This window comes from Macaca fascicularis, chromosome 14 (genome assembly GCF_037993035.2).
Source record: "Macaca fascicularis isolate 582-1 chromosome 14, T2T-MFA8v1.1".
In the NCBI taxonomy this organism is placed as follows: Eukaryota; Metazoa; Chordata; class Mammalia; order Primates; family Cercopithecidae; genus Macaca; species Macaca fascicularis.
This window is the reverse complement of record NC_088388.1, coordinates 55,006,763-55,077,950: the sequence shown is the minus strand read 5'-3', so window position 1 is coordinate 55,077,950 and position 71,188 is coordinate 55,006,763. Positions and strand designations below refer to the sequence as shown.

At 40.8% G+C, this 71,188-nt stretch overlaps 2 protein-coding genes and 1 non-coding gene across 7 annotated transcripts in view; 1 reads left to right on the top strand and 2 right to left on the bottom strand.

Moving 5' to 3' along the window:
- The first annotated feature begins 14,786 nt into the window (after nt 1-14,786).
- On the top strand, nt 14,787-43,194 carry CTR9 (CTR9 homolog, Paf1/RNA polymerase II complex component). 2 transcript variants are annotated; one of them, XM_005578612.4, is made up of 25 exons: nt 14,787-14,998; nt 16,214-16,312; nt 18,504-18,743; nt 19,225-19,342; nt 20,297-20,386; nt 23,698-23,846; nt 25,472-25,579; nt 26,960-27,067; nt 27,172-27,408; nt 27,641-27,730; nt 27,834-27,962; nt 28,072-28,255; nt 29,913-30,001; nt 31,315-31,500; nt 31,579-31,666; nt 31,848-31,996; nt 33,683-33,799; nt 33,960-34,105; nt 35,021-35,092; nt 35,990-36,125; nt 36,598-36,744; nt 37,488-37,645; nt 38,690-38,786; nt 38,999-39,111; nt 42,135-43,194. In XM_005578612.4, exons 1-25 carry the CDS (start codon nt 14,954-14,956, stop codon nt 42,559-42,561), a joined length of 3,522 nt encoding a protein of 1,173 aa, XP_005578669.1. In that variant the 5' UTR covers nt 14,787-14,953; the 3' UTR covers nt 42,562-43,194. The 2 variants fall into 2 exon arrangements, with proteins under 2 accessions (XP_005578669.1, XP_045227422.1); XM_045371487.3 differs by lacking the exons at nt 38,690-38,786; nt 38,999-39,111; nt 42,135-43,194 and adding an exon at nt 38,510-38,643.
- Nucleotides 43,195-61,528: 18,334 nt separating this feature from the next.
- Nucleotides 61,529-71,188, bottom strand: part of EIF4G2 (eukaryotic translation initiation factor 4 gamma 2) — an 11,930-nt gene continuing 2,270 nt past the window's right edge. For 2 of the 4 annotated variants that reach the window (XM_015435271.3, XM_074014300.1), the window contains 19 exons: nt 70,409-70,549; nt 69,474-69,576; nt 68,874-69,005; nt 68,726-68,792; nt 68,488-68,639; nt 68,063-68,173; nt 67,795-67,878; nt 67,618-67,716; nt 66,891-67,032; nt 66,635-66,795; nt 66,171-66,284; nt 65,450-65,575; nt 65,197-65,301; nt 64,898-65,113; nt 64,556-64,814; nt 64,026-64,230; nt 63,697-63,908; nt 63,481-63,602; nt 61,529-62,356 (listed from right to left, as the gene is read on the bottom strand). In XM_015435271.3, the coding sequence (XP_015290757.2) occupies nt 62,291-62,356; nt 63,481-63,602; nt 63,697-63,908; nt 64,026-64,230; nt 64,556-64,814; nt 64,898-65,113; nt 65,197-65,301; nt 65,450-65,575; nt 66,171-66,284; nt 66,635-66,795; nt 66,891-67,032; nt 67,618-67,716; nt 67,795-67,878; nt 68,063-68,173; nt 68,488-68,571 (2,106 nt within the window). In that variant the 5' untranslated portion in view covers nt 68,572-68,639; nt 68,726-68,792; nt 68,874-69,005; nt 69,474-69,576; nt 70,409-70,549 and the 3' untranslated portion in view covers nt 61,529-62,290. The remainder of the gene's footprint in view (nt 62,357-63,480; nt 63,603-63,696; nt 63,909-64,025; nt 64,231-64,555; nt 64,815-64,897; nt 65,114-65,196; nt 65,302-65,449; nt 65,576-66,170; nt 66,285-66,634; nt 66,796-66,890; nt 67,033-67,617; nt 67,717-67,794; nt 67,879-68,062; nt 68,174-68,487; nt 68,640-68,725; nt 68,793-68,873; nt 69,006-69,473; nt 69,577-70,408; nt 70,550-71,188) is intronic. The other 2 variants (XM_074014299.1, XM_065528552.1) reach the window with 1 other exon arrangement.
- LOC123568975 (small nucleolar RNA SNORD97) lies at nt 65,976-66,118 on the bottom strand. Its single transcript, XR_006692517.1, has one exon. It is a non-coding gene; the product is annotated as a small nucleolar RNA SNORD97 (small nucleolar RNA).

Genomic DNA, 71,188 nt, shown 5'->3' with positions numbered 1-71,188 from the left:
GATCCCAGTCCAGTGCAGCCCTCTGCTGCCCTCTGCTGGGCCCTTGCCTACACAGCCCCGGGGCTCACCAGTAACCAAGAACACCGGGGGTTCTTGGCCAACCTTTTCATGTTCCTCTGTGGTCCGGAGGCTGGAACAGGTTCACCAATATTTTCACCCACCCATCACTCCTCAGCGTGCTGGAACCTGTGAACAGTCACCTAGTCGTTCTGAGTCTCATGTCCTCGATTTTTTTTAAAAGCAAAACAGAGGTTATAATCCCTACCTCACAGGACCAGGGTGAAGATTAAAAGGGTTTATACATTCATTTATGAGTCATATGTTTACTGCATCTCTACTGTTTGCTAGACACTGGGTTGGTACTAAGGATACAAAAAGAAACTATCCCTGCCCAAATGGCACTTACTGTTCTGTATACACAGTACAAAGTCGTGAATCATGATAAAGGAACTTAGTAGGATGCTGGGATAGACTAAGACAAGGGGAAGCTTCCGAGAAGATAAGGAGGCAACTTAAGCATGAATACGAGTCACATCCAAGGGGTAAGGGGTTTGGGGCGGGTCTTCCAGACAGAGGCGCAAGAAGGCTGTCATGAAGGCCCCAGAAAAGGTGATAGGAGGTAGGGAGTAGCTGTAGCTGGAGGGCAGCCAGAGGGGGCAGGGCCTCGATGAGAATGCAAAGGGGTTTGGACTCTATTCTAAGTGCTGTGGGAGCCATGGAAGGGTTGAGAAGTGGGGTTATGAGGCAGTGGCTCACACTTGTAATCCCAGCAGCTTGGGAGGCCAAGGTGGGCAGATCACCTGAGGTCAGGAGTTTGAGACCAGCCTGACCAATATGGTGAAACCCCGTCTCCACCAAAAAAAAAAAAAAAAAAAAATTAGCTGGGCATGGTGGCATGTGCCTGTAGTCCCAGCTACTGAGGAGGCTGAGGTGGGAGAATTGCTTGAACCCAGGATGGGGAGGTTGCAGTAAGCCAAGATCACTTCACATCACTGGGTGACAGAGGGAGACTCCATCACAAAAAAAAAAAAAAAAAAAAAAAAGGGCTGGTGTGGTAGCTCACGCCTGTAACGCCTGTAATCCCAGCACTTTGGGAGGCCAAGGCGGGTGGATCATGATGTCAGGAGTTTGAGACCAGCCTGGCCAACATAGTGAAACCCCATCTCTACTAAAAATACAAAAAATTAGCCAGGTGTGGTGGCACACACCTGTTATCCCAGCTACTCTGGAGGCTGAGGCATGAGAATCTCTTGAACCCGGGAGGTGGAGGTTGCAGTGAACTGAGATTGTGTCACTGCACTCCAGCCTGGATGACAGAGCAAGACTCTGCCCACCTTCCTCTCAGCAAAAAAAATTTAGCCAGGTATGGTAGCACATGCCTGTAGTCCCAGCTGCTTGAGAAACCAAGTCAGGAGGATCACTTGAACCCAGAAGTTCAAGACTGCAGTGAGCTGTGATTGCACCACTGCACTCCAGTCTGGATGACAGAGTGAGACATTGTCAAAAAAAAAAAAAAAAAAAAAAAAAAAAAAGCAAAGCATGGTGTAGAGGACAAATTATCCCCTTTGTATAAATTACAACACTGACACACAATGTAGATAAATGCAATTTTTTTTTCTAGAAAAAATCATAGAAAACTATGCTTTTAGGAAGAGAAAATTGGATGAGAGGAAAGAAAATTGAGTCTCTGTTTTCATTTTGTATCTTTCTAAAGTAAAGTTAAAGGATTTGAAAATTTTTACCTTGGATTTATATTATTTTTTGACTTGAATTTTTTTTAAAAACCTGGTGCTCAATTGTTCAGTATCAATTTATTGCCTCTCAGCTCACGGAATGAGCCTTTCAATGTATGCTCTGCACTAAGCAACAGATTTCCTTTAAGTGTCTCTCCCTTAAAGTGGGCATGATGTTAAGCTTTCTCAGTTGGAGGCTGGAGGGACGTCGAAGGAGGAAAAGACCTTCCTGCCATTTTGCCAAGGTTGAGGGTTGGTGGCGTGAGCATGAGGACACATGTTGACTTTGCCCCAGTCAGGCATGCAGAGCACTGTGTCTCTGCAACCCTGTGGCTCGGCCTAGCCACAACCTTTCCAGAGTCCTCTCAGCAAAACCCAGAGCCCCTGTGCAGCCCCCGTGTGGCTCACATGCTCTGAAGGCCTCCTGCCCAAACCAGTGCCCTGACCACCCAGACCACCACATGCTGATGGCCTGCATGTCTTCCTGCATTCTAGGGGTGGCCAACTGCTTGTCCAGCAACTCCAGCCAGCTCCAGCCTGTCCTAAACAGACACTGCTCTTGGTGGCTGAACCACACCTTCTCCAGTGAGATCTGAATTACTCCCAAGGTTGGCTTCTTTCGGTGCCCTGCCTCAGCCCTAGGGTACTGAGCAGAGTTTCTTTACATAGTATAGTAATCCTTTCAGCACAGTTAATAATTCCTTATATTATCCTCAGCCAACTCACACAGGAATAGAAAAACAAATACCCCATGTTCTCACTTATACGCAGGAGCTAAATGATGAGAACATATGGACACAAAGAAGGGACCAACACACGCTGGCGCCTACTTGAGGGTGGAGGGTGGGAGGAGGGAGAGGAGCAGAAAAGTAATTATTTGGTACTGGGCTTAGTACCTAGGTGATGAAATAAGCTGTACAACAAACTCCTGTAACACAAGTTTACCTCTATGACAAATCTGCACATGTACCCATGAACCTAAAAGTTAAAAAGTTAAAATTTAAAAAACAATACAAACAAACAAACAAAAAAACCCTTTCCCTGTTTGACCTAACATGTGCCTCCCTTTCTTCATCTGTAAAATGTGGACTATAACAGTACCCACGTCACAGGAATCTTGTGAGGATTAGTTAATATATATACAAAGCATTTAGAAGAGTTCCTGGCACATCATAAATACTGTATAAATGATGTTACATGAGGAAAAGCTGAGGGGAATAAAAAGTCTAGAGGCTGGGCGCCGTGGTTCACGCCTGTAACCCCAGCACTTTGGGAGGCTGAGGCGGGTGGATCACCTGAGGTCAGGAGTTTGAGATCAGCCTGGCCAATATGGTGAAACCCTATCTCCACTAAAAATACAAAAATTAGCCAGACATAGTGGCACACACCTGTAGTCCCAGCTATGTGGTAGGATGAGGCAAAAGAATCACTTGAACCCAGGAGACGGAGGTTGCAATAAGCCGAGATTGCACCACTGCACTCCACCCTGGGTGATGGAGTGAGACTGTCTCAAAAAAAAAGCAGTCTAGAGTCTGGTAGAATGAGTACTGTCTTCAAACATCTGAAGGACTGTCATGTGCAAGACCCTTTTACAGAAAACTGTAACAGAAGTGGAAAACCATGGGAAGAAAGGCTTGGCTCTTTTTTTTTTTTTTTTTTTTTTTTGCTATATTCTCTTTAATAATATATACAGAAGGATTACTCAACAAATTTTAAATACATAAAACTCACTAATTTAAATGTACGTTTTAAAATAGATATCAATGTACATAAGTAAAACTATCACCCACATGAAGATACAGAACATATATTTTATATATTGTCATATTTACCATATAGTTTAAATGTTACATCCTATATTGTATGTTTTACATAAAATGTCTTGTTATGTTTAGATTCTGTTTAATAAAAATGTTGCTATTTCTATGATTTATAGTTTTCATTATCTTTAAACTCTTTGATCCTTTGTTTTATACAAATGTATCTCAGGTTACAGATTGATTTTTGACCCAATTTCAATTGTAATAGTGCTATTTAACCAGTTTATAAGTCATCTGTACTATCAATCTACTTTTTGCTAATTTTAATGTCTTTTTGCTATTTCTCTTTTGCCGTTTTTTTTTTTTTTAACCACTTCTTTTCCAAACCAAACATTGGAACATATATATTCTATTTTTGTAGTTAACACTTATTTCCATGTCAAATTTACTTAGATAAACTATATGATGCAGTAACTGCTGTTTTTCCCCATGCAACACGTACAGAAAATGAGGATGTATCCACCCACTTCCAAACCAGTGATTTGGAAGTTTCTTTACAATATCAGTAGTAAAATTATGGACAAACTTGCTATTTTTTTCCTGCTATACTTAAAAGTAACGGAAATAAAACTGTACTGTTTTCCAATTTTGTCAGATTTGACATTTAGAATGCTGTTATTTGTCCAATCTACAGTGACAAAGCCCTTTTACTTAGGTTTAGCTTAAGAACATGCATATTTGTATCCACAATACATGCTAAAAATAAAACACTATTTGTTCAATATATTGAACATGTGGCATGCCTTTCTAGCTTAAATGTAAACCGAAATTTTAGACCTAGCTTACGTTTCTATTTTTGTATTTAGTTTTAATGCCCTATACGTAACAATTTAAACTCTATGCTCCTTAACTAGTTCTAATGCATAGCATTAATTCTTTCATACAATTGCCTCCCTATTCTTTTATTTTAATTCAGGTTCTCTGTTAGCTGCAGTAAATCATTGAGCAAAATTTTCAGGGAAGGTTCTTGATTGATATACTTTCCTAACCCCTGTATATCTAAGAATGTCTTCCACTTTCCTTTGTAAAGAAATGATAACTTGGCAGAGTATATAATTCTTGGCTCAAAATTATTTTCCCTTAAAACTCTGTAGATATTGTTCCACTGTCTTCTGGCTTTTAGAATTGGAGGAGAAAAATCTGAGGTCAGCCTGACTTTTGCCCCTTTGTAAATAACCTGCTTTCTCTCTGTGGATGCTTGTAAAATGTTTTGTCTTTGAAATTCAAAAACGTCACCAGGATATGTCTAGGTGTTTTTCTTTTCATTAAATTTTAAAGGTACCCTGTGAGCCTTTTCCATTTGTAGATCCAGTTCGTTCTTCAATTCTGGAAAATTTTCTTCAATTAGATCCTTAATTATTGTTTCAGTTCTACTTGCTCTGTCCTCAGTTTCAGGTATTCCTATTATGCATATACTGTATCTCCTGGACCGGCCCTCTAGATCTCTCTTTTTCTCCTCTTAATTTTTTTTCCCCTTTTCTCTGTATTCTGTGACAATTTGTGGTTTTGCACTTACTTCAGTAATTCGATTTTGTGGCCAATCCAGCGTGCGCCCTTCTGTTAACTCTCCCAACTTCCTGGTATTTTCCAAGCGCTCTGACATTACCCTCTTTATTATCGCGAACAGGTTTTTAAGCTCCTGTATTATATGATTCTCAATCCTTCTTATATCTTCTGTTTCCATCTCTATATCCCTTCCAAGAGGAGGCATTTTCTCCATTACTTAGCGCTGTTCCTTTCTTCTGAGGGGCAGTATTACGACCTTTTCAGTTGCTTTTCTTAGAAGCAGGGACCAAAATCAAAGATTAAAGAAGGTCCTCCGAAGCACGGAATAAAACAGACGTTGAAAACTATTCCTTGGCTCTTTATAAAGAATCGGAAATGGTTTGAGCTGCCCTAGAGTGACCAAACATTCCCAGTTTGCCCAGGACTGTCCCGGTATTAAAACTGAAAGTGCCATCTTGGAGAACTGCTAGGACAGGCAAATGGGGCCAAGAGATGGTTGGTCACTCTAGCTGTCCCCCAGCAAGGCATCCTTCCTGAAGCAGAGAGTACCTGTTGCTGATGGAGCTGAGCAGAAGCAGAGGAATCCTGGTTCAGGGATGGTAGAGAAGCTTTCCCCACACGAGGAAGGAACTGGGACTAGATAAACTTTAATCCTGATAAGGCATATTTTTGTGGAAACAACTTGGATCTGGAGATAGAAAAAAACCCACTTCAAATTCTGTCTCTGCCACTTCGTAGCTCTGTGATCTTGGATAACTTGATTAATTTTTCTGAGCTTCAGTTCCTTGATCCATAAAATAGGAATAGTCATTCCCAACTTGTAAGGCTGTTGAATGGATTAGACATAACGTATGGGGGGAGATTTGCACAGTGCCTGGCACAATGTAAGTATCCAAGAAATTATAACTTCTCCCTCTAAGGTCCCACTCTAGGATTCTCTAATCCCCAGGTTCTCTAAGCTGTGGTTCTCAAACCAGCAGCATCGACAGCACCTCATGAGAAGTGCGAATTATCCACTCCACCCCATACCTACTGAACCAGAAACTGGGAGTAGGGCCCAGAAATCTAAGTTTGAGTCAACTCTCCAGGTGATGCTTGTTACCCAAAACATTTGAGAAGCACTGCTTGAAGGGACTGTCCTATCGCTGAAATCAGAAAAGTAGAAAGTCTCTCCAAAACTTGAAAAGTTCTCCCTTTATTCCACTGTAAAATAAAGTTATTTTAAAATGCTATTAACATTGGAACATAATTTTTTCAAATAAAACAGAAGGAATTAAAAATAGTGCTGATCCCAATGCTTTTTCTTTTTTTAAATTGCCTTTGTAAATAGCCTTCACGTGCGCCAGCGGTCTGCACTCTGGCGTAGATAAGTCAGTATGACCTGGCTTTGACACATCCTCAGACCAACAGCACTGATGAGTTGACTAAGTTTGGTTACACTGTGTTAGCCACTAATGTGGCCAACCATAAACTACACAGTCAAATTTATTTTCCACATTAACTGAGGAAGCAAGTGTGGGTAGAATAGTTGGGAAAGAATTTTTTTTTTTTTTTTTGAGACCGAGTCTTGCTCTGTCGCCCAGGCTGGAGTGCAGTGGCGCAATCTCGGCTCACTGCAAGCTCCACTTCCCAGGTTCACACTATTCTCCTGCCTCAGCCTCCCGAGTAGCTAGGACTACAGGCACACACCACCACGCCGGGCTAATTTTTTGTATTTTTAGTAGAGACGGGGTTTCACCTTGTTAGCCAGGATGATCTCGATCTCCTGACCCCGTGATCTGCCCGCCTTGGCCTCCCAAAGTGCTGGGATTACAGGCATGAGCCACAGCGCCCAGCCAGGAAAGAATTTCTTAAATGGTTACAGCATACTTCTTTATGCATAAAAGCACCCCAGGGGTAAGTAAAAATAATTCTCATTGGAGTGCATGTTAATTTTTTTCTCTGCCCTGACAGGTCCCAGAACACGGTATGTTTATAACATACATAAAGATAGAGAAAGAATCAGGAAAAAATATTTTAAAACAGTTCTAAACCCATTTTATAAAGATCTTTTAATATACAAAATCCAAGATCATTTGGTCAAAATGACCCATCTTGTTTTTAATTTGAAATACTTCTTACAACTTTTAGGAATGAATGTGAAGAATAATCTTTTCAAGGTCCTGAAAATATCTTCAAAATATTTACTTAAACACTTAAGCAGAAAGTTTCTTCTACACAACGCAGTAACATGCAAAGTCCATGTGTACATTTGTCAGGTAAATGCACCTGTAGCAATAACTTAAGCATACCTTAGAATGACTTTGTATGGTAGATACACCTGAAATGTGTGTGTTTCCGAGCTAGGGAATCCGTGCATGGCCAACCTGGAGATTCTTTCCTTGTCAATGAGGAACATCTGAGCCTGTGGCCCATCCAGTGGAACACAGGCTATACAGGAGATTGAGGCCCTGAGTTCTGGGTTAAATGAAGGTTGCCAGGTGGAGGTTGTTAGCAGGAAAGTATTAAGTGAAAATGCTGTATAAACTGCATGCTGTTTGCAAGCAGTATGGTTTTCCTGCCCAGCCCGCTGCCTCCACTAGGTCATACGGTTATGCAGTCCATCCCGCCGCCACTGGACCGTTTCTGTAGGTAGGTAAGGCGGGTCTCCTGCCCAGTCCACCGCCACTGGACTCTCTCCTCTATATGTGAACCCTAATAAAACCCCATGTCTCCTTTGCTGGCTCTGGGTCTCTTTGACCTTTTGAACCTGGAGCTTTCCCTATTGAGGTTAATAGGGGTTCCACACAACATTTGCTTTTAGAAACAAAGTTCTTTACTATGTTTCCCTTTTTTTTTTTTTTTTTTTTTTAATACAAGAAAACTCAAAATTTATGTAATGAGCATTTTCCAGCATTCTTACCCTGGGAGAGGGGGTGTTCAGAAAGTATCTCTTCAAGGACAGAGGCAGAGGGAAGACAAGACCACACACACAACAATGTATTTTAAAGAGAAAAGGGTAAATATACTGTGATATACTGTTCTCCAAAGCTGAATATAGTTCAATGCCAAGCTATCTTGGGAGACGATAAAAATATAAAAGAGAGAGTTCCTTGTAGAAGGATAACAAGGAAGGCTTCCTGGAGGAGAGGGAACACACAACGGATGTCAGATAATCAGTAAGTTTTAATGCTATGACGTGTGCTCTTGTTGCTAGCCTTAAAGAGTGTTCTTGTCAAGATTTTGCTCATGATACCCTTTCTGCATAAAACATCCTTCCCACAATTCTGCTTATTTAAATCCTACCCATCTTTCAGGGCCTACCTGAAGTTCTATCTTCTTTCCTTCCTTCCTTCAATAAGGATCAATAATAAAATCCTTCAGGAGGGAGGAGCCGGGTATAATGGCTCACACCTGTAATCCCAGCACTTTGGGAGGCCAAGAGTTTTTCTTCAGACCAAGGGTTCGAGGCTAGCCTGGGCAACATAGCAAGACCCTGTCTCCACCAAAAGAAATAGTAATAATACACACACACACACACACACACACACACACACACACGAGGGGAGAGATCATGTGCTTCTTGTCACTGGGGACAAGAAAGAGAGGATGAGAAGAGCTGGAGAGTCTATGTTCCACCTGAAGTGAGAAAACTCCAAGAGATAGAGTAGTGACCGCTTCCAAAGCAATGACCACTGCGAAAGCAATGACACATATGCGTTGAACTAACACCTGACACCTCATCTTATTTTCCACACCAATCCTCGGAGACAGATATGACTACCCCAGCCCAACCTCACTCCCACCCTTGTCATCTACACTGTTGACAGATTACTGTGCCCCTGTTATAGGGTTGTTCTGAGGATTAAATGAGTTTATGTAAAATTCTGACACAAGTAAATATTCCATACCTGTTAGGTGTTGTAATTTAATTACTACTAGGGGAAGTAAAATCAATGACAAAAGTAACTTGTTCAGACATCCCAAAGATATCACATACTTAGGGATAACATCCATGCTAATCACTTGCCTTGGAGATTCCCAGACCAAGCAGACAATGTTAAACACCAAACCCACCTGAGATACAGACCTGTGGTTTTAAGTGCTTAGGAGAGACTCTTCCCCCATTGCACCATCTATAATTTTTATACCCAGAACATCTGTGTTGGTGGGATTTTTTTTTAGTTCCCCCACTTTTACTTAGGGTGTAATCTTTTAATGGTTCCAACGTGAGCCCAAAGCCTCTAATTCTGTTTCCGTGTGAACATTAAGACACAATTCACTGGAATATGGAACATCCTGCTATCAGCCACCACTACCTGGGTAGTCTTAGCATGGGCTTACATGCCTGTTCTTCAGATTATTAGATAGCTCAGCTATTCATTTATGAGGACATTTACTCTGTGTGTGTGTGTGTGTGTGTGTGTGTGTGTGTGTGTGTGTGTGTGTCAATCTGGCAGATCTAGGTGTTTTTAGCGGGAGGGTTTTCTGGTTATTCAAACCTGCCAGAACTAAGATTTCTATCAGTGTTTTACTAACAGTCAAATTAGGTGTGTTGACCTGTATTTCCAGTTCTTACCTAAGGGAGCATTTTATGTAATTTTAAATTCCTGAAAATACAGTGATGTTTTGGAGATGAATATTTATTGAAACCCCAGAGGAAACTATGACACAGGGTATTCTAAGACAACTGCCCAGGCAACTGTACTGATAAATTATAACCCTAAAACTTTTGCCTAATGATGATTTGTCCTAATATTTCACAAACAGACCTTATTTTAATAATTAATAGGGAAAAGTATAATTTAAAAATTCAGCTGCAACAACATGGGATACTCAGCCATAAAAAGGAATGAAATAATGGCATTCACGGCAACCTGGGTGGAGTTGGAGACCATTATTCTAAGTGAAGTAACTCAGGAATGGAAAACCAAATGTCATATGTTCTCACTTATAAGTGGGAGCTAAGCTATGAGGATACAAAGGCATAAGAATGATGTGATGGGCTTTGGGGACTCGGGGGTGGGAGAAGGGTGGAGGGGTGACGGACAAAAGACTACACATTGGATACAGTGTACACTGCTCGGGTGACAGTTGCTCCAAAATCTCAGGAATCAACACTAAAAAATTTATCCACATAACAGCAAACACCTGTTCCCCCAAAACTACTGAATTTTTTTTTTTAAAAAGGAAAATAATAAAAATAATTCAGCTGCAGAGATGTGTCCTGCTGATAGGCTTCTGTTATGGGCCGTATTGTGTTCACCTCAAAATTCATTTATGGAAGTCCTAACTCCCAGTACCTCAGAATGTGACTATATTTAGAGACAGGATCTTTAGAGAGGTCATAAATTAAAATAAAGTCATTAGGGTGAACCCTAATTCAATGACTGAAGTTTTTATAGGAAGAGGAGATTAGGATTTAAACTCATAGAGAGGGAAGAACATGTGAAGCCACAGAGAGAAGATGGCCATATAAGAGCCAGGGAAAGAGGCCTCAGGAGAAACCAAACCTGCCAATGCCTTGAGCTCTCACTTTCAACCTACAGAATTGTCAGAAAATACATTTCTGTTGTTTAAGTCATCCAGTCTGTGGTACTTTGTTATGGCAGCCCTAGCCCCAGCAAATTAACATAGCTTCGTATTGTTTCTTAATAATTTATACAAACTACTTAAAACACTTTGATTTGTGTCCTGCTATTTAAAAGATATCTAACTTAAGATCTAAACTATTATTTAGGTTGAGCGTAGTGGCTCATGCCTGTAATTCCAGCACTTTGGGAGGCAGAGGCTGGAGAATCACCTGAGCCCAGGGAGGTCAAGGCTGCAATGAGCCATGATCACATCACTGCCCTCCAGGGTGACAGAGTGAGACCCTGTCTAAACATATCTATATCTATATCTACACACACAAATAATTATATATAACAAATTATATGTATATATCACTTGTTAAGATCAACTTTCTTCACTCCTTTTTAATAATTAGCATATTTTGCCAGATGTGGTGGTGTCTGCCTATAGTCCCAGCTACTTGGGAGGCTGAAGCAGGAGACTGCTTGAGCCCAGGAGTTTGAGGCTGCAATGAGCTATGATCGTGCCACCATACTTCATCCTGAATGACAGAGTGAGACCCTGCCTCAAAAATAATAAGTTAATTAAATAATTAGCATATTTTATCAACATATAAAATAACTTACTCTTCAGATTGGCTAAATGTATATATTTACCAACATTACAGCCAACTGCAATATCAACAACAAAAAACTAAGAATCTTAGCAATCTATTTCGAACATGTACTCAACAAAACCCACAGTGGCCAAATACACTAATTGCTATGCCTTGATCTGGTGCACTCAGGCTCAATATGGAGCATGGCGTTTTGTGAATGGACGTTATGCAATCATGCCAGTTGAAATAAAATATTTGAAATCGCTCCAAAACTGGTTCTACAGCTTTAAAACATCTAATTTCATCAGTGTCTGCTACAGTTAGGGAAAAACAAAAGGTTGCTTGTAGCAACCTGTACCAAGAGTGTAGTTTAAGTCTCAATTGTTGCCAGGCCCCTGGTAGGTGATTCTCTCTTCATTGTCCTCGATGATTCCTTGCCGGCCACCTTCCTCTTCATGCCCTCTGTGTGCTAGAATTCCTCAGGCTGGGAACTAGGCCCTTCTCTTGTCACTCTCCATTCTCTCTCTAGGTTATCTAATCTAATTTAATACCACAGTTTTAAATTTTATCTTTATGCCAATGGCTCTCAGACTTACTTCTCCAGGTTAGAAACTGTCTTCTGAATCACAGATCTGTATATCCAATAACTGACTACCTGAAATCTGCATCTGGCTGTTGCAGAGACAGCACAAACAACACATGTGAAATAGAACTAGTGGTCTACCCTTGCCCAAATGTGCTCCTCCACTAATCTTTCCTATTTTAGGAAATGACACATCATTCACCCAGTTGTTCATGCCAGAAGCTGGATGTTCTTCTTGACGCTACTTTTTCAGTGACCCTGGCCTATATCCAATACATTGGCAAGTCCTAGTGACTAAGGTATCAACAGATGATTGACAGATAGATGATAATCTTAAATCCATCCACTTCTCTCCACCTCCACTGTCTTAAACCTATTCCTATTTATCATCTGTGACCTGGACAGCAGTTTCCTAAGTGGTCTGCCCACATCCTCTCAAGACACTTTCCTATCCATCTTCCACAACGTAGCCAGAACAATCTTTTAAAATTAATTCTTTTTTTTTTTATTTTTAGATAGAGTCTCGCTCTGTCGCCCAGGCTGGAGTGCAGTGGTATGATCTTGGCTCACTGCAACCTCTGCCTCCAGGGTTCAAGCGATTCTCGTGCCTCAGCCTCCTGAGTAGCTGGGATTACAGGTGTGCACCACCACACCCAGCTAATTTTTGTATCTTTAGTAGAGACGAAGTTTCACCATGCTGCCCAGACTGGTCTTGAATTCTTAAGCTCATGCAATAGGCCCACCTCGGCCTCCCAAAGTGCTGGAATTACAGGCATGAGCCACCACGCCTGGCCAAAATCAATTTTCTTTTATTCTTTCTCCCTCTCATTGACACATACACATCACTTAAAACCTTTCAATCACTTTGCATGTAAGATAAAACCCCAAATCATTAATATATACTAAGTCAAAAGAAATTCTGAAGGACAAAAGCATTTAGAAAAAAAAAGTTTACTTACAAAAACACTTGCAAAAGTATACAAGTGAATTTAGGCTTTAGAAGAACTGATACATCAAATGCACACATACCAAGGTTTACAGTTAATTGCTTCATGGTAGGAAAACGGCAATTTTCTCATATGACTGCCATATGACCCCAAGCTCCCACATGTCTTCAGACTGTAGCATTACAAAAGTCAGCAATTAACTTGTAAGAGAGTCAGTAATATATGGGAAATGCTGAAAGTTTTGTTCACTTTGGAGACTACAGATAGTGTGATACTCTTGTTTCACGGTTTATTTCAGAACACAAAGTATTTTGTTTTTCCTGTGGGATATAATGTGTACACTCATTCATTTTGGAAACAGGACAAGATGTCAGTTTTGCTTTATATGAATAAAGCCCAGCATGTCTGGGTACTTCTTATACCAACTTCAACTTACGCCACTCTCCCCCTCATTTTCTACATTCTAGTCACATGACCTTGCAGGTTCTCAAAGCTCTTCCCCAACATGCTGTCCCCTCTGGTACACATTCCCCTACATACTTTACCTGTCAAACTCATTTTCCCAGATGCAACTTAATGTCACTTCCTCCAAATCCCACTCTAAATTGAGTGCCCCAATCATGGCACTATGCATTATCAGGTATGATGCTTTGGATGCAAATAACTGAAAAACCAAACCTATCAATAGAGTTTTTAATATCAGGGAGGCTTTTGGGCATGGAGAATAACAATCACCACTATTTGTACTTTTGTTTAATGCTTACTTTATAAACTTTAAAATGTATTAAACAGTATTTCTGGGAAATACTGTATGACGCCATCCAATGCAGTATTCACTAACCACATGTGGCTATGGAACACTTGAAATATGACTAATCCAATTAAGGAATTTAATTTCAAAAAATTTTAATTAATTTAAATTTTGGAAAAACTAAAGTATGCGAACCTATTTTTTCAACTGCAAACTTTATGAAATCTAAACACAGATTCAATATTTCCACTTAAAATCAGGCAACTGAGACAGTGTATACATGTGAAATACATACCGAATTTTCAAGACTTAGTATTAAAAATGTAAAAATTATCTGAATTTTTATATTGATTACATGTTGAAATGAGATTTTGGATATATCACGTTAAATAAAATATATTACTAAAATTAATTTCTTTTTTTTTTTTTTTTTGAGGTGGAGTCTCGATCGGTCCCCAGTCTGGAGTGCAGTGGGGCCTACCCGGCTCACTGCAACCTCCACCTCCCGGGTTCAAGCGAGTCTCCTGTCTCAGTCTCCCGGGTAGCTGGGATTACAGGCGCCCACCACCGCGCCGAGCTAATTTTTGCATTTTTAGTAGAGACAGGGTTTCACCATGCTGGTCAGGCTGGTCTCGAACTCCTGACCTCAGATGATCCGCCCGCCTTGGCCTCACAAAGTGCTGGGATTACAAGCGTAAGCCACCGCGCCCGGCCTCTTCTGCAATTTTATTTAAATCACAAATACACTAGATCCTCTTACATGCTTCGAAGAACCAAAAAAAAAAAAAAAAAAAAAGACATGAATTATCACAATGATTACCGAATTAATTGTAAATTTTTTATTTAAACTAATCACAAAGGTATCATAGGTATGACTTTTACACCCAACGGGGACCAAAAGATGAACTAATGATTGGGTTGCAGAACGAAAGACAGAATTATCCACAACAATCTTGGGAAGACAACAGGATTGGCCAGGCCCATCCCAAGAGGTCCACGTCAGGCAGAGGCCCCGCCCACCGCGGGACCAAGCGGCTACGCCTTCCAAGCTTTCATCTGGGGCCGAGCCAGCGCTGAGGAAAGTCAAACGCCACATGGTTCCGAAGGTCCTGCAGGCTCTCGGGTCACACCCTACAGCCCTACAGCTGACACGCCAACGAAAGCTTCTGAACCGCCAACACCAAAACGGAAACACCGGAGCCACAGGGCGAGCTCGCGTAGGGCACGCTCCCGCGGGAGTGCTTCCGGGACAGGGGGCGGGGTCGCCGGAAGTGGCCGACCGCCGTCCGCTGCTCGTTGTTTAAGCGGCTGACGGGAAGGAGAAGCCAGAGCTCTGGCGGCGCCGCGGGGCGGCAGTCAAGACCAGAGCCGGAGCCGTCACTCACCTCTGGACTAGCCTGAAGCGGAGACTACCGGCTGCGGAGCGGCGGGGCGAGACACTTGCTCGCCTTGTGACCCCATCATGTCGCGGGGCTCCATCGAGATTCCCCTCCGGGACACTGACGAGGTAAGTGTCGTGTATGGAGGCGGGTGGGGGCCGTGAACTTGTACGATCGCCCCCACCGACTTCGCTCGACTTCGTTTCTGAAGCGAAAGCATCCTCCTTCCCTAAGAGCCCTGATCAAAATCCCTGGCCAAGGTCTGATCATCTTCTTCTTCAGCTCCTGTGCCCTCTCGGGGAGGGAGCACCGCGTCTCTGCAGCCTCAGGGCCACTCGGAGAAGGAGTTCTTGAAAGTTCCTCTCCAGCCTATTCGTATTTGACAGTGCGCTACTCTTTTCCTAAACAACACGCGGGAGCAGAGGTGTGAGAGTACCCGATAAACTGTAAAACACCTCGCAGATTACAGAGGTGGGCTCTGATGTTACCGGGGTTTATATGCTGCTCAAGCTCGAGATCTTTCCCTGGGAATATATAGGAGGTCACCTCTTCTCCCTTAGAAACTCGAGTCTGTCATGGTGCACTATGTTCTCTACATCAACTCTCCTTCAGCGAGATAGCCCAAGATTTAGCCGCCCCTGTGTGCTGATAGAATTTAACCTCCTCTCGTTTACCTATGTCTCACTCATGGGTGGCCTGTGGCTTGTCTGAGTAAAGCTCTCAGCTTTGATGTTCAGTCTTCTTGTATATCTTATACTCTTATTTTTATTTTTTTGTTTGAGATATAATATTGAGGTATAAAATTAAGTGGTTTTTAGTGTATTCGCAAAGTTGTGTAGTCATTGCCTCTAATTCCAGGACATTTTCCTATTATCATTTTTGTGCTTACAGTCAGGACTGTCTGTTACACGCAGGTGCCACCTCCATGATTAATGTGTGCAGTGGCATTCAACTTTGCATGGCCTGTAGGGTCATGCATCTCAAGGAGTCAGACCTATGGCATGAGAGTCTCTAGGGTGCTTATCTGCACTTTACTTGGATTCTATGTTAAGTAGGATTTTGTTTTGTTATTTTTGAGTAAGCAGACCATTTCTAGCATTTTATAGTTCCAGTGATTTGGGGACAAGTAGCAGGGTTTGTTTGCTTCTCTGTGCTCGCTCTTTATTATAGTATAACCTATTTGTCATGTACTCCTTAAACATTAACATGTATTAGCTCAACCGTAGTGAAAGTGAACACCTACTCTATGTATATGCATGTTGATTATATTCAAGAAAAGCAGCACAGATGAAATTTGAATTTTAAAGCGGAATAAGAGTTAAGACCTACATTTTGTATTTTAGGTCATTGAACTTGACTTCGATCAGTTACCGGAGGGAGATGAAGTTATCAGTATTCTGAAACAGGAACACACACAACTGCACATATGGATTGCTTTGGCGGTCAGTATTCAAGTAGCAAATATATTTTATTTGTTGACTGGAAAATATGTAGTTTCTGTTTTCAGATATAGTAATAGCCAGCTTGGCTGCATGATAGATTAATTATACCATGTGTATGGAAATTAATTGTGTTAATAATTTATGAAACAATAAGGCCATTTTCCTAAGTGATATGCTACTCTACTGGTGAATTAGTGTATGTTGGTAAAGGCAAAATTCATTTAAGTACTACTCTATATTGAATATGTGATTATTTAGTGCTTGCTCAGTGAAGGCTGCCTTATGGTTTATAGACAAGCTGAAAAGAAGGGAAGTGCTTCTGTGTGAACATTGCTGCTTAACATTGTTTCCTATAATAATAAAACATTTCCCTAAAAATATTCTAGAAAGTGATTAGGTTCCAGGAAAACCCCACAAAAGTTCTTTTGGGTGAAGTTTATCTCAGGCTTACATTTTTTGTCCTATTTAGTCTCCTTCAATGTGAATCTTACTGGAGATTCTCAAGAAAATCCAGTCAGAAAGCCTAAAATTCTATATCCTCTACTTGCCAGCATCAGCTGCATAATGATGTTTCCTTTTTATAGGAATAGGTAATATAAATGTTACAGTCATTATTCCTAAGGAGATGTGCCACATTGCTTTCATACAAACATACAGAAGAGTCTCCTAATATTGTCTTGAAGAATCAGAGAAATAGGTCTGGAATTGGGCTTATATCCCATGCTCAAGACTGCTCTAAGAGTTTCTTCCTTTTGGATGTGGATTTACAGAGAAGTATTTTCAGTGACAAGCAGTGCCTTCTTGACTTGAAGTGCCAAGTTTGCTTATTCAATGGAGACCAAGCCTCCTTGTCACACACATTTTTTAAAACCATACAGTAATTTAGGGTGTGTGTGTGTGTGTGTGTGTGTATATATATATAAAAAAAAATTTTTTTTAAGTACATATGCCTTCCTTAACAGCACTTAAACAAAAATTAGAATATTGGAGGATTAGCATGGCACCTGTAGTAGAATAGATTAATGAAACATTGTGGGATATAGATTTTTATAGGGAAAAGAATGTAGGCTTTGGGGTTAGATCAAGTCTCGGCATGGCTGCTAACTAGCTATGTGACCTTAAACAAGTGATCTAACTTCTGAGCATATGTCCGCATTTAAAATATAGAGATGTTAGCATCTACCTCATAGAGTGGTTGTACAGATTAGAGAATATGTATATGAAATTCCTTTCATGGTATATGACCAATAGTCAGTGGTTAATAAATGGTGGATAGTCCACATAGAGACAGAGTCTCTCTATTTTGCCCAGGCTAGACTCAAACTCCTGGGCTCAAGCCATCCTGCCACTGCAGCATCCCAAGTAGTAGATTACAGGTGCATACCACCACACCTAGTGGATATTTCTTTTATTATTTATAAGTCAGACAGATGCCTAGAGAAGTTATTAAACAGGCCCAAATCACAGATAATTTTTGGTAGATCTAGAACCAGAAGCCAAGTTTTCTATTTAGAATTCTTCATATCTTTCACTCTTGTTTTCTCTCTTAGGCTCCACTTGTCTGAAAATTTTAGTTAGAAATCAACTATTGCTAGATAAGTAGCAGATTTGGAACATTTTAAGTCACTCCAGTTTTTTAAACAGCTTTATTAAAGTCTAATGGATTTATAATAAATTGCACATATTTGACATTTACCATTTGATAAGTTTTATCATCTGTATATACCTCTGAAGCCATCACCACAATCAAGGTTAATGAATACATCCATCACCTTCCAAAACTGTCCTCTGTACCACTCCCCACAAGCCCCCCACCCCACCCCTAATCCCTGTGCCAGACAATCACTGGTCTGCTTTCTGACACTAGAGATTGTTTTATGTTTTCTAGAGTTTTATATAAATAGGATCACACAATATGTACTCTTTTTTTTGGTCTGATTTCTTTCGTTCAGCGTAATTACTTTGAGATTTATCCATGTTGTAGCATGTATTAATAGTTCATTCCTTTTCATTGTAGGATAGTATCCTTTTTATGGATACACCACAGCTTGTTTATCCATTCACCTGTTAATCAACATTTTGATTGTTTCCAGTTTTTTGTTATTACAAAAAAAGCTGCTATAAACATTTATGTACAACTTTTTATATGGACATATGCTTTAGTGATTCTAATTTGTTTCATTACCTATAGCTGGAATACTACAAGCAAGGAAAAACAGAAGAGTTTGTAAAATTGTTGGAAGCAGCACGTATAGATGGCAATTTGGACTATAGAGACCATGAAAAAGACCAGATGACTTGCTTGGATACATTGGCAGCGTATTATGTACAACAGGCTCGGAAAGAAAAGAATAAGGACAATAAAAAGGATCTTATTACACAGGCCACCTTATTGTACACAATGGCCGATAAAATTATTATGTATGATCAGGTAAAAATAAAGTCAAATTTCTTTCCATTTATGAAGGGGGGAAAAGCACATGAAAGCAAAATGTGTGTGAGAGCAGATTTTTTGAAAGAGTTTTTCTTCAAATAACATGGTTGATAGAGTCAAAAAGAAGAAAGGTTCCTCATTAAAATTGGAATGCTTTGGTTTTTGTACTGTTTAAGTAATATGGGCAAATTTAGTACATAAAACTTGCACCAGTAATTTTATTATCTCCAGGTGAATTTCAAGGATATTTTAAGGAATTAAAATTTTTCTTTTGGTCATTGTTACTGGCGCAGAAGACTTACATTTCAGTATAATTTCTCATTTTGTAATTAAGAATTACTTGTTATTAGCTTAAGCACATTACATTTGATAGGGGAATTTGCATTGTGCTCCACCTCCTTGCTATTTGGTTTTCACTTTAGTGTTACACGTTCATGGTATATGGGGGTAAAGTCTAAGATAATACATTACTTTATAGAACCATTTGTTGGGAAGAGCCTGCTTTTGCCTCCTTGAGGGTGACAAAATGGATCAAGCTGATGCACAGTTTCATTTTGTACTCAATCAGTCTCCAAATAATATTCCAGCCCTTCTTGGTAAGTGATCTTTGGCAACATATTAGGAAACAATTGTTTTCAGCATATGCCTATAATATATTTCTTTGTAATAGCTTCTTAATAACTCAGCTAGACAGCACAGTAGAAGAGCTTTATGTTGTTACAAATGAAATTACCTACAACAAATATTGTTGAAATTGTGGAAATAAAATATATACCCGTTAAGAGTAATTATTATTTAGGCCAGGCACAGTGTGATTTCAGCACTTTGAGACCCTGTCTCGTTATACCTGTAATCCCAGCCCTTTGAGAGACTGAGGCAGGAGGATCACTTGAGACCAGGAGTTCAAGACCAGCTGGGGCAACATAGCAAGACCCCCTCTCTACAAAAAATAATTTTTTCAAAAAAGAGTAATTGGTTATTCACTTCTGAAGAGCCAATAAGCAATCTCTACTTAGACAACTTCAAGCTATTTCAATTATTATTTTATAACATTTTTTAAACTGTTTTTAAGTTCAGGGATACAAGTGCAGGTTTGTTACATAGATAGACTTGTGTCATGGGGGTTTGTTGTGCAGGTTATTTCATCACTCAGGTATTGAGCCTAGTATCTATTAGTTATTTTTCCTGATCCTCTTCCTCCTCCCACCCTCCACCCTCCAAAAGGCCCCAGTATGTGTTGTTCACCACTGTGTGTCCATGTGTTCTCATCATTTAGCTCCCACTTATAAGTGAAAACAGGCGGTATTCAGTTGTCTGTTCCTATGTTAGTTTGCTAACTTCATAACATTTCACATAAAAACAGGAAGTTTTATTTTTAGACATAAATTAATATACTTTTATGAAAAACGAATTTTTAATATGAAATTTTGTTCACTGTTTTCAAGTATTTCTTACTGAGCGATGTATTTAACTTAGATAAGTTAGTGTAAAGCATAATAGACTTGTGGCCTTTAATCAGACACTATGTTTATTTTTAAAAATCTTTACAGGTAAAGCTTGCATTTCCTTCAACAAGAAGGATTACAGAGGAGCTCTTGCTTACTATAAGAAAGCATTGCGTACTAACCCAGGATGTCCAGGTAAGAGAAAAATTTATGTCCAAACTGTGTATGACCCAGCTTAAAACATTGAGGATTTGTCAGTTGCTTATGAAGTTAGTTATGAAAAGATATTGTTAGATTATTGAAGTGTCAGAATCATGATTTTTTTTTTTTTAAGTGCTACGTTTGAGTCAAAAACTGGATGGTAAGGCCAGGTGCAGTGGCTCATGCCAATAATCCCAGCACTTGGTAGGCTGAGGCAGGAGGACCACTTGAGCCCAGGAGTTTGAGACCAGCCTGGGCAATGTAGTGAGACCCTGTCTCTACAAAAAATGAAAAAGTTACATCAGCATGGTGGCACACACCCATGGGCCCAGCTCCTTAGGAGGCTGAGGCTGGAGGATCGCTTGAGTCTGGGAGGTTGAGGCTGCTGTGAGCCATGATTGTGCCATTGCATTCCAGCCTGGGCAACAGAACGAGACCCTGTCTCAAGGGGAAAAAAAATAGATAGGGGCTGGGCGCAGTGGTTCATACCTGTAATCGCAGCACTTTGGGAGGTTGAGGTAGAAGGATTGCTTGTTGGGCCCAGGAATTTGAGACCAGCCTGCACAACAAAGTGAGACCCCCGTCTCTATAGAAAATCAGCTGCACATGATAGTGTTTGTGGTCACAGCTACACAAGAGGCTAAGGCAGAAGGATTGCTTGAGCCTAGGCATTTGAGGCTGCAGTGAGCCATGTTCATGCCATGGCACTCCAGCCTGGGCAACAGAGCAAGACCCTGTCTCAAGAAAAAAAAAGTCTGGATAGTATATTATAATATAATCTTTTTGCCCTATATTATTTTTCTTTCCGAAATGTCATTCATGTAGCAAATTTTTATTGAGTATGTGACAGGCACAGTTCTAAACCCTGAGAATGTAGCAATTAACCAAAGAGACAAAAGTTCCTACCTTCATGGAATTCAGTTTTCAGTGGGCAAGATAAATAGTAAAATATGTATGATGTGTAAGCTACCAGTAAGAGCTAAGGAGAAGAATAAAGCAGAAAAAGGGTGTGAGAAGCATCAGGAGTTGCTTAGAAAGGATGACCAAGGAAACTCATCAGAGATAGTAACGTTTGTGTGAAGACCTAAAAAACAACCAGAAGCCAGGCAGATATATAGGAGAAGACCACTCCTAGAGAGAAAGCATAGAAGGTACAAAGGTCCAGAGGAAAGAGGAAAGTTTAGGGAAGAATAAGGAGGCCATTGTATCTGGAATGGAGAAAGAGTGGGGGTGAGAAGTAGTAAGAAATGGGGTCAAAACTATAACCAGGAACTGACTAATCACACAGGGCATCACAGATTATTGTAAGGACTTTAGCTTTTACACCGACAGAGACGGGAAGCCATTGGAGGGCATTGGGCAGAGGAGTGACATGATCTGACCTATATTTAAAAGGATTGTTGGAGCTTTGGGGTTGAGATTAGAGTGGGGCTCAAGGGGAGGGGGTCAAGGACAGAAGCAGGGAGAGCAGGAAGAAGGCATCTGCAGGCAGGCAGGTCAGAGGTGATTGTGGCTCACACTAGGGAGGTAATAGTGGAGTTGGTACAAGTGGTCAGATTCTACACGTGTCTTGAAAGGAGAGCTGATGGAGTAGATATGATGTGTGAAACAGAGAGGAAGAGTCAAAGATAACTCCCTTGCACAAGCAATTGGAAAAGTAGAGTTATATTTTATTATATTTGGGAAATAGTTTAAGTGGAACTAGTTTTAGACATGAAAAGTTTGAAATACCTTTTAGACATATAAGTTGGCAAATTAAACAGTTCAAACTTAAAGCTTTTCGAGCTTTATCCTGAGCCTTGAGAAGAATGTGGCTATACAATCTGAGTCACGTGGCATGCAGTTGCAATTTCTGCCTTTTTTTTTGCTGTAAATAATTAAGATCAAATGGTGCCACAAATAAGACCCCCCTCACATGGAGCAATAAAATAATCTTTTTAGAATATAGCAATTTGTAACCAATCAAATTGCTGTAACATATGCACCTGGTGTTATATTTTAAAATGTTATAATCCTGCTAGAACTTCTCTGTTTCCCCCAAATAATTAAAACTTTAACTTTTTCACTTTGGAAAATGCTGATATCACTCATTTGGAGTCAGTACTTTTCCAGTGGCCATTCTCACAGCTTGCACCCCAGTAAACTCTATACTTAATCATATTTTCCAAATCCCGTTATTTAAAATTGACAAAGAGCTCAGAAAGGCTGGAATTCAGGAAAGAGGTCTGGGCTGAAATCATCAACATATAGATAGTGTATAAAGCTGTGAATGAGTGCAAATAGAAAAGAGGTCTGAAGGTGGAGCCCTAGAGCACTCTGGCATTAAGAGATAAGGAAAATAAGGAAGAATCCGCAAAGGAGACTGAGAAGATAATAGCCAGAGGTATAGGAGGAAAATAGGGTAAGTGCATTGTCCTTAAAAGCAAATGTAAAATGTTTCCAAAAGAAGATGATGACCAACAGTGTCAAATTCTGTTGTTAGGCCAAGTAAAATAAGGACAGAATTGATCATTGGATTTAGCAGCATACAAATCCATAGTGACCTTGATAAAAGCAGTTTTACTGGAATAGTGGGGTGAGAGCTTCACTGGAGTGTATTCAAGAGAAAATGGAAGGAAAGGAATTAGACATAGCAAGCGTAGCTAGATCTTTCTGGGAGTTTTGCTATCAAAGGAAGAACAGACATGATTGACAACTGGAAAGAGATATTCAAGAGAGGATTTTTATAAGATGGAAGAATGTTTATGTATAGATGAGAATGAATGATCCAGTAGAGAGAAAAAATAGGGGAGGGTTGCTGAAGCAGTATCCTTAAATAGATAAGAGGGCATCTAGTGACCAGTATGGCAATTGGCTTTAGATGGGAACTTGTTTGTGTTTTGGCATGGTCTTGAAATGAGGTAGCACATGTGAGCATAGCTCTGAAGGGAACAATGGTATGTGCACATAATCAGTCACATTTAAGGTCTTAGTGGAACTTTTGTTCTCTGTTTAAAAATCATTCTTCAGTAATGAGAAATTGAAGATATGGTTAGCAGCATTGTTAGAAGACAAGAAAAATACCAGTATTATAGTATTCTGTTCTATGGTGAGAAATGTGTCGGTGATAGGGGAGAGGGTTGGAACGTGGTATGATGTAGCCTCCAAGGAAACCAAGTTCCTTGATCAAAAGATTTTATAGTGTAGTTATACTGAGGTTAATTTGGGGGATTTTGCAACTCACAAATAGAGAATGTTTAAGCATTTTTGTAATTGAACCCTAAAAAATGCCCTAGTTTAACAAATTGAATGACTTCATTTTATAGCGGAAGTTCGTTTAGGAATGGGTCATTGCTTTGTGAAACTTAACAAACTGGAAAAAGCTCGTCTGGCATTCAGCAGAGCCCTGGAACTCAATTCCAAATGCGTGGGAGCATTAGTTGGACTGGCTGTTCTAGAACTCAACAATAAAGAGGTATGTAAGTGAAAAAAGTATCTAGCTTCTAACTGCTTTGTCAAGCCCACAGCCTCTTACCTAAAACTCTCGGAGCCAGATGTGTCTTAGAAATTAAGACTACAGATTACAGAAAGGTACCTATACTTTGTAATGTATAATACCCAGTTATTGGGGCACTACCCCAAAAGCAAACTTACATTTGTGTGGCAAAATGATAGACTGTTCACACTAGTAGGATAGTGTTACAATTCAGGTAGTATTGCCACCAAATGAGTTTGCTCCAAGATTACCAAAAAAAAAAAAAAAAAAAAAACAAAACTTGTTTTTTAGAGCATTTAGATTTCAGAATCTCAGATAAGGGGTTGTAGACTTGTATATCAGTTTGGAATGCTTCCACTGCAAGTAACAAAAAACACATCTCAGTGCTTTAAACATAAGGGCTTTTACTGTTCACTAAACCAGTTGTCAAAGGTCTCAAATTTGATAGCTCCTTGTCATCAAACCTATGATTTTATATAATTCTGTCCTCCCTTCCTTAATGTGCAGCCTTTCTTCATCATGTCTGTCACCTCATAGTCACAAGATGGATGCAGCATCTCCAGCTTCTCGTTAATTACATTGATCTTATAAAGAGGGAGGAAAGGGAAAGGATAAAAAGGCATTCTCTTAGAGAAGCCCTGTCTTGTATTGAGAAGGAAGCTCTCCATTATGCTTCCCTTTATATATAATTGTCCAAAACATGTATGCCCAGGTTTCTCAGCCTCATTACTATTGACATTTTGGGCTGGATAATTCTTTGTTGTGGGGAACTGTCCCTTCCATTGTAGGATGTTTATTTTAACAGCATCCCTGGCCTCTACCCACTAAATGCCGGTAGCATTCCTCCAGTTGTGATAACCAAACATGACTTCATCCTCAGTTGAGAACCACTACCTTAGGCCAGAGGAATAGATTATCTGGACTGGTGTAGGTCAGTCATGATTCATGCCCCAGGCCTGGGGAAGAGGGGAAGGGAGCTTTCCTTCGTAAACTCAAAAGATTTTCACAGGCTACAAAATCTGGATTCTGTTAGCAGGATAAGTGATAAAATGGCTGTTGGGTAATCCACCAGTATCAGCCACATGAAGAAAACAGCTCGGTTCAATAAAACCAAAGGTGGTAAAGGCCAGGCATGGTGGCTATCACCTATAATCCCAACACTTTGGGAGATCAAAGCAGGAGGGTTGTTTGAGCCCAGGAGGTCAAGGCTGCGGTGAGCTGTGTTCATGCCAATGCACTCTATCCTGGGCAACATGTGAGATCCTGTCTGGAAAAAAATAAAAATGAATATAAATAAATAAAAACAAAGGTGGCTTTTTGTGGGAGAAGTAGGAGCAGGGACTAATAAAGTAGGTAAGTCTCAAGCAAGAACTGAACAAGAAAATAAAGAGGGAAAAAAAAGTGACACACAAAAAAATTAAGGATTAAAAGGGAGATTTAATTACAAATGCAATACAGATATTTAAAAATCATAAGAGGCTTCTAATCTGTTTTAGTGTCTGATCTTAGGGTTTATAACCTTATTTCTTGTGACTGAAGAAAACTTTGAAAAGTGCTGATTTAGTATTGTTTTCACTCCACCTTGTTGCAATGTTTTCTTTTAGGCTGATTCCATTAAAAATGGCGTCCAGCTTCTTTCCAGAGCCTATACTATTGATCCTAGCAACCCTATGGTATTGAACCACTTGGCAAATCACTTTTTCTTCAAAAAGGTAGAAATCATTTATTTTTAAATTCTGATTTTTGTTTTTCTATACTGCAATTGATATTTTATTTCTTTTTTAAACTTGGAAAGAAACTTGAAAATGTCAGATTTTCCCCCCCTCCAAATTATAGAGTTTGTTGTATTAGTTACGTGGGGGTACATACGTTTGTTTATTCATTTATTTGCTTAATATTTATTGACCCCTACATACTGTACCCAACACTGTGGTGGTGATGCGGAGATGAGTAAAACATGGTTTCTGTACTCAGGGAGTTCAGTTTCATAGAAAAAGCAGCCATGTAAACAAATGTAAGTGTAAAAATAAAGGTATCTACTCATTTATGGTAGAGAAATGAGGAAGTGGTCAGGTGGCTAAGGTGAATTTTCACGAAGGCTGCAGAGCTTTTGAACTAGGTTTTTAGGAAGAGGTCACCAGAGAGTTGAAAAAGGAAAGACACACATATCTATGAAATAGTATATAATATTTTTATGGTAGGCAATGCTTTGGATTCAGATAGTGGAGCATTTGTGTAATATCAGAATTTGGACATACTATGTAGGGAACAAGGAGTCACTGACGGTTTTGTTTATTTTGCATGTTGATCATGTTGTATTTTTTAAGTTGCCACTAATTCTGTAGAAGCAGTGGTATTTTAGGTTTCTTAAAATACTAAATCTACTGAGAGTAGTGGCTCATGCCTGTAATCCCAGCACTTTGAGAGGCTGAAGTGGGAGGATTGCTTGAGCCCAGGGTTTCAAGACCAGCACAGGCAACATAGTGAGACCTCATCTCCACAAAAAATTTTAAAAATTAGCTGGACATGGTGGCACATACCTGTAGTCTCAGTTACTCAGAAGGCTGAGGTGGGAGGATCACTTGAGCCTGGGGGGTCGTGGCTGCAGTGAGCCATGGTGGCACCATTGCACTACAGCCCATGTGACAGAGTGAGACCCTGTCTCAAAAAAAAAATAAAAAAAAAGTGCATTTTATGAATTTACTTATGTAATCTTCACAGTAATTCTATGATGTAGGTAATCTTATTCCCATTTTGTGGATGGGTAAATTGAGGAAGAGTTAATAGTCTAAAGTCAATAATTCACTATGAAAGGAGCATATGTTTCTACAGCCAGAGAGAGTAAAGCACTGTGGTTAATAGCTACGTGACCTTAGACTAACCACAGTGCTTTACTCTCTGGCTGTAGAAACATACTACCCTTTCATAGTGAGTTATTGATTAGGCTATAACTGTTATAGCACTGAAAGGCAATTATTTATGGAGAAGATGGAAATGTATCTTACAGGTAAATGAAATGTTAGTCTAAGATAAAACAGCTATGCAAGCTAGTCTTACGAGTTCACTCATTTGACTTTCTGATCTTCGTTCAGGATTATAGTAAAGTCCAGCATCTGGCCCTCCATGCATTCCATAATACAGAAGTGGAGGCTATGCAAGCAGAGAGCTGCTATCAGCTAGCTAGATCATTCCATGTTCAGGTAATTTTATAACTTCTCTAAATGTCTAATCTTTTTACTTATGGTGTTTTAAGTCTTTCCAATACTTCTGTTCATATTCGTCTTGTTTTATTTTCATTCTTTAGGAAGATTATGACCAAGCTTTTCAGTACTATTATCAAGCCACACAGTTTGCCTCTTCCTCTTTTGTGCTCCCGTTTTTTGGTTTGGGACAAATGTATATTTATCGAGGTGACAAAGAAAATGCATCTCAATGCTTTGAGAAGGTTTTGAAAGCTTATCCTAATAATTATGAAACTATGAAAATTCTTGGCTCTCTGTATGCTGCCTCAGAAGATCAAGAAAAACGAGATATTGCCAAGGTACGTCTTTTTTTTAAAATCTTAGCTGTTTACTGTTAGTTATCCCAAAACTTCCATTTCTCATTTCCTGTTACTGCTAGTAGAAATATGATATAAACAGTTTTGTTAGCTGAGCTTGTTCCAGTTTAGATAACAAACAATGGACTTATTAAACAAACTTAAATAGCCCCCACTTTTAATTTTGACAACCTATTCATGGAATACTTCAGCTTAACAATCTCTTTTATCCCAGGGCCATTTGAAGAAGGTCACGGAACAGTATCCCGATGATGTTGAAGCTTGGATTGAATTGGCACAAATCTTGGAACAGACTGATATACAGGTGTTTGAGTCATGTTTTTTAATCTCCCACATGATGTGTTTTTTGTAAGCCTGGTGTAGTGTTTCTCTTCCACTTATACCTTTTTCTGTCAATCATGATACAGGGTGCCCTTTCAGCCTATGGAACAGCAACACGAATCCTGCAGGAGAAAGTGCAGGCCGATGTCCCCCCAGAGATTCTCAATAATGTGGGTGCCCTCCATTTTAGACTTGGAAACCTAGGGGAGGCTAAGGTAGGAAAATAGAAATATTTCCTTATTTTATACTGAATCAAGTTGAATGCACGGCTTTTTAAAAAGTGTATAAACTAAGTCTTTTAACTGTGATTTTTCTTTCTCATAGAAATATTTTTTGGCATCATTGGACCGTGCAAAAGCAGAGGCAGAACATGATGAGCATTACTATAACGCCATTTCCGTGACCACATCATACAACCTCGCCAGGCTATATGAGGCGATGTGTGAATTCCATGAAGCAGAAAAACTGTATAAAAACATCTTACGGGAACATCCTAATTATGTTGACTGTAAGGATTTTAAACTTCTTTATGTAATGAAATCCCTTCATTCCCACAAGAGCAGCAAAAATTTAGCCTGAAAAAAAATTTAGATTTGATAGTCAAAAATTTTTAAGGTTCTGATGTCCCCATTTCTCCAGGGCAGATTTGTGGCCTTAAAACAAAGGTGCAGCTTTACTTACATTTGTGCTATAAATAAGCAACTAAAACCAACTGGACCATATTTCAATGACTACGCTATCTTCAGTGGGTCAACTACTTTTGTTAGGCTTTTAACAACTCCTTGGCGTATTTGATAATGCATTTACCTTTGAAACATCCTGTTTTGATTTCATATGAACATTTTTGCAATGTTTATAGAGAAAGAGAAGTGCTTTTCCTTGAAATAATTATTACTAAAATGTCCTAATTTGAGTTTTGCAACCTATACATTGTAGAATATGGAAAGCTTTTAATTAAAAAATAATTTAGGCCTGGCATAGTGGCTCATGCCTGGAATCCCAGCACTTTGGGAGGCCAAGGCAGGGGGATCACTTGAGTCCAGGAGTTCGAGACCAACCTAAGCAATCCCAATAGCGAGATCCCATCTTTATATTTTAAATAATAATAATTTACATAGGGTACTTAATTTTATTTGTGTGTATGAGGGTTTTTTGTTTTTATTTTTGTACTTTCTTTAAAAAGAACCTAAAGCATGATGTTTTCACTCTAGTAAATCAGGAGCTTTTTGTGTGTGTGTGTGTGTGTGTGATGGAGTCTTGCTCTGTCACCCAGGCTGGAGTGCAATGTCATAGTCTCGGCTCACTGCAATCTCTGCCTCCCGGGTTGGTGCAATTCTCCTGCCTCAGCCTCCTGAGTAATTGGGATTACAGGGGCCTACCACCACGCCCAACTAATTTTTGTATTTTTAGTAGAGATGGGGTTTTGCCACATTGGTCAGGCTGGTCTGGAACTCCTGACCTCAGGTGATCTGTCCACCATGGCCTCCCAAAGTGCTGGGATTACAGGCGTGAGCCACCATGCCCGGCATATCGGGAGCTATTAACTTAGTGCCTGTCATGCTGTTATGGATGCAAAAGTGATTTAAAATAAGCAAGATTTCAGTTGAATGCCAGACTGAATTTGAATTGATTTGATAGGCAGTAGTGAACCATTATTGGTTTCTTTAGAGAAGTGACATTTCCTAGAGAAAACAACAACTTACATTTGTGTAGCACTTCACTGTTATTTAATGGAAGAACCCCAGTTAGAGCCCAGGTCTTCTAAGTAGTAATACCTATTCATCAGACTTTCACTATTTTGCCATATTACAAGCAGCTTTTTTTTTAAAAAGGTAACTGACAATGGTGTGCATTGGAGAGAAATTAGAAATGGGCCAGTTCCAAGCTTTTTAAATAACTTAGCTTGAGATAAGGACTTAGACCAGGGACCTAGAATTGGGAGTGGAGTGGCAGAGGTAAGTCTTAGATTTCAGACAGTAAGTCTAGTTGGTGACAAAATTATTCTTTAACTTGTTGGATTGATGATTGATTATTGACCTTTGGGACTTTTATGTTTCTTGTATGGCTGTATTAATGAAAAAAATTTGTTTCAAAAGTACGACTTTAAAATTATGATACTTTATAGCTAATATTTGGGATATAAAATCTTTTAAATATGTTTTCAGGCTATTTGCGCCTAGGAGCCATGGCTAGAGACAAAGGAAACTTTTATGAGGCTTCAGATTGGTTTAAGGAAGCTCTTCAGATTAATCAGGTTGGTAATATTAACTCTTAGGTTTGAGAAATAATTATTTTCACTTTTCCTTCCCCATAAATCAGTTTTTCCTTTTAATGGCTACATCTTCCTGGTTTTGCCATCTTTTTGTTTTGTTTTGTTTTCATTCACTCGTTAGATACTAAAGAATGTATTAGGTTGCATTATTAATCATGTTATAAACAGGGACCATGTTTTTTATATAAATCTTTCCTATTGTCTTCCTTGTTCTTTCTTCCCTTCCCCCATCCTGTCCCTTCACTCCACTTCAACAAATGTGACCTGGCTCCTGTGTTTACTCTAGTTTACTTCACTTTCAGTTTAGTTAGTACCATATGAGAGAACTTTATAGGATCATAGTATCTTAGGATTTTGGATGGAACCATAGAGGTCATCTAAACGTTTTGAGGGCCCACAAAAAGAAATAGATTTCACATCATAGCCTAGTACACACAAATGTGTATGTAGACAAACAACTGAAATGAAAGTTTCACAAATCATTATTTGCTTTTGCCAATGGACGACACACTGATATTTTTACTTTATTCCATTCTGTTGCATTTACTATGCAGATAACTGAATACTAACTAAATTGATTTTACAACTCACTAATGGGTATCAACTCTCAGTTTGAAAACCACTGTTATGTGGGGGTCTACAACAAGAAGTGTGTATTTTCAAACAATTTTTTAATGATTTAACAATTTTTGTAAATCATTTTCAGGCTTCTGCAGCTGTAGATTCTCATTGTGAATCCCTTGCTTGCTCATGCATAAGTGTATTTGCAATACCAAATATACAGGTTTAGTATTTTTGCCTGTTAGTGATGGTTTCACATGTGTAATGTTTTGGTTGAGATTTTAAATGGTGGACGAGTACTATGGATGTGAATGTGGGGAAGTAATTTTAATCTTATGTAATTGGTCACAAGGCCTAATTTGCAGTAAGTATTGCTGTTTTATTTAACAATGCCTTGTTGCTTTGTATGCATTAATGTTTGGATGTAAAGATTGTGTGTCTATCCAACAGGGAGCCACAGTATTTAAATTGACCAACCTAATGTTACAACTACTTTGAGGTGGCCAAATGTAAACTGAAAGCCTTAATTAAAGTGGTACAATTTTGTATAACTTAGCATCAGTAGTTCAATAAATTTGGATTGCCATGCAAAAAAAAAAAAAGAAACAAAAGAAAGAAAACCACTGTCATAATATAGCTTGTAAACCTCTTCAGTAATCAACTGTTGTGGGAAGATGATTGATCTATCTCAAACTAAACTGCAGATTTTCCTTCTTCATATATGTATGTTTCAGGATCATCCAGATGCTTGGTCTTTGATTGGCAATCTTCATTTGGCAAAACAAGAATGGGGTCCCGGACAGAAGAAGTTTGAGAGGATATTAAAACAGCCATCCACACAGAGTGACACCTATTCTATGCTAGCCCTTGGCAACGTGTGGCTCCAAACTTTACATCAGCCCACCCGAGATCGAGAAAAGGTAATCTCTTTTTGTCCTTTTAAACAAAACTGATACTCTACTTTCTTGTTTGAATCTTAAGAGTGCTTGTTTCTATAGGAAAAGCGTCATCAAGATCGTGCTTTGGCCATCTACAAACAAGTACTCAGAAATGATGCAAAGAATCTGTATGCTGCCAATGGCATAGGTGATTATAAAACTTGAGTACCTATAACAATTTGTCTTAAATGAATACTTTCAGAGGAATGTTTGTAAATCAGAATTTTTCTTAAAATGTGATGAATGTAGTTGTTTTAAAATATAATTTTTAGTTGTTTTTCTGGCTCCAACTAGAAAATTCTTAAGTGTGAACCTTTTTATATCTTTAGGAGCTGTTTTGGCCCACAAAGGATATTTTCGTGAAGCTCGTGATGTATTTGCCCAAGTAAGAGAAGCAACAGCAGATATTAGTGATGTATGGTTGAACTTAGCACACATCTATGTGGAGCAAAAGCAGTACATCAGCGCTGTTCAGATGGTAATAGCTTCTCTTTCAAGATATTTTTATATCTTGTTCGTTGTTGAGCAGATATTTTCTTAGCCATTCTGGCCTGCATGCTATCTCTTGTGATACTGTGTCTATTTAGAGATTTATAATTATATAATGCTAAGGCCAGGCTTTGGTATCCAGACAGAGATGGAAGTCCTGGTTCCACCATTAATTACATGCCTCAGGCAAAGGACATCCCTTCTGAGCCAGTTTTCCTATCTATAAAATGGAGATAATTGTACCCTAACGTCATAGAATTGTGTGAGGATCCAGTATGAAAACTACTTGGCACTAGCATGCCTAGCATATTAGTAATACCCAGTTAAGTAGTAGGATTTAATATTCATTTGTGTATTCAGTTTCTGAAACTGAACTGTGAGTTTCAGAAAGGTTAAATGACTTATTTAAAAGAAAACGGGCCGGGCATGGTGGCTTACACCTGTAATCCCAGCACTTTGGGAGGTCGAGGTGGTCGACGTGGATGGATGATGAGGTCAGGAGTTCAAGACCAGCCTGGCCAACTTGGTGAAATCCTGTCTACTAAAAATACAAAAATAGCTGGGCATGGTAGCACGTGCCTGTAATCCCAGCTACTGGGGAGACTGAAGCAGGAGAATTGCTTGAACCAGGGAGGCGGAGGTTGCAGTAAGCCGAGATCGCACCACTGCACTCCAGCCTGGGTGACAAAGCAAGACTCTGTCTCGGGAAAAAAAAAGAAAGAAGAAAACAGGGATAAGATTTAATGACTGTAGGATTTTTTTTATGCTTACATTTGTTGAGTGCTTGAGTTTGAAATAAAAGTCATACTCAGCATCCATAACATTAAAAAGTAAAAAAGATCTTCAGCTCTCTGGGATATATTATGGTCAGAAAGGAAAAGCTTACAAAAAGTAGAAGAAAAGAGCAATCCAGGCTCTGAGAAGTGGTTTACCTTTTTCTAAAATGGGTGGGTTATTATCAGTATTCAGAGTACTGGAAAGTCGATAATCACAGAAACTCACAGAACCCAGATTGTATATGGTAGCTTCAGAGGCTGTGGTTTGTGAGGTTGGCCTTCCTGATCTGCTGAATGATAATGTTGCCTTTTATAAATGCAAATTACTAGGGATATTCAGGAAAAACCTGTCTTAACCATTTTTCATGAAAAAGGTCTTACCTATGACAAGAGGTATTACATGGTCAAAAAGTACTATGTTCATGTCACAAATAACACTAGTATTGTATTGGTTTTACCAAGAAGTTAACAATCAGAACTGTAAGACTCCTTGTACTCATTGCCAGTAGGTATGTTCTGCCAATTGTTAAGAAAGGTATAGACAGTAAAACCCAAAGGACACAGGTATATGATTTCTAGTCAGTGGTCAATAAGCTGATTCTAGATAGTATTGCTAAAAATATGAAAAAGGCTTTCCCTTCTTTCAGTGTTGGTCCACATTTCAAATGGAAAGAAATCATTTCAAGCATCTAGTTTTTCTAATGGTCAGATTTTTATGTTATCAAAATGTATCCTGATGAATGTCAAAAATCATTCCCCAAGTTATTCTTTGGAATTAACCATTCAAAGGGTAAAATACCTTTTTACAGAGCTTTAAAATTGCAGTGCCATTTTGCTACAAAATGAAAATGTCATTTATTCTTTGTTGTGTTTTAATTAACTTTTTTCCTTTTTTGTAGTATGAAAACTGCCTCAGAAAGTTCTATAAGCACCAAAACACTGAAGTTGTGCTCTATTTGGCACGGGCCCTCTTCAAGTGTGGCAAGTTACAGGAATGCAAACAGACTTTGCTAAAGGTAAAAAGGAGAGCTATTATTCCCATCCATTTCTGTGCTACATTGTATTTTTTAATTTTTTGTTATGCATATTCACATACCTACTACTTAATAATACCCTGCTGTCTAAAATCCTTTTCATGTCACTTGACCATATGAAATATTTATTTTTTATTCACAGGCTAGACATGTGGCACCCAGTGATACAGTTCTTATGTTTAATGTGGCCTTGGTCCTACAAAGATTAGCTACCTCTGTCCTGAAAGATGAAAAAAGTAATCTGAAGGAAGTACTTAATGCTGTGAAAGAACTGGAGCTTGCACATAGGTAAAGATTTTGTAGAAACAACCTATTAAATGCTTTGTTTGGTCTGTGACCATACCATCATGAATGCTCCCGATTTTGTCTGAAATACTTTGTTTGTTTAAAGCCATTTGTCTCAAGCTGCTGAAAATCACTTACTTCTAAAGGTGGTCTATTAGAATCATTCCAGCAATAGTTAAGCCAAAGCAGACAGCTGCTGCCACCAGGTGGTGCCAGACTATAGTCAGGATCCTGCCAGATTTGGATCTTGTAGCTCAACCTGTAGGACTGACTGGCTAGCTTTGCAAACTTGCCATAGATTTTTCATTAATCTGACAGTAATGTGACCCAGCATTTTACACATGTGAAATTTTTTAGACACTTAACGTTGGTTTTCCATTTTACACCAATGTGTCTTTTAATGGGATGTTGATTTTCATTGAACTAGGATTCAGGTTTTGCCTCTTAAATAATGCTTAATAGTTTTATTCAGTTCAGCTCAAAATTTATTTAACCATATAGTATTTATATGGTGATTCAGTGTGTGGTGAAATTAAAACCTGTCATCTATTCAGGTTTTGTCCAACTTTATTTGTATTCTTGTTTAACAATTCTTGCCTTGCCTGGTAAATTATAAGTGCTTTCATGGCCTGAGCCCCCTAACCTCCGTCCTGACATATTTAGTAAATTTCATGTTTAGTAAATTGTCGTTGCTTGAATTGATTTGTGGTTATTTGTGAATTTACTGATAATATTAAATATAACTTAGACCATCTTGATGAACGTGTCTATTAAATGTAATGAGTGGCATAAATTTGTGTAAATCAGTTAATATGCAAACCTATTCTCAGATTTTGTAGAACAGATTAAATTTTTTAAGGGCTTTATTTCATTACAATCTCTTTTTTTTAAAGTAAAGTATTTTTTCATTTCATTTAGATACTTCAGTTATTTGAGTAAAGTGGGAGATAAAATGAGATTTGATTTGGCCCTTGCTGCTACAGAAGCCAGGTAATGTTACTATTTATGGAAGGTGACTTTGGGTGAGGCAGTGATATTTGCATGGGCTGGGAAAGTGACACAGTAGGGAACAGAGGTTCCTGACCTTCCACAGGTCGGTCTTTCACACTTCTCTTGGGGACTTTGTAATCTTTACCAGGATTTTTTCCCTTGAGGGAACTGGGCAAATTGCCTTAGAACAAGTACTTGAGTTGTGGGGGAAATACTTTTCTATTTTACTTATGTCAGCTGTGTCAGCCTAGTCAAGATAAAATTCACGACTCTGAGTTATATGGAAAGATAATGTTGGAAATCTTTTTAGCTGTGCTTTCAGAGGACATTTATAGTTTGGAAACTTAACATAGTTGGCAGTATTGGCTTATAATAAACTAAGTTAATTTTGCTAATTAAGACTTCATACATTGGTATAGTGTGGGATGTGTAATGCAAAAGTAAATTATTTTTTTTGACTGGGTGCAGTGGCTCACACCTGTAATCCCAGCACTTTGGGAGGCCGAGGTGGGCAGATCACCTGAGGTCAGGAGTTCGAGGTCAGCATGACCAACATGGAGAAACCCCGTCTCTACTAAAAATACAATATTAGCCAGGCGTGGTGGTGTACACCTGTAATTCCAGCTACTCAGGAGGCTGAGGTAGGAGAATCGCTTGAACCCGGGAGGCAGAGGTTGCGGTGAGCCAAGATGGCACCATTGCACTCTAGCCTGGGCAACAAGAGCAAAACTCCGTCTCAAAAAAAAAAAAGAAAAAAACATTTAAAGAAAAAAGACTTCACATAGATCAGCTAATGGTCCTGCTTCAGATTTTTTAATTTGTGTAAGGAAAATAGATGTGCTGAGTTTTTCAATATAGTAGTTGCAGTCATGTTTCTCTAAACCTGAAATGTTCTAGGCAGTGTTCTGACTTACTGAGCCAGGCCCAGTACCATGTGGCCCGGGCACGCAAACAAGATGAAGAAGAGCGGGAGTTGCGGGCCAAGCAAGAGCAAGAAAAGGAACTGTTAAGGCAGAAACTTCTTAAAGAACAGGTATCTTGTATTTTCCAGTTATACTGGAATTAATTGTGTGCATGCATACACTTTGTATGTTTAAAAAAAAAGTCCTCTGCCAGGTGTGGTGGCTGACGCCTCTAATCACAACACTTTGGGAGGCTGAGGTGGGTGGAGGGCAGCTCACTTGAGGTCGGGAGTTCAACACTAGCCTGGCCAACATAGTGAAACCCTGTCTCTACTAAAAATACAAAAATTCGCCAGGAGTGGTGGCACACATCTGTAATCCCAGCTACTTGGGAAACTGAGGCAGAAGAATCACTTGAACCTAGGAGGCCAAGGTTGCTGTGAGCCGAGATTGCACCACTGTACTCCAGTCCAGGCAACAGAGTGAGACTCCATCTCAAAAAAAAAAAAAAAAAAGAAGTCTTCTACTTAGGATGGTAGCCATTAATTTTTCATCATAAGAAAATTTTCAGTGGTGTTTCTTTTCTACCAATTTTCCTCATAGGAAGAGAAACGTCTCAGAGAAAAGGAAGAGCAAAAGAAACTTTTGGAACAGCGGGCCCAGTATGTGGAGAAGACCAAAAATATTCTTATGTTTACTGGTGAGACTGAAGCAACAAAAGAGAAGAAAAGAGGTGGTGGTGGTGGACGGGTAAGATATAATTCCTGCTAGCACGAGTGACCTCAGTCTCTGTCTTTGGCTTTGAGAAATAAGGATAATTGGTTAAATTCCTTCTGTACTTACTAGTTTTGACTTCCTCTTTTGTTAAGAGACAGTCTTCCAACACAGAGAATGATTTCAATGGTATCCAGTATTTAGCAATGCATTCCAAGGTTAGCTAAGTATATTTTACCTTGTAGTTGTCTTTTAAATAGTTGATTTTTGCAAAGTTTTAACCGGTTGAGACTTTTATCTCAATTAGAAGTCTTTAAAATATGGGCCTAGCCAAGAACCTTTTCCACGTGACTTAGTAAAAGATCATTCGGGCCAGACACCGTGACTCATGCATGTAATCCTAGCACTTTGGGAGGCCGAGGTGGGCAGATCACTTGAGGTTAAGAGTTTGAGACCAGCTTGACCAACGTGGTCCATATCTCTACTAAAAAGTACAGAAATTAGCCAGGTATAGTGATGCATGCCTGTAGTCCCAGCTACTCGGGAGGCTGAGGCACAAGAATCACTTGAACCCAAGAGGCAGAGGTTGCAGTGAACCGAGATTGCCCCACTGCACTCCCACCTGGGCAAAAGAGTGAGACTTCATCTCAAAAAAAAAAAAAAAAAAAATCCTTCATTGTCAAATGACTGATAGGATATGGCCCCTTTCTGTACCTTAGCATTCTAACCACATTCCACCAACCACGAAATAACTAACTGTAGGCTTGTTTGGATTTTAGCGTTCTAAGAAGGGAGGAGAGTTTGATGAATTTGTCAATGATGACACTGATGATGACCTACCTATATCCAAAAAGAAGAAGAGAAGAAAGGGTAGTGGCAGTGAACAAGAAGGTGAAGATGAGGAGGGTGGTGAGAGAAAGAAGAAAAAGAGGAGAAGGTAATGTCATCATTAATGTGTTTTAAGTAACCTCGTAAAAGTGGTGAAAGACCTTTTACCTTCTGAATCTTTTGATGTTTAGAATTTATGAACACTTGATCCAAACAGTGAAGCTTTTTGTGCCCCCACTTCCTACTTTAATCCTAAGATAGACCCCAGTACAAAATCCACTGAGTACCTGGGATTTCCATACATCTCCACAGCTTTCCTTCTAAGAGCTACAAGTTAGTCATAATTGCCTTTCTTGTGTCTCTAAATATTTATTGGAAAACTTGTGATTTAGAATAAGACCTGGATTGTGTCCACACTAACTGTGCATGTGCAATGTTGGAAAAATCACTAAGCTTCAGTTTCCTCTCTGTCGTTGGTAACAGCAATGCCTACTTCATGGTTTTTGCTCAATGCATAAGATGTGAATGTGTGTGAAAGCACCTTTAAAACCGCTCAGTGTTCTCTGCTGTTAAGATCAAGGATGCCCTACCCATTTCTTATGTGGAGGTGCCTCCTAAGCTAATTTGTCCTTCTCTTATTGTGCTATCCTGGAGTCCAGGAACCTCCATTCAGCTATCTTACCCCTAGACTGCCCTTCCCAACCCTTGGCCGACTGTATTTGGGAAAGAACCTGATAATTCATTAAGACACAGACTTGTGAAATTGAAGCTGTGGTGAGGATATTAGTAGCAGGCCTGGAATCAGTAGTTGGGAAAGAAGGAAGAGGAGGGGAAAGATGTTGAAGTCTGGAGCCTGTGTCTTTTCTCATGTTCTCTATCACTCCACCAAGTGCAAGATTCAAATGCAAATTAATGAGACCCCAGCAGTGACTAAATTAATCAGCAGACATTGCATAAATACATCATTTTACAGATTTCTGAGCCACGTGCAGCAAGAGTAAGTTATATCTTCTGCCCTTGAGGAGTGTACAGTATGATTGAGGACAGCACCCATATGGAAGAGGATTCAGAATGAATAATAATTTAATGGCAAAGTAGTCTGGAACTTTATAGGTAGGCTCTTGACAAACTCTTTTGGTGTTCACTATTTAAGACTTCCGAAGGGAGAAGAAGGATCTGATGATGATGAAACAGAAAATGGCCCCAAACAGAAAAAACGACGTCCACCAAGAGCAGAGAAGAAAAAGGCTGTAAGTTTATAGTACTGTGTTTTTCTGTCCCCTAGTAGACATGAAAGATTGCACTAGAATACATTCTTTCCTTGCAGCTTTCTCAAGCACGAATGCTTGTTTTCAAAGTTCATCAGTGGCTGTTTGATTGTATCATTGTAATGCAAACCCAATTTAACAAGATGGCCTAATGTAAGCGTCTTGACAAATCTATTATGTTTGACATTCTTTAGCCCAAGCCAGAACGTCTGCCTCCATCAATGAAGGGAAAAATAAAATCCAAAGCCATAATTTCATCAAGTGATGACTCTTCGGATGAAGATAAACTTAAAATTGCTGATGAAGGGTAGGATATTTTCTCTTTGTAAATTCTTCTCATGATGTAGATAAATCAAAAGTGATTACTAATCTGCCTGTCTATACTAGAAAAATATACTTTTCTTTTTTTTTATTTACAAATAATAAGAGGGGTGGGGACAGACTTGAAAATTGGAGGAAATAGATAACTGGGAGTGTTGCTGTGCCGAAATGTCTTCTCCGCAGCTTCTTAGAATCTGAGAGCTGGAAGAAAGTTTAACTTGTCATTTTGTCCTACTACATCTTTTCTCTCAAAGAAGAAAACCTTTTTTGAAATCTCATTTCTTCATAGATATTAGCTGAAATTTCCTAGATGACACCCTTCTAAATGAAATGTATCATTTTGCTGCCCTACTGTTGACATACTAAAAGTGTTACAGGTAGCCAAGTCCTGGTCATATGGAGATAGGCTATTTCTTTTTATTTATTTGTTTATTTATTTATTTATTTTTGAGATGGAATTTTGCTCTCGTTGCCCAGGCTGGAGTGCAATGGCACGATCTTGGCTCACCACAACCTCCACCTCCTGGGTCCAAGCGATTCTTCTGCCTCAGCCTCCCGAGTAGCTGGGATTACAGGCGTGCGCCACCACACCCGGCTAATTTTGTATTTTCAGTAGAGACAGGGTTTCTCCGTGTTGAGAGAGAGCCTATTTCTTGACTGTTTCCTCCCCTGTTGTGCAGTGGTAAGTCAACAGTACCTGCTCCGTGGAGGACTTATCCTAGACTCCTTCCGCGAGGCTCTTCTTTAGTTCGTGGCCCACCCAGTGAAGCATAAAATCATTTGTCCTAAACTTGCCCCTCAAGCTCAAGTTGTCCCCCATTTGGATTTCTCAACCAGGTCTCTTAATACTGTACTACACTGTGTTCTTCTGTAGCCATTGTTTTCATTTATTCATTCAACAGACATTTGAACATCCAGTGTGTGAGATAGTATAAGTGCTGGTAATACAGAGAGAAAAGATAGGCCCATAAATTCTCCAAGGAATTTCTGCTTCAGAGGCAGTGGAGAAGAACAGATAAACCAAAACCATGTTGTAGACTGGGTGCAGTGGCTCACACCTGTAATCCCAGCACTTTGAGAGGCCAAGGTAGGTGGATCACTTGAGGCCAGGAGTTTGAGACCAGCCTGGCCAACATGGCGAAACCCCATCCCTACTAAAAATACAAAAGTTAACCAGGCATGGTGGTGTGTTCCTGTAATCCCAGCTGCTAGGGAGGCTGAGGGACAAGAATCGCTTGAAACCAGGAGGCAGAGGTTGAAGTAAGCCGTGATGGCACCACTGCACTCCAGTCTGGGCGACAGAGTGAGACTTGTCAAAAACAACAACAACAACAAAAAACCCACATTATAGTTGGATTAATGTTATCGTGTAAATTTGCATTATTGCTCTCCAGGAGCCATACCTAGTCTTGAGTTTGGGTGATGGTAGGAGTTGTAAGAGATGTTTTTTTTCTAAAAGAAAGGGTGTTTGAGTTGAGTCTTAGAAGAATTGGGATTCCTGAGGCAGAGGTTAGCATGTTGAGGAGGCTAAGGCTTCTGGTGGAGATTGGACTCATATGGTGGTAATCTATAAAGAACCAGATTTGCAGTTCTGGCCAGGTGAGGTGGCTCACGCCTATAATCCCAGCACTTTGGGAGACTGAGGCAGGATGATCACTTGAGGCCAGAAGTTTGAGACTAGCCTGGGCAACACAGTGAGACTCCATCACTACAGAAATTTTATAAAAACAAAATAAACAAAAACAAAAAAGATCTGCAGTTCCCTTTTTCTCTGAAGGCACCGGCTGACACATCTGGATTGTTTTTCTGTAAAGCACTGTTTAGCCCTTGTCCCCATGGTGTTATCCAGGTCTGTTTAGAGACGTGCATGATCAGTGTAATGAAATACATGGTTTTCAAAGACTGAGCACTGTTAAATGTGTTGGCAGAAAGGTCCATTGTGAGATGCTGAGTGGCTTCCAAATCTGTACCTGAGGTCAAGGCCAAGTTTGTTTGAGCCACTTGCATCAATTAAGCTTTGTCCTGACCATCATAAAGTGTGTTTGCTTATTTGGTGAGATGGAATGGAGTGAATTGGATCCCAGGGAAGACCCACAGGTCTTTAATATGTATACAGAAAGAGAGTAATATATTTCACCTCCCTCACCGTTCCTAGACCGAACTCTGGGATTCAGTATTCCTTTATTGGAATATCTGTCATGAAAACCAGAACTAAGGAAGGTGCCAGAGAAGTGTGTCTGCTCCAAAGGAGCGGTCACAGTGGTTAAGGGAATGTTCTTTCCTCAGAGCCTCCAGGAGACCAAGACTCTGAGGGTGCTGCCACCATTCTAAGCATAAGCATGACTTCCCCTTTCCTTCACATATCAACTGAGAAGTAGAGGGGAGAGCTTGGGAGCAAAGGCAAATAAACCAAAGGGCCCCTTTAGCCCCAGTTCCCTATCTTGAGCAAGTCTGGTCATGGTGGAGGGGACCTAGTGCAGTAGCAAATCTTAGGACAGGAATAATGACCTCACTCTTCAGGTACCTATTAGCACCGATGGCAATAGGACAGGGAAATGTCCTTTGAAACCCTTTTCTGCCTTTGGAAAAGGGTTAATTCTTCAAAGTCTTCAAGCCAGTTGAGATCCTGGATTTCACCTTTGTTGCTGTTAATTTGCTTACAAAGATAAACAAATGTATCCCTTCCTTTTCATAATTTTATATATGAAATTGGGAAATGCTTCATTCTGATTAAAAGTGCCCAGTGAATCACCCTCCCGGTTTATATTTTGACTTATGGCTAAAGTGCCTTATCTTTTTTTCCTTTTTAAACCTTTTTGAATTGTGAAATATATCACATTTACAGAATAGTACACAAAACAAGTATCACAAAATGATACCTGTGTAACCACTACTTAGGTCAAGAAATAGAATATTAAATGCCCTTATGTTTTAAAAGTACATTCTCTGCTCATCAAGGCCCCAGTTAGCCAGAATCCTCAGCTTCTAACCAATGATCATCTTTGCCAGACATCCCAGGAACAGCAACAGCAACAGTGACTCAGACGAGGACGAACAGCGAAAGAAACGTGCCTCATCAGAGAGTGATTCTGATGAGAACCAGAACAAGTCTGGCAGCGAGGCCGGCAGTCCCCGGAGGCCACGAAGACAGCGGTCAGATCAGGACTCAGACAGTGACCAGCCATCCAGAAAGAGAAGGCCCTCTGGTTCTGAGCAGTCTGACAATGAATCTGTGCAGTCAGGGAGAAGCCGCTCAGGAGTTTCTGAGAACGACTCTCGCCCAGCTTCTCCAAGTGCCGAATCAGACCACGAATCAGAGAGAGGATCTGATAATGAGGGTTCTGGCCAAGGCTCTGGAAATGAATCGGAACCAGAGGGATCCAACAATGAGGCCTCAGATAGAGGCTCAGAACATGGGTCAGATGATAGTGACTAGGTTTTATTTCATCAATAAGCTTCATCTCTGGAGGAGACTTTTTTAATATATGAAAGCTGTGATAAAAATGTTTCAGATGTTTAGTCAATTGTGAAATTTTTCTTAAGGCAATTTTCTTTTCTATCAGTTTGTATATTACTAAGCCCCAAGAGACATTTCCTGTGCTAGAGTCCAATATTTGAGTCTCTTGTGCAAATGAGACTATTCTTTGTGGTACAATTCCACCTATCATATGTGAAAACTGCAGTAAAAATAAACCCAGATGCTAAATCATTCCTACAAAGGTTTGACTGAAACTGTGGCAGATGGCTCATCTTTATATGTTAAGCAGCATACTCTTTTGATTTTTATTGCAATCTTTTACCAAGTGGTGCACAAACTTGGTATTGATGTCTTTATTCCGTTTTGAGTTTAGATTGAGAATATTTTATTTTCTGAAGGCAGAGATATCTACTGTATAATTGCACCAAAGTACATTTGAAAGGAAGGTTTTCAATAGTGTAATACTGCAGCGATGTAGATAAAATCACAAATATATAATTTGTTAGGTTGAATAAGGTGTGGAAAATGCTTTTCTGTTAGTAGAATGCAAAAACCTACCTAAGCCACGTAATAAATTCTTTTACCAACTTTTATGGGTAATTTTGTGTCTTTTTTGTTTTGATATATTTGTGCATGGCAGTTTAGCAGAAATTATGCAAATATTTGAAAAATCCTACATTAAGCCTCAAGACTTATAATTCTTATAGATTTGTGGAGTGTTTATTTTAAAGATGCAAGAAAACAAAGGTACCAGCATGTATTTTTATTTTCAGTAATTAACAAGAGTAACATTTTAATGTAGCAGTTTGTAAGAGCTTTAATTATTGTATTCAACAAGTAGTATTAAATGTGCTATATTAGCCATTGAAGTGAGAATGCAGAGATAAAGTTCCCTTCTTGTCTTCAGAAATTGAGTAAAGATAAATTTATTGCCCGTGTGACGTGAGAAATAGGGTGGTGATGTTTGCACAGGTTGTGGGAGCAAAAAGGAGGTTGGAGGAAGCAGTGAAGACAAGGTTTCTTGAAGGACAGGAGCCCTGAGATGACTCAGCCTGAGCCAGGGCTCCTGCCTGTACCTCAGGATCAGTCTCCCATTTCTTAGTGGAGTTGGTGTCAGCAGGAGCAGGCAGCATAGATAATGGGCCTAGTGCAGTGGCTCGTGCCTGTAATCCCACCATTTTGGGAGGCTGAGGCAGGAAGATTGCTTGAGGCCAGGAGTTTGAGACCCTCCCTGAGCAACCTAGCAAGGCCCAATCTCTACAGAAAAATTTAAAAATTAGCCAGGCGCTGTGGTATGCACCTATAGTCCCAGCTACTTGGGAGGCTGAGGCAAGAGGACTGCTTGAGCCCAGCAGTTCTAGGTTACAGTGAACCGGGATTGTACCATTGCACTCAGCCTGGGTAACAGAGCTGAGAGCAGAGATACTGGAACCCAGGAGTCCGGGACTGGAATCTCACTTCATGACACTAACCAGCCATGTGACTTTGGGCAAGTTACTTCCCCTAGATAGGCCACGTGCCTCATCTAAATCAAACCATTTCTCCACTGTTAATCTTGAAAGCCTCAGTTCAGTGTCACAATTAGAGAATAAGACTTGCATTGTCTTTGATGTTCATTTGGAACTAGACCAAGCAGCACAATTAGAGCTATTTAATTAAAAAATAAATTTTGTTGAAATTTACACAAGAAAAAACATTATTCTGAATCCGAAGCTTTAAACCCTTTCCCCACTGAAATTACTTAACAGTCTTTTTAAGCAGACTATCCCATTATAGCAAAAGACTATATACCCAACTCAGGAATGTTGTGAGGATGATGAGTTAAGGTAGGTTAAATGATGAATGCACTGTAAATTCCCAATAAAATTATGCATGTGATTGAATTGGTTCTGAATGTTTGGCACCATTCATCAAGCTTGGCTTGTTTAGCCTAAGTGGGGACTAGGTCAGTTACTCTTTCACAGGTCATCCTTTAAAAAATTCTTCCTAGTTCCCTTTGAGAAAAATATTTTGAATCTCCAGGAAATGTGATTTTCCTGGAGCTTTTAAAGTATCCCTTGTTTTGGTTCCACTAATGAACAATTTCCATCCCTGGGAGTGTAATTAGCCAAAACAGGCAAGAAAGACCTTTTAAAGGATAATAATATCATCTCCTCAAACTGGAATTTGGAGCCTATGATCAGTGCAGCTTTTGTCGCAGGGGTAGTTTCTGATGCTCTGGTCTTTTGGGTGTGTTAGGAAGTATGGGCTGGTGGCAGCGCTTCCTGTAATGGCATTATGGGCCCAGGAAAGGCTATGTGCTACAGGCAAATCAAATGCGTCTAGACTGCAGTGCATCCTCCGATTTGGGCCCGAGCAAATGAGACTGCAGCTAGAGGCAGAGATTCTCACTTTGGATCAGCCCCTAATGATAGGAAGGCTGCCCTGGCTCCTAGTTTGACTTTGACACTCACTTGATGTGACAAAATGCTTCACTTTTCAGCCTCAGTATCCCTATCTATAAAATAGGTTGTTTATGATCCTTTTAACATTCTGGGGGCTTTCTCAATTATTTTATTCATTTATTTATTTATTTATTTATTTTTGAGACAGAGTCTTGCTCTCATGCCAGGCTGGAGTGCAGTGGTATGAGCTTGGCTCCCTGCAACCTTCACCTAACTGGGTTCAAGCAATTCTCCTGCCTCAGCCTCCCAAGTAGCTGGCATTACAGGCGCTGGTCACCACGCCTAGCTAATTTCTGTATTTTTAATAGAGACAGGGTTTCGCCATGCAGGCCAGGCTGGTTTTGAACCCTGACCTCAGGCGATCCGCCCAGCTCAGCCTCCCAAAGTGCCGGGGTTACAGATGTGAGCCACCGCGCCCAGCCCAAATAATTTTAAATACGGTGTCTCTACCTCAACTGCATTATTCACTTGAGGTGTTTCTAGTAATTGAAAATCTTTTCTGCTATTTTAAGCCTAATTTCTTATAGACACATATATTTTTGCTTATGAAATACATTTATTTGGGCTAGGTGTGGTGGCTCATGCCAGTAATCCTAGCACTTTGGGAGGCTGAGGTAGGAGGATTACTTGAGGCCAGGAGTTCAAGACCAGCCTGGGCAACAGAATGACACCCTGTCTCATTTTTTTAAAAATACATATATATATATATATGTATGTAATTTTTTTTTTTTTTTCTTTTTTGAGATGGATTTTTACTCTTGTTGCCCAGGCTGGAGCGCAATGGCTCTATCTTGGCTCACCGCAACCTCTGCCTCCCGGGTTCAAGCGATTCTCCTGCCTCAGCTTCTGGAGTAGCTGGGATTACAGGCATGTGCCACCATGCCTGGCTAATTTTGTATTTTTAGTAGAGACAGGGTTTCTCCATGTTGGTTAGGCTGGTCTCAAACTCCCAACCCGAAGTGATCCGCCCACCTCAGCCTCCCAAAGTGCTGGGATTATAGGCATGAGCCACCGCACCCAGCAAAAACAATTAAAAAAAATTTATAAAGAAGTATATTTATTTGGCTCTTGTCGTTTGCTGTTTTTTTGTTTTGTCTTTGTTTTTGTTTTTTTGAGACAGAGTCTCACTCTGTCGCCCAGGCTGGAGTGCAGTGGCACAATCTTGGCTCACCAACCTCCACCTCCCAGGTTAAAGCGATTCTCCTGCCTCAGCCTCCTGAGTAGCTGGGACTACAGGCACATGCCACCATGCCCGGTTAATTTTTGTATTTTTAGTAGAGACGGGGTTTCGCCATGTTGGCCAGGCTGGCCTTGAACTCCTGACCTCATGTGATCCACTTGCCTCGGCTTCCCAAAGTATTGGGATTACAGGCGTGAGCCACTGTGACTGTCCCCTTTTGCTGTTCTTTATTCTGCTTTACAGCAGAAGTATTTTGATAACTTTTTTTTTCATTTTAAAAACTGAGTTCTGGAAAATATCTCAATTTTTGTGCATATGCCTTGATACAGCTGATCAATTCTGGGTTGCCACTGCTCTAACACTCTGGAGGGCAAGTATATTTGTTCATGAAGTCCACAGCTAAATAGTGAAAAGAACACTTATTAGCAAGGCATGTGGGGCTGGCTTTTCAGGTGTCTTCTGCAGAAGTCACTCAAGTTGTGAATTTACCTTCTTTTTAATTGTGTCTCCTAAACAGACCTCAATCCCGTGGGTTCGTTCCCCAGGGTGTTTTCCAGGACATGCTAGTTCCAAAAGATACTCCTTAAAAAAGAGTTCTACAGTCAAGTTAGTTAGGAAAATGCTATAACAATTAGGAAGTTTTGGTGACAATTCACAGAAAACGCTGTTTCAAACTGATTTAGCAAGAAGGAAAGGCCAGATACGGTGGTTCACGCCTGTAATCCCAGCACTTTGGGAGGCTGAGGTGGGTGGATCACCTGAGCTCAGGAGTCCGAGACCAACCTGGCCAACATAGTGAAACCCCGTCTCTACTAAAAATACAAAAATTAGCAGGGCGTGGTGGTGCACGCCTGTAATCCCAGCTACTCAGGAGGCTGAGGCATGAGAATCACTTGAAACCAGGAGATAGAGGTTGCAGTGAGCTGAGATCTTGCCACTGCTGTCTACCCTAGGCAGCAGAGATTCTGTCTCCAAAAAAAAAAAAAAAAAAAAAAAAGGAAAGATAATTGTATCCTATAACTGGACATCTGGGGGGATTGCTGAAAGGAAGCTAAGTTCAAACAGAAGGTTCAGTATTATGAAAGACTCAGTTTTATTCATGCTTTTTATCATGCGTATAGAAGAGTATATGATGTAATAAATATAAATACCTCTATATCCCTACCAGAGGCTTCCTGGGTGCCCTTTCCCAGTTGTACCCCTCTCCTTTCCCATATATGCTATGTTTGAGCAAAGTGTTTAAACCTGTCTGGGGGTTTAGCCCTCTTCTGACGATGTAGGTCATAATTTGAACATTGGTATCATTGTGTGTTACCGTAGAAAGTGAGGCGTCAGGCTCCTTGCCTCTGCCCTGCGTGACCCCTTAGTGTTGATTGAAATGATCTATTTATTCCCACCAGACCATGAGCTTGAGGACAGAGCTTATAGTGTTTCCATCTATTTTCCAGGGGCCAATCATAAAGTTTGGCAAGAAGTGGATGCTAATTTATATTTTGAATATAAATTTTTAAAACTGAATTAACTAAACATGGAGGCTGTGGAAAGGATTGGACTGTCTGCTCTGAGGCCTCTGGCAGCTCCATCCTGCTCTTCTAGCATGTGTTTTAACAAATTCATTTTGTGGAACTCAGGTTTCCACTTGCACACAGTGGTAGCATGTGGCATGAGTCCAGGTCCCCTTCACAGACGCGGCCACAGCAGATGCACTGCCAGACTCTCCACGTGGCTGGAAATGGTCAGGCTGCTGTTTCTTACAAATCATCCTCATGCCCACCAGATTTTGTTCTCATTTTGACAATTGTGAAGGCATTGAATGTCCGTCTAACTACTCAAAGATCACTACTCTTGAGCATAATCTCAATAAATGAACGTGTAGGTTTGTCTTGAGTCCCAGACAGGGGGGAATGTCTGTGATATTATCTTCTCCAGAGGGGGATCAATGCCAAAACCTTTGTTCTCTTCTGAACTGCTTTGAAACAATACTGTTCTTTGAAACAATACTGTTTTGATCTCCCATGGGAGCTGCTGCTCCGATTTCCTTAACTGAAAAGAAGTGGCGACTTCATTTCCTGCCTTAGCCCGCTGTGGATTGTCCTGGCCTGCATGTGTGTGCCTGTGCCTAGGTGCAGAGACGCTCCTTAATTATCTCACCTCCTGCTGCTTCCAGCTTGGAGTGGAAGCTAAAGCTATCAGGCCAAGGAGGTGGGAGAAGGGAGCACCACCATATTCCTTGGCTAGAAGCAACTGTGAGGGACAAATGCTGGGGCTAATTTAATGAATTTAAAACCTTGTTTCCACAGCCTGCAACCTTCTTGTTGAACTCTGGCATGGGAACTATGCACTATATGCACTATGCACTATAATTTCTGAAATTATAGAAATTTCAGAACTTGGGTTCCCACCCTTTTGATCCTCTAGGAAGACTTGGGACCCTCCCTTCTGGAATCTCATATTGCAAACAGCTGATCTTGTTCAAAACCCCTTTCAAGGCAGCTCAGAAGTTCTCAGTAGTCACCTGAGCTGCCAGTGTGCTCCCCATGTCAGCTGTGGTGTGGCTGGTAGGCCCTTGTTCCTGTGGCAGGGATGACAAATGCCTTATAGTTATTTGGCTCTAGACAATGGGGTTGGAGCATGAGGAAAGGGTTGGCCTTTGCAAAGAGCTGAGTCCCTTCATCCACACAAAAGGAAATCATGGGTCAGTGCAATTATTGGCAAGTCAGTAGCTTAGATGGTAGGAAGATATAGGGGATGGAGTTGCTTCTCAATGAAGTGGACGCTGAGGCCCAGGGTTACCGTGGCTGGGAAGGCAGTACAGTCCTTGGTGGTCAGCAATGGGGCCTGGGCAGATTAGGTTGGATATCAGGGCTCGTCAGATTTTAATGGGCTAATCACCTACAGTTTCTCATTCAGTGAGTCAGGAGTGAGACCAGACATTCTGCATTTCTAACCGGCTTTCAGGTGAAACGAAGCCAAAGACTACACTTTGAGCCGGGAGGTTGTATAGCATTACAAATGTGCCCTTTCTGGGAGAACACCTTCAATTTTCCTTTCACTGAGGCTTAAAAGCCTGACAAAGCAATTTCATCAGCTAGGGGTGGGGTGTGGAGAAGCGGATGTTACCAGGGGAAGGAGGAATGAATGAGAGGAGGTTAGGGAGGAGACGATGTGAAACGGCTGTTGTGGAAAGCGGGAAGGTGAGCATACCAGGGAGGTGGTGAAGTCCAACGGCACAAATTTTTTTTTTTTTTATACTTTAAGTTCTAAGGTACATGTGCACAACATGCAGGTTTGTTACATATGTATACATGTGCCATGTTGGTGTGCTGCAACCATTAACTCGTCATTTACGTTAGGTATCTCTCCTAATGCTATCCCTCCCCACTGCCCCTTCCCCACAATAGGCCCCGGTGTGTGATGTTCCCCTTCTTGTGTCCAAGTGATCTCATTGTTCAATTCCCACCTATGAGTGAGAACATGCGGTGTTTGGTTTTCTGTTCTTGCGATAGTTTGCTGAGAATAATGGTTTCCAGCTGCATCCATGTCCCTACAAAGGACACAAACTCATCCTTTTTTATGGCTGCATAGTATTCCATGGTGTATATGTGCCACATTTTCTTAATCCAGTCTGTCACTGATGGACCTTTGGGTTGATTCCAAGTCTTTGCTATTGTGAATAGTGCCGCAATAAACATACGTGTGCATGTGTCTTTATAGCAGCATGATTTATAATCCTTTGGGTATATCCCCAGTAATGGGATGACTGGGTCAAATGGTATTTCTAGTTCTAGATCCTTGAGGAATCGCCACACTGTTTTCCACAATGGTTGAACTAGTTTACAATCCCACCAACAGTGTAAAAGTGTTCCTATTTCTCCACATCCTCTCCAGCACCTGTTGTTTCCTGACTTTTTAATGATTGCCATTCTAACTGGTGTGAGATGGTATCTCATTGTGGTTTTGATTTGCATTTCTCTGATGGCGAGTGATGATGAGCATTTTTTCATGTGTCTGTTGGCTGTATGAATGTCTCTTTTGAGAAGTGTCTGTTCATATCCTTTGCACACTTTTTGATGGGGTTGTTTGCTTTTTTCTTGTACATTTGTCTGAGTTCTTTGTAGGTTCTGGATATTAGCCCTTTGTCAGATGAGTAGATTGCAAAAATTTTCTCCCATTCTGTAGGTTCCCTGTTCACTCTGATGGTAGTTTCTTTTGCTGTGCAGAAGCTCTTTAGTTTAATTAGATCCCATTTGTCGATTTTGGCTTTTGTTGAACGGCACAAATTTTAAAGGACCTGGGCCTTCAGAAGAAAGGAGAGGTGGCCGGAAAGCAGAGTAGACACTGGCCATGCCAAGGCCATTGGGCATGAGACGAAAGGCAGCAGGGGAAGTGATGATGTCACAGGACAGCCAGGTTTCCTTTAGAGCAAGAGGATGACAGCACTGTCCAGAGAATAGACTGAGGATGTGGGAAATTTCCTGCTGATAGACCGTGAGGCCCAGAGGGTATGCAGAAAGGGTTGGGGAGGGGTGAGGGAGGGAGAATTGGGAGACATTAGCAGGTGTACGGAGAAGTTCAGTGTGAGGTCCAGGTCCATACTGGGGCCCTTGGACTTCCTGTGGACTGAGGCAGGGCTGAAGCAGGCTGGGAAGACAGGTAACCAGTTCCGACGGCACAGAGTAGGGCCACTGGGGATGCTCTTCCCTGCATTCGGGTGATGCACTCATCCTTTTCTGGAGGCACGAGGGAGGGGCAGTAAAACTTCAGGAGAGGCGTCACTCCTGGGACAGGAAGCCGGGGTGCCCCTCTCCAGGGCCCAGGTGTCTCAGCCATGGAGTGGAAGCCCCATGCACACGACCTTGTCTCTCCAGGGCATGTTGTTATGGATGCTGCCTTCTTAGAGCAATGTGGTCAGACAAGGCTGTCCCCACGCACTGGTGACTTGGTGGTTACAGCTCAGCATTTCCAAAGATAAAGCAATAGTTGTGGGGTTTTTTGTTTGTTTGTTTTTTGAGACGGAGTCTCACTCTGTTGCCCAGGCTGGAGTGCAATGGCACGCTTTAGGCTCACTCAACCTCTGCCTCCTGGGTTCAAGCAATTCTCCTGCCTCAGCCTCCTGAGTAGCTGGGAGCACCATGCCCAGCTAATTTTTTGTATTTTTAGTAGAAATGAGATTTCGCCATGTTGGCCAGGCTGGTCTCAGACTCCTGACCTCAGGTGATCCACCCGCCTCGGCCTCCCAAAGTGCTGGGATTACAGGTGTGAGCCACCGCACCTGGCCAATAGCTGTGTCTTGAGCTTCAAATATCATAGATGCCTGAGTATAAGGTGTCCTGAATATAACGTGACCCCATGCCCACTGTAAAGGTTCTCTCTCTCCACCCAAAAGATTTTTCACTAACTTAAACTTATAAACTTTGGGGATGTAGATGAAATAGTTTAGTTTCTACTAATAATACTTATTAAATTTAAAATGTGTTTAAAATCACACGTTCATAAAATGTTGAGAACAAGTGCTTTCCTCCATTCATATTCCATAAAATAATTGCACTCAAATTTATCACAGAATCTTGTCCATTGTTGTACTTGAGCCATTTTCGGAATCATCTAACAGTTTTTAGGAGAACGTTGCCTTCCCACCCATCATGTTGTTTGAGGTCCAGGACTTGAGAGTCCGTGGCTCTGTGGCTGAATGTGTTGTCCTGAGCTGCCAGCCCTCATCTGCATCGCATTAGGACAACTGGCCTTCCCATCCGTCCTGTAAGTGGGCTTTTCCCATCTTCATTTAATGTACTGCTCTTTCTTTTTTGTGTGAGAGAAGTTCTCGCTCTGTCAGCCAGGCTGGGGTGCAGTAGTGAGATTATTGCTCACTGCAGCTTCAACCTCCTGGGCTCAAGTGATCCTCCTGCCTCCCCTCCCTGCCAGCTAGGACCACAGGAACACAGCATTGTGCCTGTCTAACTTTTTAAATTTTTGGGAGACAGGGTCTCACCATGTTGCCCAGGCTGCTCTCAAACCCCTAACTTCAAGTGATTCTCCTGCCTCAGTCTCCCAAAGCAGTGGGATTTCAGGCATAAGCCACTGTGCCCAGGCCAATGTACCACTTTTTAAAACAAGCTTTAAAATGCTTGTTTATAACTTTTGCAAACTCTTGAGATTTTACAACCATGTCCCCAGGAATAACAACTAAATCTGTATTCAATTTCTTTCACACCAAGCCTCTCAAAGGCCTCCATAAACATCAAAAACTAGCTATTGATTGGGATCACTTCAGGTTAATGTGTCATCCCCAAACTGTACATTGTTGTCCAAACAAATGTAATTGACAGGGCCTCATGTAATTGGAAATTGTCAGGCAATTATTGTGTGTCAATTAAAACTAATAAAAGTAAAAAACATAAAACTAACAACACATGTATAAGATATGTATTCTAAAAATTACACAATGATGAAAACAACATCAAAGAAGACGCAGGCTTGGCACAGTGGCTCACACGTGTAATCCCAACACTTTGGGAGGTCAAGGTGGGAGGATCGCTTGAGCTCAGGAGTTCAAGACCAGCCTGGGCAACACGGCAAAATCCCATCTCTACAAAGAATACAAAAAATTAGCCAGATGTGGTGGCGTGTGCCTGTAGTCCCAGCTACTTGGGGGCTGAGGCAGGAGGATCACTTGAGGCTGGGAAGCAGAGGTTGCGGTGAGCTGAGATGGCACCACTGCACTACAGCCTGGGTGACAAAGTCAGACCCTGTCTCAAAAAAAAAAAAAAAAAAAAAAGTCTTAAATAAAGAGATTTATCATGTTCACGGATTGGAAGACTCAGCATAGTAAAGATGTTTCTCTACCAAAAAAAAAAGAAAAACAAATTGTTAAAGCTAAAATGTCAGGCTTTTTTTCAAGGGGATAAAAACTGCAGGTATTGGCCAGGCGCAGAGAAACACGCCTGTAATCCCAGCACTTTGGGAGTCTGAGGGGGGGTGGATCACTTGAGCCCAGGAGTTCCAGACCACCCTGGGCAACATGGAGAAACCCCGTCTCTACAAAACATGAGCCGGGCATGGTGGCCCACCTATAGTCCCAGCTACTTGAGAGGCTGAGGTGGGAGAATCATTTGACCCCAAGAGGTTGAGGCTTCAGTAAGCTGAGATTGTGCCACTGCTCTCCAGCCTGAGCAACAGAATGAGACCCTGTCTCCAAACAAAATAAAAGCAAAACCAAACCAAACTTGCAGGTATTTATAGGTTGCCACATTTTGTTTTATTTCCCCCATCTTTGGAAATCAGCTCCAATTTTGACTGCTGTAATAGAAAAAATGCAGGCTTTAGAGTTATTCGAACTCTAAATCCTAGCTCTTCCTCTGACAAATGATGTGACTTTGAACAATGGCTCCATCCCCCTCAGCTTCGATTTCCTACTGTTTAAATTGGGATAACAATGTCTACATCCCAAGACTGTTCTGAGAATAATATAGTCAGAGTTCAAAAAGGTTAGTCTTTTTTTCCCACTGATTTTTTTAAAGAGCTTTTTGTGGTTAACCCTTTATTGTGCACATGGCAAATAATTTATCCTTTATAACATTTTGGGACAAACAGATTAATAGGCAAATCTGTCAACATTTCCCTTCATGGTTTCTGGATAAGTATATTTTTTTCACAAAGAAATAGATGTTCCATGAAGTTAAAGCTTAGGCATCAGGGTCCCTCACTTGCCTGGGCCTCTTCCAAGGCTGCACCTAATTTTTCTTTTTTTTTTTTTTTTTTTTTTTTGAGACGGAGTCTCGCTCTGTAGCCCAGGCTGGAGTGCAGTGGCCGGATCTCAGCTCACTGCAAGCTCCACCTCCCGGGTTCACGCCATTCTCCGGCCTCAGCCTCCTGAGTAGCTGGGACTACAGGCGCCCGCCACCTCGCCCGGCTAGTTTTTTGTATTTCTTAGTAGAGACGGGCTTTCACCGTGTTATCCAGGATGGTCTCGATCTCCTGACCTCGTGATCCGCCCGTCTCGGCCTCCCAAAGTGCTGGGATTACAGGCTTGAGCCACCGCACCCGGCCCTAATTTTTCATTTGTGATTTTGTTTCCTTTTTCCTAAAGAGACCCCCGCCCCACCCCCACCCCCCACCTGGCAAATATAAACTTCAGGCCCCACAGAATCTGAACTTCCCCAAGTAACATGCTTAGAAAAGTCACCTCACCCTAGTCCGGGCATGGTGACTCATGCCTGTAATCCCAGCACTTTGGGAGGCTGAGGCGGGCAGATCACCTGAGGTTAGGAGTTCAAGACCAACCTGACCAACATGGCAAAACCCCGTCTCTACTAAAAATACAAAAACTAGCTGGGCATTGTGATGGGCGCCTGTAATCCCAGCTACTCGGGAGGCTGAGGCAGGGAGAATTGCTTGAACCCAGGAGGCGGAGGTTTCAGTCAGCCGAGGTCATGCCATTACACTCCAGCCTAGAAGAAAGAGGGAGACTCTGTCTCAAAAAAAAAAAAAAAGAAAAAAGAAAAAGAAAAAGAAAAGAAAAGAAAAAGAAAAGTCACCTCACCCCAAATTATGAAAAATTTTAATATGCTTAGCTTTATATCTTTTCTTTTGGCTTATTTTCTAATTTTTTAGTACTAAAGTTGATTACTAATTTTCTTCAAAGAAGTTTTCTCAGCACAAAATAGAGCTCCACTGCTCATTCATTTACTCATCTTATTTGCTAGCTCATCCAAGCCCTTCCCTCACCTTTCTGCACCCAGCTGAGTTGTGAAGCAGCTGGTGGTTTCTGGAGAGGAGAGAGGAAGGGACAGAGCCGGAGGGCACGGTGGCCCTGGATGGAAGTGATGGTGCTGGGGTTGGGGGCAATGTATTAGTTTCCTAGGACTACCGTAATGAACTAGCACAAACGGGGTGGCTTGAACCACAAAAACGTATTCTCTCATTGTTCTGGAGACTAGAAGTCCAAAATCAAGGTGTCAGCAGAGCATCAGAAGGCTCTAGAGAGGATCTGTCCACTTCTCTCTCCTAGCTGCTAGCATTGCTGGCAAACCTTGGCAGTCCTTAGCTTGTAGAGGCGTCACTCCAATCTCTGCCCCTGTCATCATGTGGCGTTCACCCTGCATGTCTGTGTGCCACTTCTCTTATTATAAGGACACCATTATATCAGATTAGGGCCTCCTCTAATGACTTGATTATATCTGCAAAGACCTTATTTCCAAATAGGAAGGTCACATTCACTGGTACCTGGAGTTAGGACATCAGCATATATCTCTGGGGGCTGGGGACATAATTCAACCCATGACAGAAGGATTAGGGGCTGATTCTTCCTCACCTCAGGTCCTACGCCCCAACCCTCAGAAGTGCCTGTCCCTCCCTGCGCTCATTCCACTTTGGTTACACTTCCAAGCATGAGGAGCTCATTGCCTCTGCAACGGGCCCTTTACTTTCTCTCTTCAGTTTCTGTCCCCCACCCCAACATGCATTTTGGTGTATCTGGTATAAACACTGGCCCCTAAGTTACAGTGCAGGGTTTGAATCACCACCCCATGACTTAATAGATGTGTGGCCCAGTACTTAAAAACAGCATGCATGATATGGTGTGGCTCTGTATCCTCACCCAAAACTCACTTCATCTCAAAATGTAATCCCCATAATCCCCACATGTCGAAGGAGGGACCCGGTGGGAGGTGATTCAATCGGGGGCGGTTTCCCCCATGCTGTTCTCATGATAGGGGGTTCTCACAAGGAGATCTGATGGTTTTATGTTTGACAGTTCCTCCTTCACACTCTTTCTCTCGTTGCCTTGTGAGGAAGGTGCCTGCTTCCCCTTCACTTTCTCCTGTGATTGCAAGTTTCCTGAAGCCTCCCCAAACATGTGGAACTGTAAGTCAATTAAACCTCTTTTTTAAAAAAATAAATTACCAAGTCTCAGGTATTTCTTTATAGCAGTGTGAAAACGGCCTAATACAGTGCAGAAAAAGCCTTCATAACTACTTGCCAAATACATGAAAGATCTTGGGCAGGTGCTTTGCTTCTCTGAGCCTGAGTTTGGGGCTCAGATATGGGGATAGGGAAGGGAGATAGTGAAGCACCTGCCTCAAGGATGTTGGGATGATTACAAGGGATGACTAGCCTGATACACTTGGTGCAGCCTGGCATATGTTAACTCCTCGTAAACATTAGTTACAGTAATCATAATATGCCCTAGAGCTCAGGATGCAGTGCAGGCACTGGCTGGTCTTAATGAAGACTGATACTAACAAATGATAAAAAGCAATCCTCCAAAGACGGCCCATCTCACTCAGCATAAAAGCCAAAGTCCTTACTGGGTCTGACTAGTTCTCTGCATTGACCAGCGCCCTTGCCCTCTGCTTGGCCAGATTGTTCCTCAGACAGGCCAGGTGCATTCCCAATCTCAGGGCCTCCAGCTTGGCATCCCCTCTGCCAGGAATGCTCTTCCTCCAGATGGCTGTAGAGTTCACTCCCTGGCATCTCTTAGATCTTTGCTTGAAGGCCACCTCCTCCTGAGGCCGTCCCGGAACCCCTCTTTCAAGCAGCGCTCACTCCACTGCCTAGCCCTTATTCTGCATCTCTACATACAGCACTTTTTACTGCCCGGCGCTCTACGTGTGTTGATTTACTGTCTCTCTGCTATCACCCAGAAAGTTTGTTCCGAAAGAAGACTGTCTCATTACTGTTACATCTCTGGCCCTGGAGTAGCCGCTGGCAAATCTGTACTCAGTACATATTTGCGAGACGCATGGACTTGTAGAACAGTTCCACAGCTGTCCATCACTGCTGTTCCATACCTGGCGATGCAGCCCTTCGAAACGCACCGGAGATCTGGGCAGACCAAGGATAATGTCACAGGTAAGTCAAATAGAGCCTGGGAAGGTGCAGCGATTGGCCTAGGCTCCCAAAACTGATGACCCGGGAAGCTGGGGCCTGCGCTCTGCTCTGTGGTGTGGCTTTGCGTGCTGCGCAGCTGACCAGAGCACCTTTAGAGGAGCCACTGCTCATTTACCAGTCACATCGTCGTGTCATGCACCGCTGACAGGAGACCAAACCCAGGGCAACATTCTCATTCCCCCTCTCCATGAGCGTGACCGGTGGGTCTCGGTCTTGCCTCCGCGTGGGCTGTACAGGACAAGGGCCAGAGCCTTGCAACCCCACCCCCCTTCCAGGGGTGGTCTCCCGGCAGCCCGGCAGAGGGCGCTGTGGGACAGCGTTGCTGATCGGTTGGGGACCTGGGTCCAGCTCAGCGCCCTGCGCTCCTGCTGGGTCAGGACAGGCGAGGGCAGGGCTGCGGGGCGGGGCAGGCTGTGGAACTTCAATGTCCTGTGTCCGCTACTCTCTGCCCTGTGCTCAGGTGTCTCCTCGTCCAGGGCTCTTGCATATTCTTGGAGAGCTTTGCTTGGAAATTGTGTCTTAAGCTAGTGAGAAAGTGACTCGTTTTTGGTTTGCATGAGGCTATGGTTCCAGAGTTAGAAAGGGAGGGAGTGTTGGTTTGCTGCAAAGAGTTTAGGGATGAATATTGAGTTTGAAGTGCTTGTGGCACATTCAGAAAAACTGTCCAGGGGCTGGTTGGATGTGCGAGTTTGACATTCTGGAAAGGGGTTTGGGCTGAAGATACAGGTGTCATCAGCGGTTAGCTGGTAATCGAATCCTCAGAAGTGAATGACCGTGTTGAAGAAGGGAGGCAGAACAGCAACATTCAGGGGACAGGTGACAAAAGAGGGCTTTTAAAGGAGACTGAGAAGCTGGGAGAAAAACAAAGTAGGAAAGAGGAAAGTCAACTGGTGAATGCTTTTGATTGATCAAGTGAGACTGAGCTATACCCTTCAATTAGATCTAGCCAGTGATCTTGTTAGTTCAGAAGATGGAAGCAGTTCTCCTGGGGAGGAATCTTAGAAAGGCTACTACTGGGAGGGTGACATTCATATCTATTGGGCTGCTATATGGGATGCTCTCCCTATTGACTTTCACATGTTAACTTGTCTAGCTCTCATGACAATCCTTAAGTATTAACCCTGTACAGTTTTTTTTTGTTTTGTTTTTGTTTTTTGTTTTTGTTTTTTAAATTTTTGAGACAGGGTCTTGCTCTGTCTCCCAGGCTGGAGTGCAGTGGCACCATCATAGTTCGCTGCAGCTGCAAACTCTTGGGCTCAAGCAATCCTCCCACCTCAGCCTTCAGAGTAGCTGGAACTACAGCTGCATGTTAGCCACGTTTTCATTCATTCATGTGAGACAGGGTCTCCCTTTGTTGCCCAGGCTGGAGTGTAGTGACGCGATCATGGCTCACTGCAGCCTCAACCTCCCGGGCTCAGGTGATCCTCCCACCTCAGCCTCCTGAGTAGCTGGGACTACAGGTGTGCACCACCACACCCAGCAAAGTTTTTTTTTTTTTTTTTTTTTTTTTTTTTTTTTTGTAGACACGGAGTTTCCCCATGTTGCCCAAGCTAAATTTTCTAAAACAATTTCTAAAATAATCAAGACTCAGATAAAAAAATCTTACCTAAGATCACCCTGCTGGTAAGTGGTAGAGATTATCCCTAGATCGATCTACAACTTGAGTCTGAGGTCTTTCCACTACTTCTTTCCTCTATGTCCACATCCTGCCATGTAGGATAATTTTATTAATTCATGATTAGGTTGAACAAATATTTGAGTGTTTACTGGGCACTGTTCTAGATGCTGGAAATGCAGCAGTGAAAAAAACTGTCAAATACTTCATGCTGTTCATATTCTAGCAGGAATGATATAAACATGCAGTATGTCACGTAATGAGACATGGAGATACAAAAAGAGGGATGAGGATGTGCTTAGTTTTTAAAATATATGTGAATTTCTTTCCTGCCCTTTATGATCTGCAGGAGGTTATCAGAATTGACAATGAGGACTTTACTAATAAAAGTGACGTTTGAGCCAAGACCTGAGGAAGGGGAGAAAGCCAGTCATCCAGTTATCCAGAAGAAAGGAGGAACATAAAACCTCCAAGGTAAGAAGATGCTTGGCATGTCCTAGGAGCAGCAAGGCCAGTGTGGTGGGAGCCCTCAGAAGGATTAAGTGCCAGCAGTAGGAAATTAGATCAGAGAAACAGGTCGTGGGGCAACGATGGGGAGAGGGGTAAGGAAATCAGATGCAGGGCGATGTAGACCGAATTAAGTATTTTGACATAAAAATCCCACTAGGTGGGACGCCATTTGGTGGGTTTTGAGCCAAGTGGTGCTGTGTTGAGAAGACAAAATGGAGGCGAGGGCTAAGCAGGAAGGCCAGTTAAGGCTACTGTGGTACCTAGGTGAGAAATGAGGGTGGTGGTTGAAGCAAGTTGTTCAATTTCTAAAATGTTTGGAATGCAATCAACATGATTTGATGCTAGACTGGATGCAGAGTATGACAGCAACTGAAAAAGTGTTGAGATCAGGCATCTCCCATTGGAAACTGAAAAGCAAGAAAAAGGAGGTGTCCTGGGAACAAGTTAACACTTTCAAGGAATGAGTCCAACTTGTCAAATGCTGCCTACAGGAGGAACAAAACCTACTAGATATATGGAGTTACTGGTGACCCTGAGAAAATTTTGGTGTGGGGAACCTGGGGGGTGAAGCCCTACTGAGGCTTAAGAATGGGCAAAATTGGACAACTTTCAATTTTGCAGTATATAAAGGAAAAAAATTGGGGGCAGTCAAGATGTGCAATCTTATTTTGAAGTCACCATGAAGTGAATGAAAATTAGTCACTGCATGCTGATACTAAAGACCTTGGCCATCGTGCAAGGTACATCCCAATTATATCCAAATACTGCCATTCCACAGTATGGCAGGTTATAAAGTGCACTGTTAGGTGTCTTTAGAACAAGGTAGCAGCAGTATTATACATTCTCTACAGGTTATTTTGAGTAGCTCTTGACACATATGTGGTGGTAAGATTAAAGCATGATTCTGTAAGCAATAACGAACCACTACGCACTGGGTTTAGTTTTTTATTGAGACGGAGTTTCGCTCTTGTTGCTTAGCTGGAGTGCAATGGTGCCATCTTGACTCACCGCAACCTCCGCCTACCAGGTTCAAGTGATTCTCCTGCCTCAGCCTCCCAAGTCACTGGGATTACAGGCATGCACCGCCACGCCCGGCTAATTTTGTATTTTTCTGGAAGAGTACAGGGTTTCTCCATGTTGGCCAGCCTGGTCTTGAACTCCAACCTCAGGTCATCCACCCACCTTGGCCTCCCAAACTGCTGGGATTATAGGCGCAAGCCACTGCACCCGGCCCAAGTCTAACACTTCCTTTAGTCTGATACCCTGGCTGAATTGGGGAAATTCCGGCAATAAGAGGAATTGAATAGCTGATCCATCTGTCTAACCACTTGCGCCTTTTGCTAGGTTAAAAATTAGTTTCCTCCCCTTGGTGGGGAAGGTTGGGCAGATAAACAACTTACAGCTCTTTTAAAATCTCAAGTAGGTTCATACAAATCTCTGCTTAGCCTTAATTTTGCTGTACTCAAAGTACTCACCAAAAGCTTATGACTTTAACAAGGTACCATAACGCAAGGTTTAGCTTCCCTGGCCCAAGTAAGACAGAAAAACATTGATTGGCTCTGCCCACCACCCGTAGGAGCAGGTGCAGGCAGCCTCTTCTGACTTCAAGTTTCTGATGGGTTCAGCAGTGATTATCTGCCTTGAGGGTCTCCCCCATCACCAATAGGTTGTTCTTCGGTGTTGACATCAACCAGAACTCCAGTGGCACACTTCAAGAGTCCTCATCCATGCCAATGTTAGAAGTAACCCTAGGATTGTCAGAATGTTCCAGGGCTGGAGGGAAATCCTTTATATGTGCTTTTGGAAAACATGCAGAGGTTTAAGTTGAATCAAAAGTCAATTTTACTGGGACAATGGAATTTTTCCAGGGGAAGCAGGGATCTTCCTGGACATTCAGGGGCAGCTACTGGGAATGATGCTTACAGGACAGCTAAGCTTATCCAGACATCATCATGTATTTCAGTCTGACAAAAGATAAATGTCAACAAATTGTAGTTGCTATGTGTAGCAATGTTCCTCCACATTCATGAGACTTGTAATCTTTGATTATAAAAATCATTTATATTGGTTTTAGTAACTCAAAGCAAAAATAACCACCTTAATTAAATCTTGGGTCTCATCATGAAGAGTCTAAAAATTCCTTCTGGAACTCAGGCTTGTACAGCAGAAAACCAAACATTTGAAAGCCTGTAAGTCAAACTAAGGTGGGTCTCCTATACCTCAACAACAAAGCTGACTATTCTCCCACAGATTGTCGATGCCATTTACAGCCAGCCACACATCACTACATCAAGTATCACAATGTTTATTGATAGATACAAGTATATAAAATCAGGGCATGAACATGACTTGATAAATTAAGTAGACTTAATTTCAATACTATAATAGGAGGGACCAATTCAAATTCTCACCATTTGTTTCACACCCACAAAAACCACTTCAAGGGCATTAACGATCTCTCAAAACTGATCAGTTTTGTGCAAGTAAACCATGTTTCTTTTAAAAAGACTTGTGCACTTGCCCAGGCTCAAGGATATTAAAATCTAGCACATAAAGCCCATTACTAGAGGTAGAAATACAGGCAATATACTATTACGGCAACAACCATCAATTACAGTTAAGAATTTTTCTGTAACAACCAAATGGATAATCAAATATTGCAACAACTCAAGTATTACTGAGCAAAGTGCATTTCTACAGTATTCAGTGTTGCTATTCAGTTTTCTAACTTAAAACAGCCTATGATAACTGGCAGCAAAGAAGGTCCTTGCAATAGACTGCCTCTGCTTGAGAACTTATGATGTAATTATTGCATGCTGCTAATATACTATCTAAACATTAAAGATACTCCTAAAATATTTGATGGTAGACTATGATTAAGACATTACACTACAAAAAAACCTTATGCAGAAGAAAATCCTAACTGACGTGCTTCTGCTTTAAATATTGTGAAAACATTACAGCGGAATGAATTTTCGCAGTGGTTAGGTCAAATGCAGTTACATCATAGCAACAGTATGTTTTGCACAATTTAAGGCTTTGGCTGGTTCTTTAGTCAGCTTCTTCCTCTGATTCTTCTTCTTCAGCAGTTTCTAGCCAGGTTAGCCACTGATTCACCTATAAATTAAGATTTGTAACTTAAAATAGTTCACAATATAAATGGAAATCCATCCAGAAAGTTTTAGGTGGTACTACAGTTTTAGAATATGAAACAAGGACATCCTTACAACAATTTGTATATTAAGTTATGCAAACAGTGGTGTATTATCCAGATTTGGGACAACACAGAGCTAGATATAATCCTGCACGGATGAGCCTCATGAATCTAGTTTATAATCAGCAATAAAAAGGTAGCAAGATGCACTGTAGGACCAATGTTTCTCAAAGCCTGGGCCCCCTGGAAAACTAGTAGCATGAGAATCACCTGGATTTTGTACATAGACCTACTAAACCAGAATCTCTGGGATTAGGCCTGGAACCTACTTTTAAACTGCTCTTCAGGTGATTAATGCATTCGCTGTGATTTGAGAATGCCCTGATGTTCCTCCCCTAGGGCTACCATTTCATTCAATAAGACACAATTAAATTGTGAGAAATCAAAAGCATCTCTTTTTAAAAAAATAAATATATATTTAAACTGTTTTTTTTTTTTTTGAGACACAGTCTTATTCTGTTGCCCAGGCTAGAGTGCAGTGTTATGATCTCAGCTCACTGCAACCTCTGCCTCCTGGGCTCAAGACATCCTCCCGAGTAGCTGGGACCAGGACCACAGGAACATGTCACCACGTCTGGCTAATTTTTTATATTTTTTAAAGACAGGGTTTCACTCTGCTGCCCAGGCTGGTCTTGAACTCCTGAGTTCAAGTGATCCTCCCACCTCGGTCTCTTAAAAGTGCTAGGATTACAGGCATGAGCCACGTGCCCAGCCACAATTTCCTCTTTATTGACGTTTTTTAAAAATCTTAAATCGAAACTTGTACAGTCACTCCCATCTATATCAGGAGCTATACTCCTTGAAAAATTTGTTAGCTACCTCTAACATCTTATACACCACTAGAACTGATTCACTGTGTAGCTTTACTTAATCATAGCTTTAAACAGTGCAGAATGAAATGTATGGGTGAAGAAAAACTACTAACTAGGACTATCTTCCCTGTATTTCAGTTGAAAAAGGCTCTTAACTTGAAGTTAATACCAAGCAAAATGAAATAAGCAGACCAAATTTTTAACAAAAGACTTACCTGGAACAAAGCCTTGCCTTTTCCTGGAAACTCTTGGGTTATATCTTCTTTCCAAGCCAAGAAAGCTTCTTCTTCAATAATCTCCATATCATAGAAGTGCACAAAAAAGCGAAGTAACATGCCTTTAAAAAAAATTAAAAAGTAGTAGTAAGCCCATTATTTAGTGTGCTGTTTAAGACTTGCCCCACACTACTCCTCTGATACAAGTCCCCTCACCTTTTGGGAAGTTGCTGTTATAGCAGTGCACCTGAAGAGCATACAGGGCGCTGACTTGTAGATCAACGTGATCATGAAGAAATTTCTGCATTACTGGCTTGAAAGAAAGAAGTAGTTGTTTTTCCTGCTCTAACTGTTCTTTGGAAGGAGCAGAGGATGAATCTGTTTCATCGCTGGGGGGGTTTACTTCACTAGAAATGTACTGTAAGAAGCTGGACAGAAAGAGGTCTTGTTAGAACCAAACAGCGAGTTTTCTTGCTTAGTCTCCTGCCTTGTAGACATTCTTTTCTAGTACATGAAACATTACTACATATAGAAAACCATCTTACCTAGTCATTAAGATGTTCACAAATCCTTTATCTACATGAAGTTTGGGAGAGATGTTATCTTTAATCCATTTATATATGGTTTGAGGGGATGGATCCAACTTTATTTGCTTCAACAGTTCCTTCTCCAGTTTGAGGAGTGGGAATAAGAAACTCAGTCCCTTTCCTTCCAAAATCTCCAACATGCGGTCCTTATTCTGATCAATTTCTGAAGAGACAAAACCACTTGCATCATCTAAAAGTTCATTTTACCAAGTTGTCCTGTCCAGAGAACAGAACTTCACAAATGATGTCCCCAAGTATACAAGATCCATGTAGCAGAATAGAGAACCAACCCAGCAAATGAAAAAACTCAATATACGGATCAAATGAAAGTAGTTTAATCATACATCTTTTTATTGGTAAGATCTGCAGTATGTTTATCATTATCTGAGCAGGACAATCAGACCATCTGACCTACATAAATCCATTCGAGGTACTAAAAATCTCTAGATATACTATTAAAAAAACAAAACAAGTCAGCATTCTCTTACCTGGGAGCATTTTCTGCATATTGACCTTGCTTTGTTGAAAAAGTTCTGTTAACCATTCTCGATCTTGTAATTTAGCTAATTGCTGAAGACAAAGTAGGAAGAGAGGAAAATGGGTGCCACTTTCTAGTGGTTGAGCTAGTTCTGAAATGCTCACCAGCTCTGAAATGATGGCACGAGCTGCAAACTGTGCTAAATATGATTTCACCAAGGGGATGTCAACCTCCAGTTTGGGACACTGGTCCAATACATTCAGGAAAGCCTTAGAAGAAATATACAACAGTTTATCAGTTCTCGAATTTGAGTGCTAAGAGTTCTTACCACACAATCAGTAAAGTGTCCTACCTGCATGAAGTTGTCACTTGTGGCTATCCCTTCCTGTTTGAGTAAACTGATCAAAGAACTTGCTTTTTCTTTATCTTCATCGCTTCTATCTAGTGACAGGATGATTACTTTGCTTAACATCTCAGGAAGAAAGTGTTTAGGAGCCCTCATTTCTCTTACACCATTGACAGCCTCATTTGCATTTCCACTATTTAGATATTCAGTCACAACAGTTTCCTGTGAAGAACACAAGTATCTTTAATGTTTTCTCTATCTCAAATATAGGCTGATTACACTAAAATGGGATATTTGAAACTTACAGTTAGTTTAAGTAGTTCTTCCTTTGATGGCGGTGGCTTTTTGCTGGTCTTGGCAGGCTTTTCCTGGATAAGTGGTGGATTAGTTTTGAGACCAAGCTGAGGTGTCTAAAAAACAAGCAATGACAAGACATTTTTTAAAAGAAGGAATATGAAGTTAGGGGGAAGAACATACTAAATTTAGAAAAAAAAAGTCTTCAGTCATCTTTAGAAAATAATGGAACAACAGAAAATGCTATCACACTATGGTCTGTACCTGTCCCAGAGGTGGTGTTTGAGTGCGTGGTGGTTGTGCACTAGGAGGAATCATAGTTATCTGGGGCTGAAGCTTTGGCACTTGGTTTTTATTCATTAGGAAAGACTGAGCAGGCCTCAGGCTAATCTGGAATTGAAAATAAATCAAAATATAACTAAATTAACAACATGCAGTTGGTGAACATATTAAATACAATATCTAAAATCCTATACAAACATGACAGAATCTAGGGAAACATTAAGCTTTTTATAAAAATAAAGAAGGCACTCCACATTAACAGGTTTAATTTTTGACAAAAAATTTAAAGATCTGATGATGCATACAGTAGTAAGATACTACTATAAATCTTACATTTATGAGAATTCTCTTAGAATTAGCATGACTAAAATATTCAAATAAAAAACTGCAAATTTAGCCAGTTTAGAAAATGCCGTGTTTTATCCTTAAATCACCCTACTTACAAAGAAAGAAACCACAATATCTTGACAACCATTTTCCTTGCCCTAACTAATAGACTTTAGCAGACTTGCCCTCATATCTCATAATCTTCACTCACAGGATGCTGGACATTCAAAGAAAGAAAAATTAAGTACAGAAAAGAGAGAAAAATGTAAAGAACTCCAGCATTAAGTCCTCTTAATAACGCGTCTTTTTATAATCATCGGGCAATAAATTTCTGAATTGACAAACTATGGTATATAAGTAACATAGGCAAATGTACCTCATCTGCATTAAGCTGTCCTTTCTTAGAAAACCGAGGTGGCATATCCTTCGACTGTCCTTGCAGCTGGGATAAGAGTCCCTGACTCTGGTTATGGTAGAGCTGGCTTAGCCCCTATTTCAGAAAAGGAGAAGGTCAGTCTAGATAAAAAGGGGTCCACAAATTACGGTAATCAAGTACCAAAGGGATGAGCCAAGCCAAAAAGAAAGTTTAATTGAATCTGCCCAGAGAAAGTAAAAGATGAAACAGGGAAGAATAAAAATCTAACCTAACTGTCAAAGTGATGTCATTTTACTAATACTTTACTAATCTTAAGGATAAACATTTTAGTTTGAAATAAATGTTGCAGATATGGTTTAGAAAACATGCACACTCCTAAAATAGTTCCATGTTTTAACAGCAAATGAAATCACATATATTGCAGAATTTAACACTTATTGCCTAAACACTCAAATCTTACTTACCTGGCTTTTCATAAACTTGCCTCCCATCTCTCCAAACTGCGACTGTGTGGGAGGCATGATGTGTCCCCCATGGCCATTGAACAGTTGATTTGAACGATGACGTCCCATGGTGGGTGAAAATCTATCCTGGATAACTCCTGGACCAGTACCAATTCCGCTACCTTAAAATACATATACGGACAACTCTCAAAACTCCACTGACAAAGTTAAACTGATTTTTCAGCTTAATGAAACCACTGTTTTTTTTCAGAATTACCTGGCATTTGTCCAAACATATCAGCAAGTCCTCCAAGTGGGTCCCTATCTATTTTCATCCTGGGTGGCATGAACGGTCCCTCCAGAAAGAAGTCACTTCTCATCCCTTGAGCCATGGGAGCAGGAATAAACACCCCTAGATCCTTTAGAAATGAAGTGAATAAGCACTTTTTGTCTCTGGACCCTATTTTACTTAAAACTAAAATTCTTGCAACTGGGGGGAAACCTAGAATATTAAAACCGTAATTTATGCTATTTCTGTAAATAACTTCTTCCAAAAATGGGAGACAAGGCTCGGCATGGTCGCTCACATCTGTAATCCCAGCACTTTGGGAGGCCCAAGCCTTGGTTTGCATGAGGTCAGGAGTCCAAGACGAGCCTGGCCAACATGGTAGAACCATCTCTACTAAAAATACAAAAAATTAGTGGGTTGTGGTGGCGCAGGCCTATAGTCCCAGCTACTGGGGAGGCTGAGGCAGGAGATCGCTTGAACCTGGGAGGCAGAGGTTGCAGTGAATCGAGAATGTGCCACTGCACTCCAGCCTGGGTGACAGTGAAATTCCGTCTCAAAAAATAAAAAAATAAAAATGGAAGACAAGACACTAAAAACATTAAGCTCCGCCACTAAGATGAGACAGACCCCTCAAGTGTTCGGGGTGGGTGGGGAGGAATACCATACTACTCTACAAACACAAAGTCTATGTGACAAAACAAAAACCCAATCTTACTTTTACTGCATCTTGACGGATTTGATTGATCGTCTTTGGTCCATTGTCAAGAAAAGCCTTGCGAGGAACCCAATGGTGTTCTCGCAACTCTACGGTATCCTTTAATTGAAAAATATATTTCAATATTCCTAAACCAAAAACTCAGCTTATCAACACATTTAAAGAAACCAGTTTTACCTGCAGCAGGAAACGAATCCTCGCTGGCAATTCCTTACTTAACATCAAGGAGCACATTCGGGCAAAGTACTGATCCATTAAGGACTGGTAAGAGAAGAATACACTCATTGGAAGAGCTAAAGCAAATGTGTTCAATTTACAGTTTTAAGACTTCTAGATTACAACCCAGTTAATGGCTAAATATGGCAATCCCCTATGATGTCACAAAAATAAATAGCTTGATTTAAAGACAAACTACTTGTACTGCTTCCATCAGCTACACACATACCTTGGCTCGTTCATGGTCTAATCTAGGTCCCACTGTCCTCATTATCTGACAGAGGCACTCCAAATCCTCTCCCATATCTTTGAGTTGGACTCTCTTCTTCTTTTCCAAAAGCTGCAAGAATAAAATGCCGTGGTGACAAAATTTTACAGTTACTCTGGTTTAGGCGTAGTACTTTCCCTTTACGTTTGCACTGACTCATTCACAGTTCCTACAGAATCTAGTATAGTGCTTTCTACCAATCTGATTAGTTCTAACCCTACTTTGTCAAACACCACATATTTCAAATTATTATTCTATGTTTGGTAAATTTTGTTGCCCATTTGTATTTAACTAGTCAACCTCCCTCTCAGATGAATAATTGACTCATTTCCCCTAAATAATGATTGACTACATTCACCTAAGCCTAACTTCCCCGTCACACTTACTGTTTTGATGCACTTATGAAGGATAGATTCGTGAATAAGATCAAGCTTGCCAAGCTCTCCAATGAATTTGATGTTTCCCAACATCTTGATCTTAGCAATGGCTCTCTGTTCCTCCTCCTCGGGGAGGAGGGGATTTTCACGCTTATCATAGACTGAAAAAAATAACAATGAAGTAAGACAACATTCAGAATTAAGCTGAAAATATACAGTACTACTTAGTATCAACTGTAAGTCTTACCATCAACATTTCTAGTTCGGTTTTCAAATTCATCTTGTAATTTGGAAATTAGGAGGCGTCTGAATGTCTAGGAAAAAAGACATTTGTCATGCCTTAAGGAAATTTTTCAAGTCAACTTTAAAACAAGCAAACAAAAACTACCACTTACGGTGCTTTGCTTCTGTCCTGGTTGACCCTCTGCTGCTGGGCCATCAAAGTTTGGTGCATCTTCTGCCAATCGCAGACATAGCTGAGCATACAGTGAGCTATACTTTGGCTCTTCTAGGGCTTTGTCCACAATCTACAGAAAATGTCATTGCTTAAACTAAATATGAATACTACTTCCAAGAACCCTTCCTTTAGGAAAAATACAACCACCTAAATGTTAGCTATTACACTGTACCAAAAATGTCCAGTTATACCAGTTCTCATCTAGTCACATCCATCTCTCCAGGGAGCCAGAAAATGGCATGGATATCAAAACTTTCAAGTCTACATAAACTGTCATACAATGCATTTCCAAGACCAAAATATGGTGTTTTCCACCAAAGAGCTTGCTAAGCACCACCATTTATCTCTTCAAGCATAGTATGCACATTTACCTCTTTAATCTAATGCTACTGAAGTCAGTGGTTCTTTCTAATCACTATCAGTATTCAAAAATCACACCTCAGGGTTTTAAGTAGTAATCCAAGTGTAAAAAAACACAACTTGAGTTTGTTAAACAGTTCCCTCTCCCTTTTGAGTTAAGCCAATATTTAAAACTTACCAGCAGTATGACCCCTTTAAGGATGAGTTTAGACTCTACACCCACATTGAGGAGCTCAAGGCATAGCTTGTCAAACTTTTCAGGAGTAAGCTTATTTAGTATGCTGGAGAAAAAGGAATTACATTTTAAGTGTTAGCTAATACACAGAATTTGAATTGAAAAACTGCTTTTAAATTACACTGATTTTTCTTCCACTTGCTCCCTTTAATAATCAAGACATGTTTTCTTACTCATCTAAAACCAAAGGAATGCTGAAATAAACCTGTTATTTTAATTACAATGATTTGAATTAGATAGGGGGGTTCCCAGCTGTTTGACAAGAATCCTTTCTCACTTTCTCAAGGTTAGAGTGCAAAGATCTCATTATCAAGGCTAGACCATGAACTAAGACCATTATATTCCCTGCTTCACTGGCTTAAATAACATAGCACTTCCCTTAGCCAGCGCAAATGTTAGCACAACAGGATTATGGATTGCAATCCGATGGCTAAAAGCAACCGTAAGCCCAAAAAAACAACGTTCAAGATACATTTTTTCTTTTTTTTTTTTTTGAGACAGTCTTGTTCTGTCACCCAGGCTGGAGTGCAGTGGTGTGATCTTGGCTCACTGAAACCTCCATCTGTAGGGTGTTCAAGTGATTCTCCTGCCTCAGCCTTTTTAGTAGCTGGAAAAACAGGCGCCTGCCACTACACCCAGCTAATTTTTGTATTTTTAGTAGAGATGGAGTTTCAACATGTTGGCCAGGCTGGTCTTGAACTCCTGACCTCAAGTGATCTGCCCACCTTGGCCTCCCAAAGTGCTGGGATTACAGGCATGAGCCACAGTGCCTGGCTAGTTCAAGGTACCCTTGCCTTCTTAGTAGTACAGCACACACACCAAACACAGTTAATCCATACTATTTCCCATCTTTTAGTAAAACAGACCTTCCAACTTACCCTCTTACTTTCCTGAAGATTGCATCATGTCGTTCTTTTTCGTTTGCGGAGTTGTTTGCTGCGGAGTTGTCATCTCGTCTAGTGCTTCGTGCAGGAATCCATTTCTGAGCGTTTTGCCCTGGGGTTTTCCCCAGGAACTCGCTAATAAAAATCAGCAGTAACACTTATTTTCACACAAATGTTAAACATCATAAATTCTCTCAAACAGAGAAAGTAATTTAGGCTTTCTCGACTTCCCCTCCCAAAAAGTCAACTCTGGAGATCAGTGGTTCTGTAAGGGTAGTGTGCCATCAGAATCACCTGAAGGGCCTGTTAAAACAGATTGCTGGGCCCACCCAGTTTCTGCTTTCACTGGTTTGGGGTGGGGCCTAAGAATTTGCATGTCTAGTAAATATTCCCAGTATCAACGCTGTGGATCCAGGAACCACATTTTGAAAACTAATTTTTTTTTTTTTTAAAAGAGATAGGGTCTTGCTGTGTTGCCCAGGCTGCTCTCAAACTCCTGGGCTCAAGCGATCCTCCCACTTTTGCCTCCCCAAGTTGTTGCTGGGATCACAGGTGTGAGCCACTATACCGGCTGCCAATGAACACTTTCTAATGTTTTACTGACCGTGTTGCATGTGTACCACTTTACTAATACCAATTAGTAGGAATAATAGCTACTAATTTTGGAAAAAAAATTAGTAAAAATAACCCAAAGAATAAGAAAAAAAGTAAGTTTGAGAGTCTCAACTCATTTAGATAATTTGGCTAAGGAATAATCAAGAGCTGATATTCTAT

What these genes read in the sequence shown, in the direction of transcription:
- CTR9 (XM_005578612.4), top strand. Translation starts at nt 14,954, where the DNA reads ATGTCGCGGGGCTCCATCGAGATTCCCCTCCGGGACACTGACGAG. An exon ending in AAAAACGAGATATTGCCAAG is followed by an intron (nt 27,409 to 27,640) that starts GTACGTCTTTTT and finishes CTTTTATCCCAG; the next exon opens with GGCCATTTGAAGAAGGTCAC. An exon ending in GAACTGGAGCTTGCACATAG is followed by an intron (nt 34,106 to 35,020) that starts GTAAAGATTTTG and finishes CATTTCATTTAG; the next exon opens with ATACTTCAGTTATTTGAGTA.